The following is a 72,089-nucleotide window of genomic DNA, read 5'->3' on the forward strand; positions in this document are numbered from 1 at the left end:
TACCCTCAAACTTTGCTTTATTTCTCATCTCCCATATTTCTTGTAGGAGAATACAAGCAAGCAGACCCTTTTCAGCCATCCCAGGGTCTTTGTTCTTAATCCACTCTAGAAACTCGTCCATCCAATCTCTGGTGTTCAGAACAGCCCTCTCATCTACTCTTGCTCCTAAATCAGAGGCAAACCAAATCACTTTTATCCATTCACATTGGAAAAACAAATGATTTGGGTCCTCTTGATTAGTCCAGCAAAGAAGACATACATAGTCTCCCTTTAGGTTATGCCTGGTCAATACATCCCCTGTTGGGAGAATGTCCATATACAGTTTCCATAAGAACAGCTGAGTACTAGCTGACAGTTTAGTTTTCCAGAGAGTCTTAATGCTTTTGGTGTTAAAGGAGGATGTGCCTCCTTGCCATCCAGAGTTAGTCAAGAAGTAATATGCAGACTTCACAGAGAGTCTACCATTTCTGGTTCCCCCCCATTTGGCTGAGTCACTTGCCAAAGTAGAGGGTCTTATAACCACTTGGTTGATTAGAGTAGCTATCTCAGATGGGAACAAACTGGCAATCTTATGGTTGTCCCATCTAGAGTCATCCCTAAGCATCAAATCCTCCACCTTTAGGCTCTCAAGGTCTGGTCTGTTAGGTAACATCTCTACCAATTTGATGGGTTTCTCATTGAGCTGGATCCAAGGTTGTTTCATGACATTGATTTTGTCCCCTTTGCCAATGCTCTAAACCACCCATAGTAGGATATCCCTAACAGTCCTATGGACTCTCTTCCAAAACCAAGAGGCCCAAGGTGGGGGTTTAGCTTTAACATCAAACCAAGATTTTCCATAGGCAGCTAGGAAGGTTTGTTCCCATATAGATGTGTTATCAATAAGAGCTTTTCAGGCCAGCTTTGCAAGCATAGCCTTATTCATGTCCCCAGCTTTTCTCAGTCCTAGGCCTTTCAAGGTCTTAGGTTTGCATATACTATCTCACCCTATGGTGTGAATACTTTTGCTTTCTTCCTGCCCATGCCACCAGAAATTTCTACAAACTTTGTCAATCTTTTGACAAGTAGATCGAAGTAGTTTATAGGTGGCCATACCAAAAAGAGGTGTAGCCTGTGCTACAGCTTGTATAAGGGTTATTTACAGTCTTGTTGCATAGCCGTTTTAGAACGAAACAATACATGCAATTTATCTTTGTCCTTTTGTTAGTAGAAATAAAGGAAGAACCTGTCGATAGGATTTAAACTCTAACAAAAGTGCTTACGCGCGTGACAAGGACATGTGAAAGGATAGCCCGACATGGTGAAGGCCCAAGAAAAAGCCCGATATGGTGAAAGGATGAGGGCCCAAGAAAAAGCCCAACATGGATGAAGCGCGAAGGCAAGTATGTATGTATAATAGAAGTGTCTAGAAGTCAAGATGATGAAAGGTCAAATAAATAGAAGCAGAATTATTTGTTTGCTCAAACCGCAATCAAAGAAAAGAGGTCATTCCTAAAAAAGAAAAAGAAAAAGAAAAAATCCAAAAATGGCGAGTGAGATGGAGAAGAAAGCTAAAGAAGCTTTTGTGGATGATAACTTGGAACTAGCAGTTGACCTTTATTCTCAAGCAATCGATATGGATGGGAACAACGCTGATCTATTTGCTGATCGTGCTCAAGCCAATATCAAACTCTCCAACTTCACTGGTATTTTTTAGGGTTTAATATCACTAATCTGTTTTCTTTATTAATGATGTTTGAATTTATTCAAGGAAAATTTTAACTTATTATTATTATTATCACTAGTTAGGGTTTTGTTTTGGGGAAAAACCCTAATTATGTCATGTTTCTCACTTTGTATTGTTGTAATAAAAGGAATCAAGAATGATTTGCATTGTGTTCTTGACTTTATTTCTGACTTCATTGTGTTAGGGTTTGCAATTTGTTATTGAAAGCAAAGTTAGAAGCAGTGGAAACTTATTTATTTTTGTGTTAATTAGGAAACTTAAAAGAATACTCTATTGAGAAGTTGCCATATAATAGTGTTTTACGGTCTTACCGTCATAGGGCGTTGTTTAAATAATTCCTATGTTATTACTGTGAGTATCTGTTGCATTGGGTTTTTTCCTTTTATTTGTTCAGAAGTATTTCCTTTTATTTTTTCTTGTGGAATGGCGGGATGCTCTTAGTTGATAACGCATGTGTAAATGTGAACAGAGGCAGTTTCTGATGCAAACAGAGCAATTGAGCTGGATACTTCCATGGCCAAAGCATACCTACGTAAAGGGTGAGAGGACGTTTACTTTTATCATCTTAAACATAAATGTGCTATATGCTGTGTAGATACGAAGTATTAGCGACTTTGCAAATGGTTGGAAACTTATATGGATTTCTTAATTATTATATTATTGTTCAATTGTTGCCTTTTATACCTTTCCTGTTTACAACTTCCATCTTACAAGGATTTTGTTTCTTTTTTAAGGACTGCCTGTTTAAAGCTGGAGGAGTTTCAAACTGCCAAGGCAGCCCTTGAAGCAGGTGCTTCCTTGGCACCTGGTGATGCACGGTTCTCCAATTTAATCAAGGAATGTGATCAACGCATTGCAGGTACTTATAGAATGGAATCTTATTTATCTACCCTTCTACCTAAATAGTGGTGAAGAATCTAATTGTCCAGCATATGAGTATAATTAGTATGTTTCATTTTTCAATGTACACTTTATCGATCTTTATGATTAATTTGCAACTTATGATTAATCAGAGGAACTTGGTGATCTGACAAAGCAACCAGTGGGCAATGTGGCACCAGTTGCTGCATCTCCTTCAGTATCAGCCAATTCTGCTGATGGAAAAAGTGATGAAAACAGTACTTTGTCCCATCAGGCGACAGTCACAACTCCTGCTAAACCAAAATTTAGGTACTTAATAGTTCCATTTTACCGTAATCATTGTCCTTGTGTAGTTTTATCTATAGGCTATATAATATAGAGAACTTTTTATGGTTCTGGACTTATATGAAAATTTTGATCTTAATGATATGGTTATGCAGGCATGAATTTTACCAGAAGCCAGAGGAAGTAGTTGTGACTGTATTTGCGAAGGGTGTACCAGCAAAATATGTGGTTGTCGACTTCGGTGAACAGATTGTACGTTTTCATTCAAAAACTATGTTTTGTGCATGTATATCATGCTCATTCATTTGTTAGGTCATCCCTATTTCAAGGAAAAGATCTTAAAATAATTCCACCTCCTTTGTAATGCAGCTAAGTGTTACAATTGATATCCCTGGTGAAGATGTGTACCATTTTCAGCCACGCTTATTTGGAAAGGTATCTCTTTGTTTGCTGATTTAGTGTCAACTCTTTTTGTTGCTGTCTTGTAACATAGGAAGTGATTTCCCCTTGTTATGAATTTAAGTTGACTCGGGCAACTTTTGCTATTTATACACAATGAAATCTATATTCTTCATTGGTATTTTCCCCTCTGGCATCTTTTGGCAAATATTTGCACCACCTGCTCTGCAGTATCCTGTATTGCTATATAACACCCCTTTTCATGTTCGGCTTTATGGCAAGCAGATAAAGCCTGAAAACTGCAGATATCAAGTTTTGTCAACAAAAATTGAAGTCCGTCTTGCTAAAGCTGAAGCAATCAACTGGACATCTTTGGAGTTCACAAAGGAACAAGTGGTATCACAAAAGTTAAATACATCTTCAGGTTAGTATCATGTTTGTTTGCTCATTTTCTTAGAAGTTAACTTGCCAATTTTGTGATGCACGCATTTGGAATGTGCAATCTCAGTTTGTTGGTATACATTTTTGTTAAAATCCGCATGTTTTATAGCTTATGGTAAATTTAATTGTCATGATTTTAGTTTTATATGCTAAAAGTGTCCTCTGGCTGAGCTGTCTGTCACTAGGTGGAGCGGAAGCTCATAGGTAAATCAGTAAATGAAGTGCAGTTGATTCATGTTTCACCATATGTGCAAATTTACTATATATATATATATATATATATATATACAGTAATTCTCTAAAAAGTAGCTACTTAAGTTAACTTAAAATAAGTACATACGTAAAACTTCACCTACAAAATGAATTCAAACCTAATTTTTTGTGGTTATGAAGCACTCACCATAATGATTATCTTCCCAAAATTTCAGCTCATTTGGAAACCTCTAACATAGATAAAAAAAGTGTCCTCCGGCTGAGCTGTCTGTCAGTAGTTGGAGCGGAAGCTCATAGGTAAATCAGTAAAATGAAGTGCAGTTGATTCATGTTTCACCATATGTGCAAATTTACTACCTATAAAAGTAATTGCCTATATATTTATGTGTGTGTGGGGATGGTTATATGAACTCCACTTCAAGTGACTCCAAAAAAACTCCACCACTAAATACAATGAATTAGAAGTTGATTTTTGGTGGAGATGTTCTCCACCCAATAGAGATCATCCTAGCAAAAAATCAGCTCATTTGAAAATGTACAACCTCGTCAAAAATCATTTATAATGTTATGAGATTATCCAATGGCCCATATTTTTTAAATTTCGGTACAACTTTTGACAACATATATATATTCAATTGAGCTGATTTTTTGTGGGGGTGTTCTTCATCATGTGATGTATATCTCCACAAAAATTTAGTCCTCAATTCATCTTGTAAGTCCACTTTTAGGAGTGGAGCAACTTTGGAGTCACTATAAAGTGGAGTTCATATAACCATCCCCTATATATATATATATATATATATATTTAAATTAATATCAGTGCTCAGACTCAAACTGTCTAATTGCTTTAAAAAACGTGAAGCTGTGCTACCATATTGCAAATATACACCATCTGTAAGGAATAAATGCACGCCATCTGTAATGTCAGAGAAGCATTTATGGTGGTGCTCGTACAGACACGTACTCCGTCTGTATGCTTTTAAAAGTACGGACCTCTGATATAGTTCTCATGGTCTATGTAATTTAAACCTTGTGATTTTAAAACTGCCTCATACTGTCAATTTATGGGGCGTGCACCCTCACATTGGTGGATTTTATAATAGTGTCCGTAGTTTGTGTGCATTCATTACTTGCACCCATATGATCATTTTTTTTTTTATGATTTTGATTGTACTCACAGATCACAAACAATTATACTTGTACTTGCATATGAAGATCTATCCCATACCTCAAGTTCCCAATTGATGTCGCACTTGATTTGAACTATAAAGAATCTTATTGTTAGCTCATACTGGCTGGCTTGCACACTCCTCTGCGTGTGGACATGTGGATGTCGCACACATTCACATCCAAGCAAATATGCACATTTTCACACACATGCGGGCATTCAAGCATAGGCTCATATCTTTCATCTGAAAAAGAAGCTGAAAGATACTTGACCTCACTGTAATATACTAATGTTATTTCATTGTAACAATTAAAGTCGAAAGAAAAATAACATTTATGATCAAAATAACACATGCCCACTCTTGGCCCGCATGTATGACACACAGGGTTGTGTTTTCTTATGCGTCATGTTCCTGTGTGAGCGTGTTTATTTTTCTTAAACAATGAATTTAGAATTCATTAACAAAAATTAATAAATTAACAAAAATAACATTTATGATCAAAATAACACATGCCCACTCTTGGCCCGCCATGTATGACATACAGGGTTGTGTTTTCTTATGCGTCATGTTCCTGTGTGAGCTTGTTTATTTTTCTTAACAGTGATTTTATAATTCGTTAACAAAAATTAATAAATGTTTTAATGCTTTCCGCACTTGGCAGCTGGTGAAGCCGGGAGACCTACATACCCGTCTTCAAAATCTAAATCTAGAGGTGTTAATTGGGATAAGATAGAAGCGCAAGTAAAGAAAGAGGTACCATCAGCTTGAGTTATTGCAATACCTTAACGGTTTAGCAGTTGTGTACCATTTTAGTGATACATCTTCTGTGGTGATCTAACTTTAGGAAAAAGAAGAGAAGCTAGATGGTGACGCGGCTTTGAATAAATTTTTCCGTGACATATACCAAGGTTCTGATGACGATATACGGCGAGCAATGAGCAAATCATTTGTAAGTTGCTCAAAATTATTAATTAGTGTGTGCACATTTTCTTCTTTTGCAAGTTTTATCCGTGTTTCTGCAATTTCCTTAATCAAATTATGGACTTGTAGAGTGCACTTGCAAATCCACCAATAAGTACTGATTGTATAATGCTGCAGTTGAAACCCTGGTTGTTGATTCACTTTAGTGAATTGTAGATACCTTGTCACTGGAATGGTCTTCTCGTCCAAAATCCCCTTATTATGACTATATTGCATTATCCGTTGGCTTGCTGTATAAATTCGTTACTAAGATGTCATTGAGTATTTGTTCGAGTAATGGTCTCAGGTTTTGTTGCATTTTTCTTCTTCCTCATTTTAGGTTGAATCAAATGGAACAGTTCTTTCAACTAATTGGAAGGAGGTGGGAGCAAAGAAAGTGGAGGGGTCTCCTCCTGATGGTATGGAGATGAAGAAATGGGAGTACTGAAAACTGCTTTGGCCATTCTACATCTTTCTCTACTTGTGTTTTGGTTTTTGTAATCAGTCCAATTTAGTAGCTTGGTTATTCTGTTTATTTTTTGGCTGAACTAGTTGTCCCTCCTGTTTGACTGCGAGGCTGGTTTTATGTTAAGATTGCAGAATGAGTTTAACAAAGACACATTTATACTAGTACTAGTCGTTATATAGGTTATAATATTGTCAGACCTTTGTTTATTTAAATAATGGGTAGACTTACTATGCTTCCTTGCAAGAAGTTCCTGGTAGATCTTGTGAAGTTCGGTGACAAGTGAAGCCACAGAAATAATTTAATGGGTCTAAATATTAGCTGTGGTTACACCGATTCTTGGGTTACTCTTTTAATAGGTCGCATTGATTCAAATCTATGTCAAAATTTGATATAGGTTTTTCGAGTTCATATTTTTTTGTTGGTTAATCCTTACTTCGATCAAAGTACGATACAATATGGTAATTGTTTTTACGAGGTCTGAAAATTTCTTCCATTGTTGGAAATTCTCATGTGAAAGTCCGTATTTATACACGTAGGACAGTAAGTGTTTTCTCTATCGTATCAAGTGTGGGGTGCGAGTGTGCAACTCCAAATGGTGAACGTTTAAATCTTCACCAACGGAGGTTGTGATTAAAAAAATGTGCTTATATATATCTATCTGCCTTGCTTTTTATGATTTCCGTGGATACGGAAGAGTTAAAACAGAGTAGTTTTGGGCTAAAGTAGGGTGCTTACGAGAATCTGAGTACATAGTAGCTATTTCCACCATTAAAAAGTCGATAAAAATTATGGTGAGCACTTCTTCAGTACTTCCCATTTCAATTTCACATGTTCTCGCAATTTTCAGGAGCTCCCAGGTAGAATCTTTGAAACACCCAGACACCTACCAATTCCTAGCACAGCCCTGCAAATTCACGTGAAAACTTTTACTTGGCCAACCACAGCCAAATTTTGTGGCCCTCTCTCTCTTGTTTCTGCCGAACAGTGAACAATTGCCTCGCAAATAATTTCCACTTACACAAGCCTTACCAAACTAAAGCACATTAATCTCTGAACTCTTCAAGTATAAGTCAATCCTCTGCTGAGAACTCATTCTTTTAAGTATACTAATCTCTTTCAATACTGTGCTAACAACTCATTCTTCAAGTAAAGCATTTCCTATTTCAAGTAACATAAAAACATGAAGCAGATGACGAAAGTGGAAACTACGTCGGTATGAAATGTTGCAACTGTATATACATCAAATCTACCACTAGACTAATCACTACCTCCAAATCCAAAAACTTTAGAAGCTGTTAACTGAATTGACCCTACAATCTACAGCTGACAAAAATTTGCACATCCATACAAAGGACTACAGCTAGAGGATGACTAGGGATGATGCCCCTGTCCGGCTGCAGCACCTCCAGTCCTTGTTTGAGCCTGCTGTGAAGGTCCATGGGAATTAATGTTGTTGGAGATGAGTATCTGGAGTTGCTGAGAAACACTATAAGGCGGCGCTGTATGTGGTGGTGGTGATGCAGCTTGAACCGATTGAGTTGGCTGAACCATATACTGGCTAAGAGCAGCAGAATAAGCCTGACCAGATAGAGCTCCTCTCATTCGACCAGCAGGCCTCCAGTTCTGATCTGATGGCAATTCGTTCAAGACATTAGATCTTGCAACATGTGCTGTATTTATCCCCCTATGCCCGTCGACAATCATTGGAAAAGATGATCCAGGTGCTTGGAGTTGAACAGGTACGGCGGGTGGTGATCTTGCAACCTGGACAGAACGGTTAGCTGCTGCTCTAAGACGATTATGCAAGTTACTTGCACCTCCCACTTCCTGACCACCAGCACCTAGTGGTCCTCCTTGCTGAACTTGCAGGGGATGATAATGAGAAGATGTTTGTACTGCTGCTGGTGGCGGAAGCCCAGAAGAACCTCTGTAGGAACCTGGAACTTGACTTGTTGCTGGAAGCCCAACAACCTGTTGCAATGGACTTGGAACGTATGGGCGGCCTTGATGATCCCAATTCTGCCAGGAACATAGGTAAACTGAGCAGAGAAGCGTTCGGAAAAGATATACAGAACCAGTAACTTTATTAACGGATTAAAGCATAAGATTTAGGACAAAAGAAGTTAAATTGGTCCACCAGATTTGACTCTTTTAAAACGTAGTGTCAGTACATGTATCAAATGTGAAAAGATGTGCTCTTATGTTGCGAGGTTCTAAATGTGGGTGTAACCCTGTAACTAAAGTAATCCTACCTTATTAATGCAAGACAAGCATATCACACATCGTAAAGAGAAGCACAACCAGTTACTTATTTCTAACATGAATTAAAGTAGAACTAACCAAATATTAAGCCAAATAAAAAAGCATATGAACTTAAACTCAAGTTAAGCTCCATTACCATATGAGTTGTTAAACTTGCATACTTCCTACAGTTCTCAAATTCATATCTTGTTCTAAATAAGAATTAAAGTAAAAATAAATATTCAACAACTTGTCATGTTAGCAAAACCCACAGTTATCAGCATTATGCAAGTTCCCATGTGGAACATCTCCTTACCGAGGTGCTGGAATGTATGGCCGCACCATTTCATGACAAACCTATAAGTCTATAACTGTTGCTATTGTTGGAAAATATTCAAATAGAAATTGCAGTTTATATCTTTTATTTGCCCTAGAACATTTTAAGTTAGCTTAAACCCCTGCCTTCATGCTATAGTAACCAGGCATGTGCCCCAAGTGAGTGACGTAATATGAAGAAACCAACCTGCGGCACAGAATAAGAACCTATGTCAGGAGCAGAAGGGGAGTTAAGACGAGATTGGGGAAATTGCTGCTGTCTTTCAGATTCGCCACTAACATCTGTAGGTGGCAAACCAGGAGTCTGATAAGCACCACTAATGGAAATAAAATTTGGTCTTGCCCTAATATGTGTGGCAGGTACTTGACTCTGAGCTGGAAGAGCCTGAACTGCTACTGGAGTTCTGCTGACATTCCTCAACCACTGCCGGGAATCACAATATTCCTGTGAATGCTGCAACTGTATGTTACCGGGAGACAAAAATTGGGTTTGGTGTACCAAGGATGTCGTGTCCCTTGCCCCACGCACATCTACAACTTCTCGATTAAGTGGAAGAGATACAGGATCACCTACCAAAGGAGTCCTCATGCAATTCGTGGCAGGGGATTCTGAAACAGTTGGTGCTGCTGATCCATTAAAGGTAGAAGAACGTGTAAAGGATATTCCTGACCAGAAATCATCCTCAATTGGAGGAAAGTGGTTTGGAGTAATCTCAGAGGTATTCATGATATCTGATGCCAAAGGAACCATAGCAACAGAACTACCAGGAAGCACATCCTTCAAAGGTTTGCGATCTTCAGTTTCATAAGTATTGTTGACATCATTCTCCTCAGCACCTTCCACAGTAAGGTCCACAACATTAGTAATTGTGTTTGACAATCTTGTAGATTCACACTGCTCCGACCCATCGTGCCCGAGGGTACTGTCACTTTGTACGTTTGTTTGACCAGTACTTTCCATTACAGGCCTCCAGGATCCATCAGCTGAAACAATTACATCAATTACGTTTCCTGCAACCTCTCTCAATACCTGAGTAACAGAGTATCAACTTTTAGAAAAATTTGAATCGAGAGACACCTTGTATGTAGATATAATTGAGTGGAGAAGGATGTGCAGATTGCCCTCCAAACTCCTTTCAGTAGCCAATTTAATATTGATGGCTGATGGATGTAAAAGTATTCAACACCAATGACCCTAAGCATAAGTAGTCCAGACAAACTCACCTTAACCATATATTGATCGATACGTAAGTCCATGTAACAGACAGACTGGTTGCAGTGAGGACAACGCCAAGATGGTCTTCTTGAGTTGATCTCAATGTAGTTTTCAAAGTCAAAACACTACACAAGAATTACAGAAGTTTTCAAAGGTATGTTGTGCTATCAAATACTTCTAATAACCATATGTACAAAGAATTACAAAAGATCTCCATCTGAGGGATAACATTCAGAGGCCTGAATTGACCTACCAAGGATTTTATTTTTTATTTTTTTATTTTTGAGAAGCACTATAATAGAAGCATTAATGGCACATGAGCTTGCAGCTCAACTGGTAGTGCACCACTCCTCCCATGGGGGGGAGGTTTCGAGTTCGAAACTCACTAGGGTCATCTGGGGAGTTTTTAACGTGTTATTAATTAAGTCCTTTAGGGTTGGTGATAATAGCTTTCGGGTCAGGTGATAATAGCCTTCACAACGACATGCTCAAGTTTAATTCCTAAACACCTAGTCACTTGGGTTGACATATAGTTTTTTCCATAAATGTCCAGAAAACTTAGACGAATCTAGACTCTGATTTCACGACTCACTTCAATTCTTTTCTTTCAATCTTTCCTTTTTTTTTTTTTTTTTCCAAATATTTCTGATATTGCTAAACCATCCCAAAGTTTCTACCTGGCAGGTTCTTATTCACTCAATAGCATGGTTGGACCAGAAACTTACCTGATGGTGTTTGCAGAGTTGTCCTTTAACTGGAGTTTTCATACGCGTGAAGCTGTAAAGAAGAAATTGCTTAATACATATTTAATAGATCAACCGAACAGGATGTGTCCACAAGAAGAAAAGTCTAATGCTCATAATAATAACAGTAAAAAAACAGAGAGAAGGAGACTGTGAAAGATCTACAAGCTTAGTCAGCCTCAGAAGAAGCCCAACACTCTTAGATTTGGAGCATCTGCCAATTGACCATGAGGGGAGTGGCCCCAGGATCTTTTTGTTTCATGATGAAATGCTTTAACTGCCTGAAGTGGGACTATAAATGTCAACAAGTTCTACATTCTAACACATAAATATTACAGAGAGAAGGACCCATGCATATAGGTTGTATATGTATATTTACTGCTGAAGAAATCTATATATATATCATTGATAACGGAAAAAGACTTGATGGCTCAAACTATATCTATGTTGTTAAAAGCGCTAGGCTCAATAGGTTGGGCCTTAGGTCCAAGGACACATCTAGCACATTGAGATCTACTTTTCTCAGTATGCAATCTCACCTGAAAATACCTAATTAAAATAAATCCATCGCCACCACTTTGTACATGGTTTTACATCACTTTTATGTTGATATACATTGAGTTGATGTTTGAAGTATAAAGTTCGTACTAGACTTAGGCTAGTGAACGATGATGATCAGCAACATCCAATATTAAGCTGCACAATGACACAACTATAACAACGAGAACATAGAAACACAGAACAAGCCTCAAGTCTCAACTACTCGAGTAACTATTAGTCTTTAAGTCTCAATTCTTAAAATGAAATAACATAAAAGTTAAATTATAATTATTCAGAATTGTACTTTACAATCGATGTGTTTGAATCATTTCAAGTTCCCAATAAGTCAAACAAAAAAGAAGTTTCAGACACCATACTGTCTTATGAAGTTGAATGAAACTTCAAAGATGAGAAACATATTAACATGATGTTTGAGAAGAAAAAGAAAAGTAAGAGGGTTGTCGAGGTCTTCTTTGGAGATCACTATGAACAAGATATAGGGTTATGATTTGTGAAGGATACTTGTAAATCCAAAGAGCATAAAGGACAAAGCAAAATAATAATTTTGTCAGTTGTCTTAGACAGTGCTTTACAAGGTGCATTTCAAGGAAACAACAAAACAATATGAAAGTTAATGCAAATTTTCAGGATCTTAAAAAAGAATATTGCCAACAAAGGATGTTGAACAAACCTTATTGGACAGTTAAGCGACATCACGGGATGAACCTTCAGTTATCTCAGAATCTAGTGTCAAAGGAAACCCATAAGTTCTGTTAGGTTGTGCACCAGCACTACTATATTTCAATAAAACATTAAGTTGAAATATACATATAGTGGCAAAATCAAATCAGTAACACAAATTGATTTGTTAACCATACACCAATAAGTTGAAACTCAAAGCAACAATGAAATTTCATCAAGTTTCTATTACGAAAGTAATCCAAATTCTAAATTTCAAAATTTTCAGCCACATGCAGAGCAGAAGATTAAATTTCTGTGTGCGACAGCTGACAACCATTAGACGCCAATTTCAATTTAGATGTGAATCTAATGATTTTAGCACACTTCCAAATCCAAATTTAACTAACTTAACTCATACGAGAAAAGTGAGACATGAAACGCGTGAGCAACAGATAAATGTATACCATATAAATTATCAGATTTTGATTCATGAATCAGTTCAATTTGACTATTTATAAGAAATGATTGTTCTACTAATCCTTTTAAATATTAAATGGTAACTGTTTCCCCCATTTGATTATAAACCGCGCAGTAATCCTATATATAAATAATAAATAATAATACTTAGGGTTGGCCTAGATTGGGTTTCACCGAATTTCTTTGTTCTTTCTTATTTTTCCTTTTCTTGTGAAAGTGCTCTTTAAATTCTGTTCTAGATGCAACCCTGTTTGCTTGTTATATAATCGCACTAGCAAAACCACTTAGGATTATTTATATAAATACAATTAGCATCACATTCTCCGCAATAAAGCAAGATGTTCGCAGTCCAAACATAAAACTATCAACTGATTATGTCTCACTGCTTGCTTCATACAACAAATGTGTTGTTAATTTCTTTCCTAAGTACTGAAGAGACAACTGAAGGTAACCAATAGCCATGGACCTTTAGGTTTTCACCTTACCTGATTCCGGGGCAGCGGTAACCGGTTGAACATAATCTTGTAAAACTGGCACATCAGTAGTTAGTATCGTACTCATGAAGGCCATAGCTATGATATAATGACCTGTAAAACAATACCAACACATCAGAGCTGAAGCAATTCATTTCAAGGATGGTTCATCATCTGCAAAATTACAATGTCAAAAACAGTGTGGTGACACAAATTTAAGTACACATCCATAAAAGTTAATGGAATTTAGTATCAGGTTTAGAAAGGTCAGGGCGTGTCTGAAAGTTTCTACATGCTATAAATTGACAAACGATTTGGTGTTAAACAATAAAGTTAGGACGGTAGATGATAAACTAGTCTCAAGCATACCGTTGAATTGCCCAATAGCTTGCAGAAGATTAGTCCCATATTTGAGCATTGCAGTCACATTTGTTGGAAGTTGGGGTCCAGTATCCTGGAAAGAGAATGGGACATACAAACAAATGTAAATAAAGTTTCTGGTACTTCCCTCACACTGAGAGGCAGGAGGATAAATAAAGATTATTTAACCAACAATATTGAGGAGCCGCACAAACCATAGTAATGTCGATCCTTCTGTCTACACCCTTCCCATTTAACAAGAAACTACAAAATCATGTGAAAAATTATTTTTGCAATAAATCTAAATAACAATTATCTCAGAGCATCTAAGGAAGACAGTGCCGTACTTCACTTTTGGTGGGCTAATAAGACAAGCTGAGGTTGAAATACTATCCGTTTGAACAACAAACAGCCGCTGCAGGACATGAAAGAAGAGGTAGGCGTTACAAACTTGGCTTAATTTTGCAGTAAGGAAGCAACCACTACAAAATAGTACAGTTTGTAAGGGATCTAGCACAGAAGATGACTACATGAATAACCAAGATCTATCTTTTTCCTCCTAGAGTTAACTAGCTATGAAAAGTTGATTCTTTACAAAAATGAAAATCAGAATCTGCTTACTATTTTCTCTTCTGCCGTGGAGGCCTTCTTTAAGATGTGGAAATCTACCACAAAAGCTCCAAAGCCAGGCTATGAAACAAGAAAAATGTTAACCGACACATCCAATTTTCCAAATTTAGCAGCCCTTGGATACCATAAAGAACATCTATCTGTATTACTTATCGAAGAAATTTACATACATAAGAATAAGAACATTTGTTTTGACGTATGCTCCAACAACAGAACAGAAAAGTGACATTATTTTCTATATACCAGTAACAGGATCAGGGACTCCAGCTTCATCTAAAGCATTATACAATACAACAAGGCTGCCAATCTAGGCAGCATCTAAGACAGTCCAATTATTACTACACACATCACTAACAGTATAATCTAAGAAAGCTAAGTTAACTCATAAAAGTTCCGTCTTAATGATTCCCAATGGTGCAGAAATAGAATTTAAGAATGGGATTTTTCGCCCATCCAGTCTGAAAAATATATTAACTCCTCGTGATTGACCCAATTCCTTCACTGCATATGGAGCAAGACGTACGTCTCGTGTCTTGTATGCATAGTCCCATGTTAGTCATGTCTTGTAATTGTAAATATTAACCCATTGTTTGTTGACTTGTACGCTCATGATTTTGCATTCTCTAACAGCATGTCTACCACAAAACACGGCAAAGTCAAGACTTATTAACCAAATTCCTAATTTACTTTACAACTGGCTCCAAGAAATGGAGAACACCATAATATATGTTTAGAGCCAAAGGTGCTATAACCCTATAATTAAATTGATGCACTGGGAATTCAAATGGAGAAATTTGATTACATGACAAAATCTAATAAACATTCACAATAGAATAGAAACAGAACCTAAATAAAGAAGTTCAACCAAGGTTACAAAATCATATACAAACTAACCTTGACTTCAAGAGAGGCAAGTACGTTGCCAATCTTCATTCGGGGAAAGAATCTGCAGTATAACAAAGTGAACAATTAAATGTAAACTAACAATGACCTAATACAGTGACTAACTACTTGGACCAGAATAGGAACTTCCATTTATATTGATACATGCTATAGAAAGCCTAAGAATAGACTAAAGACAAAACATGAAGTTCAGTTTCTCCTTTTCAGTCAGGAATTTTTGTGGCATTACTCTCGTCTTCCTTAGGTTTCACTGTTTCACCTTATTTTGTTGAATTAAATTAAGTTGTTGAATCTCTTTATGGAAAGTTGCAATACTTCTCTGTTTTAGCGATGACCACAAATTTCCATTTTTTCGAATTTGATACAAGCTTTTATCTTTTATTGAAAGGAAACGTACATGGAACATTCTACTTTGTTAGTAAGACTTTTGGATTTTCTCCTGAATACTTCCAACTTTGAACCATCAAAAGGAATAGAATCAAACCGTGGAACTGGCTCAGATTCCAAGTGGTTTGCCTAGTATTACGCTTCGGTAGCAGCTCCTAATTTCTTGCAACCGAGCACCTCAGTTCGCTACCTTACATTTTACTTGACCATGACATCATATCAACGTGGGCTCAACAAATAGCAAAGAACTAAGAATAGATCAGAGCCTCTCTTTAGGTGGTAGAAGCTCGATCTTTTTTCCACACATAAAAACAATCCACTTATAAATATAACTTGAAAGCTAGAAAGACAAGACTCAACTAGTTGAAGAATGCGTCAAGATGTAAAAGGAAAATTCAGTAACATAACGGACAAAGCAAAGAACGAAGAAAAGCATGACATCTCAAACCTTGACATAACATTAGAGATAATGTGAGGAAGACTACTGGGTTCAATGTTGATATCTGCTGGATTACAGAAGCTCCTCCCTATCTGGACATCCATAAAATATTGAACTATTTATCGAGAAAAGATGATTAAACAGAATGAGTGACTTAAGATGAAGAGAAAATATTCGCAAACCTCATTAGCTAGGGTAAGAAGTTCATCAGCATCTTGAACCACAAACCATCCATTCTTACAAGCATTCTACCAAAGTAAATAGAACATGAGTAAATTCGTGTGTACGAAAATGTTTGTTTTACAACTAAATGTAAGCATAGGATAAAAAAATGACCTTTACAGAAATCATTAGCACCATAACAGCGACTCGAAGGTAGTCGTCATTCTTGCGCTGGTATACCTGGCATCATCACAAATTCACAATGTCATAACATACAACATACAAGTAAAGTATAAATGAATGATGCAAATATGAGACTTGCCATTTTCAAGAGTGAAGGTAACTCCTGAGATTTCGCTGGAATTTCGTCGTTGGCAATAGCAAAATCGATACCCCTGCATTTCGTCAAAGAAACACAACTAGGGTTTGAAATTAAAAAAAAAAAAAAAAAAAAAAGAGTTGAAAAGAAAAAAAGAGTACCTGGCTAAGGAGATACAGAGATGGAAAAACTCGGCAGGTTCAAAACGGATACCGGATCTAACATTGTTTAATAACCGGTCTGCAACTGCTGCTATTCTCAACGAGTTCACCTGACCAACGTTTACAGATGGCAAAGCCATCTGAGTCGAACCATTCATCATCGCTCGCCGCTGAGTCATCATCCCTACTCCCGCTTTTTCTTTATCTCTGTCTGCCACGTGTGTTTATATATTTATACTGTTACTAATTTTAAATGAAGCCTTTTTCAAAAAAAATTCGACTAATTTTTGTATTTATTAGGTGGGAGCACGACTTCAGAAGTTCTAAATTAAATGAGGGGGCATATTTTATTTTGACCCGTAAATAAATTCAAAATCGTTAGAGCATTTATGCTATTATTATTATTTTTTTTTTTATTTTTTTTTATGATGATCTAATTATTCTAAACATTGTCACAAATAATCAAAAAATTCCAAACTTGACAAATGTAGTTAATAATTTATAAATTTTGGCTAACTGTAGACCGTTTATTTTCACTATTTTTTATACTATATTTAGCAAGTTTAGAAATTTTTTATTTTTTTTATTATTTGTGACAATGTTTAGAATAGTTATGAGATTATATCTATAAAATATTACTCTAATCCGAAACTTATAAATACTCTAACGATTTTGAATGTAGAGACCCAATCATAAAATCATATCGACATTGTGCATAAACGAAGCCTCAAAATACACCAAACACATGCAAAACACCCTCTTTAACACTTAAAAAAACTAAATCCACTTAGTACCATTATTGCCGAGATAAAATCCTACTGCCACTTATGTCTAGATTTTTGCTTCGTCTATTATGCAAAATTTGTCAATCTATTCATTCACAAATTGTTGGTCTAGGAGGTCTTTTTCAAACCATGTGGTATGCTTGCAAGTTTACAGACGTAACGCTTTCTGTTAATAGATAGCCATTTCAGTGTTCCTTTGCTCGGAAACAAAGAGCCAGACATGATCCTTTTCTTGTCAGCGGACATGTCTCTCAAAAGTCAAAACAATTTAGCTTATTGGGCTAGCAAACAGGTGAAAAGGGTTCCTGGCCCAATTACTAAAGGTAGGTAAACCAATTTGGTAGGGTCCAAATCCGATCCATCCACGCCCATTTTGTGGCAAACTTGAAACATTTCTCCCTTGCCTGATTTGATCGCTTACGTAACCCAGCAACATCGCCCGTTGTGAACTCGTGATGTTCAATGAAACATTCATCTTGCATGAGAGGTTGTGAGTCCCGACTGAATCACTGAAAGATTGTGCATAACTCACAACTCACAACCAAAACACTCCCCAACAAGTAATTGGGTCTTCAAAAATATGGATTTGGGCTGAAAATTCCATCCTGAATTTTAATTACGGATTTAAAAAAAAAAAACACAGACTGACCCGTGACGTCAACAATGTAAATTTATATTTACACAATAATCAAGACAACTATGTAAATATAATTTTACAGACTTCTTCAATTGCAACAAAATATTGTGTAAATTTAAGGCTAAATCTATGGTGCGCAGGACGTATTTAATGTGGACCACTCATCCACAGGGAGTGTGTGTGTATTGCATCACAAAGTACTGATCCAAAGGCCCATACATCCTGCGCAATACATCTCGAGCACTGAAGATATGCTCTAAATTTAAACTCCTACATATAAAAAAATCTAAACTTTATATTTTATATTGTTTAGATTTTTTTGTCATATATAAATACTGTGTGTGTAATTTTATATGCGTTACATATGATGATGTCAGCCCGGTTTGTGTTTGAGCCGAAATTATTAATTAAGATTTGTCCTAAATTTGAAATTATTAATAAAGATTGCTGACCTTTTTAAATCCGTAATTAAATTTAGACTGGATTTGGGTGAAATTATTATTAGGCTTTGTCCTTGGGCTGTAATTCCTCGTTCAAAAACTAAGTATGTGTAATTAATTGGGCCCAACACTCCAAATTCCAAAAGGCTGTTTGGGGCTTTGGGCTAATAACATTGCTTCTGCCTTATAGTGTGCTGTGTGCAGCAATGAAATTCCTCATTTTCTATCCGCAGTGGTAGTGATCGTTGCTTGTGACTTTGAAAACATTCAAATTCATCTTCATTTTTCGCAACGCCCAATTGTCAACCAAGTCACATGCTAGTACAAAAGTACAAATACAATAGTAGAATAGCCCGTGAACATGCACTACTTGATTTTAATCAAACAAAACTAACAAAAAAACAAGCAATAGCTGACAACCCCTCAGAACAAAATAATGGCGAAGCCCGTGAATCAAAGTCCATGCATGATGTATGTGCCTCTTATAGTTTAGTTTTGGCCAGTACGTGGAAGAAGTGATTAAGTGAACAACCTTTCTTCAAAACATAACACCCTACCATCTATCATATATGTCCATTTTCAACTATTAACTATGCAGAGAGGGAATTCTACTCACCGTGATTCTCAACATTTACTTGTTTATAACCACACAATACAACAAGTTGACAGGACACATAATGAAAGCTAAGTTGGTATATATTAGAATCATTTGGTTTGATTTTTTGATCACCTAGTACGAAGCCTTGTTCATTTGTGTTTTCACAGCGCAATTCTTTGAAGTGATGATTGCTGTCCTAGCTTTTTAATTTCAAATATAATAGGAATACAATAACAAAAGAAACATAAATAGTACGTGAGAGAGAGAGATAAATAATAATTGGCTTGGTAAATTAGATGAAGCTTATACATTCATTACACAGCTGCTTGAAGCTTAATCAAACAATACAACAAAATAAAGTAAAACAAATAACGTTGAAGGTCACCTATGCCTTCATTTCTTTGATCTTGAAGCTCTTCTGCTCAGAACAACTAAACAAAGAACACGATACAACACAAAGAAACCAATCAAGATGTATATGTTAGTCCACCTTTGCCTCTCATGAAGTCCTTTATTCACTAAAACATCATTACCAGTCACCATGCACTGTTTGCTATCTTCAAACCATACCAAACACCTTGACACAAGGCATGAATACTCATTAATGAGAAGAGCATCAAGGGCATATTTGTACATTGAGATGTAATGCATGAAGAGCCAATACTTTGGTAAACCTTTACATGAGATGAAATAGCCTGAGAAGAGAAAGAAAGCACCAAGAAATATAGTGACAAGCGACGTCCCGGCGACATAGTTTGGTGCAAGAGAGCTCAAGAAGAGGACAAAGGAGTTAGCCATTAGAACTACAATCCATATAACCAATACAAAGTAGGAGAAAGCTTGCCAAGTAGCACAAAGACCAACTAAGAAATAAACAGAAGCCGAGTAAAGTATTGCAATTACTAGCAAGTAAGGCAAGAAGACTAGTGTATTAGCAATGAGATGAGATGAGAGCCTATAAACTCCACTTGAAGTTTCTCTCAATATAATTGGTCTCTCATTAATGAAAATTGGTAGAGTTTCAGTTGTGGAAGAGAGAAGAAAAGTGAGAGTGAATGCAAAGAGTCCAAACCTCTTTTCTATGCTTTGTTTATCAAATCCCACATTAATGTAGATGCTGCCCAACACAGTACCCACAACAAGTGCTTCTAATGTGTTTGTCAATAGAAGCTGTCTTGTTCTGTAAATAATTTTCCAAAACCTGCCATAAAGAGTGAAGATTTCATGAATTCTTGAACTCTTATATCTTATGATCTCTCTTGCATCTTCATTTGGGAGACATGTTGTGGTAGAGGGAGGAGGAACAAGTGATAGTGGTGCAAATGATTTATCCTCACAAAGTTGGTTTAGTATCTCCATGGCATATTCAAGCACATTGAGTTGTGGAGGGACTGTAAAGCCACTAGTTAGTAAGAAGGATTGAAGGGAAGAGAGTGTTCCATGGTGTACAATTGTTCCTTTTGATAGTAAGAGAATACTATCAATTGTGGAAAGAATCTTGAAGCTAGGCTGGTGGATGGAGAGGATTATAGTCCGATTGCGAGATGTTGCCACGGATTGAAGAGTCTGCATTACATTGAAGGCTGATGCACTATCAAGCCCTGATGTAGGCTCATCTAGTAGTAATATAGAAGGGTCGTGAAGGAGACTGAGACCAATTGAAATGCGTCTACGCTCACCGCCTGATAGACTGCTTGCAAGACGGGTGTTAGCTAGGTGAGACAAGTGAAGATCAGCAAGGAGAGAGTTCACAATCAATGGAATTTGGGATGTGTTGGGGATAAGAAGACGTGCAGCGAAGATGAACGTTTCGGAGACAGTGAGTAATGGGAGGGATGCATCATGTTGAGGCACATAAGCTGAGAGTTTTCTGAATGACGAAGGGTTGAGAGGTGAAGAGTTGAGGAGAAGGGTTCCATAAGTAGGTGAGATACGTGCAGCTAGTATGTCAAGGAGAGTTGATTTGCCTGCACCACTAGGACCAACAATGGCAAGAACTTGAGAGGGATGTGCAGTGAAGGAGATATCCCTTAAAATGTAAGTTGGTGGGGATGCAGTACAAGGTCGGAAGAGAAAGCTGGCTGCATTGGTTGTGGTAGTGAACTTGGTGTAAGATATTGAAGAAGTTGTTAACGTGTAGGTTTTGTGATGTGGTGGTGGTGTTGGAGAAGATACTGATGATGGAGACGATGAATGATCTTCCATGGAGGTTGTGGTGGTATTTCTGATAGATGGAAGAAGATTATATTGAGTGAAGAGAGAGTGATAATGAGGGATGTATTCTTGTTGAGTTTCATGACTTCGGATGTAACGTTTTGGAGGATAAGATTCGAAAGTATAAATTTTTTTTAAAAAGGACTTGTGTATATACCAGAACAGTTATAGATAATCAAATCCAGGTTGGCCCTTGGAAATTATTAAAAACTTTCTAGTGGAGTCTAACTGTATAATCTATTCTGTTCACTCTTATGTGGAAAAGGAAAAAAGAAATCTTATTAAACTATGAACTTAGGAAGAATGAATACCTGCACGGCTGCTGAGGTTGGGTTGCTGTTCAGCCCATTAAAGGTGAGTACACTCAGCATTGGATGACTGGGAATTGTATCCCGAAGATTGAAGATCAGACCGAAAAATAGAACCACGGAGTTGCAACTTGCAACTCTCCTTGCTAAGTATATTTACAATGTCAGAGCTCAAATTGTTTAATTGATACACAGAGCCTATTAGATTTCTCGCCCAGTTTGCATCTTTTTAACTTTTTCAGTCTCACTTGCAAATCATTGAGTTCAATCAAGTAAATAAATGTATCAAGTTAAAAAATTACAATGATATTTTATCCCATCTAACTCTGCCAATTATTGTACTTTTAACATATGTCAGCTTGATTAGTAATTTCTAATTTTTCAAATACACTAAGAATCCAAAAGAAAAACAGTGGTAAGAAGGCTAAAAGGAAAGTATTATGATAACTAGAGGTAGAGGGGGAATATTGTGTGTAGACTGTAAAGGGGTATTTAGCATCAAAGGGTATCTGACACTTTACAGTACAGGCATAACTATTTAGTCGACTCTAGGAGCAAAAAATGTCATCTTCAATTAGGACGATCGTTGTAGAACTTTATCATATTATTATTGCATACTGCAAATGCGCAGGGTGTCACTCTTGGCCATTCTTCCTCAGCAGGGAAAAGAATGTGAAATCAATTAACTGACACAAACAATATAAGGAATAATTTCCATTGCAATTAACACCAGAAAATAATAATAAAATTAAAGAGAAATATACTATCTGGTGCACAGGAGACATAATGCAATGACATGCAATCACAAATATGACCATCATGGTATTTTCAGACCGCCAACAACTACTGAGCATCCTTTGGGAAAAGCAAGTAATCTTGTATGGCTTGGTGAGTCCCTTCCTGTTGATACTTGGACAGTTAATTCTTCCAACAAAGGTCATCGCGTGGTACCTGCAAATAAAAAGGCTCGACTGCTTAAAGCAAATGTAGGAATCAGGTATTATCTACCCGGCTATAAATATAATTGGATCTTGATCTTGATCTCCCACTACACCTCATTCATACCTCTTACTCGATTTTCCGAACTCCCTCCATTTCTTTTGCAGTTACATATTCAACTTTTCCCTTGTTTCATTTTTCAACTTTTCGGTTTGCTGTTAAATTTGATAGTTTGCCAGGGCATTTGCCATAATTCACGTGCACTTCATTCAGATGTAACTCTTGGATGAACACCTCACTTTCAGCACCTCTTTCACTTTATCAAGAGCTTCATATATCACACATCTGGGATAAATGTGGCTTGACATTTCTATTTGGTTTCTTATAATACATCAGGGTCATAATTTTCAAGCAAATTGACCCACTTTACCTGACAATGATCTCCCCTCTCTGTTCATCTTCACACAAAATTTCACTCAATTCAGATTCTTATTTGTTTTGCACATGTACCAAAACAAATATAGGCATTAGCCTTCATGTCTCAATCTGATTATATGGAGGTGCTTATATATAAATATAGGATTATGTTCAGAAATGATGATCTTTTGTCAAAAGATAAACCTTCACTATTTGTTTACTATTTATTTTATCCTAAGTTATACCCATACCGACCTTATTCAAATACCTATTCAAGGTTCTCAAACACAAAAGAACTTTGTCAAAAGATAACCTTCACTATTTGTTTACTATTTATTTTATCCTAAGTTATACCCATACCGACCTTATTCAAATACCTATTCAAGGTTCTCAAACACAAAAGAACTACAGAACAGAGTACAGACAACCAGCACGGTCATATGTAGCAGAAAACCTATATGCTGAGCCTCCTCGGGAAACATTGCTCATGCGAGGTTTTTAACCAATCATTTGACCAAACTCATTATTCCCTCTTCTATACAAATTTCTGCTTCAGGACTCTTAAGTACAATTTTAAAACTTCAAAACTGGTCAAATCACCAGGCAAACAAATAGACATAATTCTAGAATGCATGGGCCAGAAAACAAAAAGGCCGATTTTACATAAATAATAACATTTTTTTTACACAAATTATATATATATATATATATATATAATTTGTGTAAAAAAAATGTTATTATTTATGTAAAGAACTACAGAACAGAGTACAGACAACCAGCACGGTCATATGTAGCAGAAAACCTATATGCTGAGCCTCCTCGGGAAACATTGCTCATGCGAGGTTTTTAACCAATCATTTGACCAAACTCATTATTCCCTCTTCTATACAAATTTCTGCTTCAGGACTCTTAAGTACAATTTTAAAACTTCAAAACTGGTCAAATCACCAGGCAAACAAATAGACATAATTCTAGAATGCATGGGCCAGAAAACAAAAAGGCCGATTTTACATAAATAATAACATTTTTTTTACACAAATTATATATATATATATATAGCGAACTTCTTACCTGCTAAAATTTGGTTGTCAGCACTTGAGAGAATATCAGAACCACCAAATAAGAAACCTGGTGCAGAGATAAGTACTGTCAGCTTTCTTTTGAATGAGCTTCTTGCCTCTTTTGCGGCTTGTGATGGATCCTTGGGAATATTAGATCGTGAAGTTGCCTCTCAGCACTGTACTCAGAGTTGGCCTGTACAAGCATATGGGAAAAAATGAAAACAGATCTTGAAGGAGTTAGCATTTAAACTCCTGTTTAGTTTAGATGTTTTTGTTCCTAAGAACGGAAGTTCTAAATCACCAAAAGCACAATTCATAAAAATCAAAGACAAAAGTACCAAGTCAGAGTTACAAGAACCACTGTGGATATATAACCAAGGAAATCATTCATTCAAGTTTATAAAACACTCAACAGTTGGTATTTTAACCAAAAATGGGTCATTGGCATTGAAGATATTCCTTGAAGTACTACGGAATCATACATCAGTGTTCCAACTCACAAATCATATAGCGGCTATTGAGCTCAATTAGAGGACATACTACTGTCAATGGTTAAATGAACTGCACATGGCTATATTAGGTATTGTGATGCGGAATTAAAAGAAATTTAGAAGAAAAGATGCAGAGATCTTCAAAAGGAGGATAGATTTAAGGAGGAAGAAGATTGAATAGAAGAATTGTAGAAGTTGAGAGAGAAAAATATAATAGATTTGGGAGATTTGATAATTTGATAATTGATAATTGAATGAATGAACTAAACTATAATGGTCTCTTTATATAGACAAGCCATACTTGATTAACAATGAAACTAGACTTCTAAATCTAACCTAAACTTTTAAAGCTAATTAAACTCTAAATAGAAAATACTAAATACTTCAAATTCCTAATAAATAATAATTCTAATTTGAAAATAATAATCTTAGCACAAGCATAAGGAATTATGGTAAGAAAGAGGAGCTAGTAATCCTACATCATTTTTCCCTTCTTTTGAAAAACTCGACTCGAGTTGATGATAAGAAAAAAAAAATAACCTTGTTTTGTCAAAAACAACATTTTCACAATCTTTCGAACGCTTCTTTCAACTTCTTGAGTGAAATTTTCATAGTCTTTTATTTGAAGTAAATACATATCCAAAAGAAGCTTCAAACGAACTTTCAACGAATTTCTTTCAACGGCACTTCTTATGATATTTCTTGCGTTTTTTCGAATAACATGTAACCATTGGGGAAGGGAACAATGCAAACGGATCTTCAAAGATAAAAGTTGGTGGGTACTCCCCTTCAATAAAAAAACTCTATCTTTTGAAAAATCTCACTTTTTTGTTCAAGCTGTAGACTTCGAAAGTTGGAATCTTTATACATAATATGTGGAGCATTTTTGGTAACCTGTAATGGAAAATTAACATATGAAACAACATCTTTTTCTCTCACAATTTCAATTTCTTGAGGATTATAGATAGGTATTGGTGGAAGTTGGGTTGGACGTGTAATTGGGGTTTCCAAGTTGAAAATTTTGGGAGGTGGTGTAGATGATAAAAAGCTTAATATTGGGCTTGGGAGGAAATCTTTTGCTGTAGATTTAGGATCGACGATCTCATGGCTTGCGGAGATGTTATGGCTTGTATAAGTTGTGGTGGAAGTTACAAAAGTGGCTTTAGTATTTGTGAAAGTGGTGGTGTTAGAGTTTGTGATGGTGCTAGGGTTGGGTTTTGCAAAAGCGCTAGAGTTAGGGAATACTTCTTTGAACATAATCATGAGTCTCGTCTCCAAAACTTCAAGTTTTGCATCAAAAGCTTCAAACTTTGAATCAAGGTTTAATTCGAACTTGTTGAATTCTTCCTTTGTAACAAATTTAGCCATTGAGAGAAAAAAAAAAAACGGGGGGTTTGCGGAAGTGGTGGTGGTGGATCGCTTTCTATATGAGAATCTAAAAAATGAGGCTCTTGATACCAATTGATGCGGAATTAAAAAGAGATTTAGAAGAAAAAATGAATAGATCTTCAAAAGGGGGAATAGATTTAAGGAGGAAGAAGATTGAATAAAAGAATTGTAAAAATTGAGGGAGAAAAGTATAATAGATTTTGGAGATTTGATAACTTGATAATTAATAATTAAATGAATGAACTAAACTACAATGACATCTTATATAGATAAGCCATACTTGATTAACAAGAAAACTAAACTTCTAAATCTAACCTAGACTTCTAAATCTAATTAAACTCTAAATAGAAAATACTAAATATTCCAAATTCCTAATAAATAATAATTCTAAGTTGAAAATAATAATCTTAGCACAAGTATAAGGAATTATGGTAAGAAAGAGGAGCTAGTAATCCTACATCATATTGTGCCAAAAGCCATCCTAAAGTACATTTTGGAGCTCTCTCTGCACAAGCCCTACATGCACAACTAGATTTTAAGAAGCAAATTCCATTTTGGGATGTCCAACTATTTCTTAAATTTGTATTGTATATATATATAATAACAACGTTGATGTAAATTCTATAATGTCAAAGGCCGCCCAAAGTGACTCAGCAGACAAGGCAGTAATTTTTAGAGATAATAGATGTAGGTCGTTCATAAGGAGGAAAGTTAACCACTCAGGTCTTGCCTTGCTCCTGACAACATAGGATCAAAGACGAAAGAGCTTGCAAAAAAATAAAATAATAATAAATAAATGCAAACCACATAACATACCTTTGCAATGAATGCAAACCGCAAATTTTGAACTTGTTTTCCAGAGCAAACTCTCAAGTCAAAACCAAGGGTGTCTACCCCAATTAGTATAGCCTCCTGCAGCAAAATGATATTATCAACAAACATTCGACATCATAGAGGTTAACCCTCAAATACCTAAATGGGATTACTAAATCCCAAAAGACCAAAAATCCTTCGCATGTCAAAGTTACTATGACAAAAGCTCAAGTACCATGGTACACAACGGAGGGCATATTCTTGAAAAAAATTTAAAATGTGAAGGCAAGCTGCTGAGTTTAATTTTATTACAAAGATAAAGTTCAACCTGATGTGTAAGATTACTCACTAAGTCAACTTTTTCCAAAAACAAACAATGCTAAGGCAGCACAAACATGTGGCAATGATCTACACAACAGTTCTATCAGTTGACCTTCAAATGCATTTCCAAGTAGTCTTCGATAAAACAAAACAGTGCCCCCAGAGTTGGTTCATATTCACAATTATGTAACAGGGTACAAGACTCTTGTGCAAAAGGCTTTCAAACAAAGAACACCAACTGCACCACAACTGCTCATTTGAGCATAGCAAACTCACACGGAGCACAAACAAACCAAAGAACAAGATCAAGAGACTGAGTGACAGACACTGTAAGGTGAATTAATTTTCTGTTTCCCATGAATTCCACACATGATCATTTCTTGATGTACAGAAGTTTATTGACAAGTGCTGTAGTATCTTACTTCTACTTGAATACTCTTGACTCTCCAGCAAAGAGACTTGAGAGCTTGTATAGTTTTATCCCCTCCAGCTTTGAGGCGAGAAATAATTTTAGGAGCTGAATGTGCAATAGCATCTGGTTGAGCTTTTTGAAAGTCATTTAATTCAACAAAAGTCTGCAAATAAGTGGTATATGTAACGCATCAGATAAAAGCCATAAAGGTAAACACAACGCATAAGATGATCACTATAAACAAAATTATAACAGCATAAGATGAACACAAAGTAAGAAAAAGTGTGGCACTAAGGAAAAAGATCTGGCTAATTGCTTTAGCAAATACATGGATGGGGTGCTCCAAATATTCAAATCTGACCAATCTAAGGTGCAATATTCTTAATCGATTGATCAAGACACTGCATGAAAAGATTATTATGCATGTATGTGCAATCTTCCTAATTGTTGGGATGAGCAAACGATGATGACAACATCAATTAATCAGTTCCTGTTTTACAAATGTTATTGTCAACAATCTAGATGAGCTCTCCTCATGACAATTTCAAGTGAAAACAGCGAAAGGCAAAAACAAGAAAAGTCTTTTTGAAGACAACTTTTCCATCTGATTCAATGAACAAATAGCATTAGAGCATCAGTGTGTCACTAAACATTTGTTTATGAGGGAATTAATTTTGCTTTCAAGTGGAACAAATTCATAATAAAAGTGTAAGATGAGGAATTCAAGTAAACCAATCAAAAAGGGAAAAAATAAAAATAAAAATAAATCATGTGCTTAAGTAAAGCAAGGACTGTTTGTAAACTATAGCTAGAGAACAGCATACAATCCTAAGTTTCCTACTTACGTTAAGACTTTGAAGATAAGATGCTCCAATTCCTAAAGGATTTAACAGTAAATATTACCTAGTGGAAAAAATAAAAAATTAAAGTAAACATAAAATAAAGAAAATAAAATAAAATAAAAAAGAAGCAGAAGAAGGAGAAACTATCAACATGCCTGATTTCCATGTGGAGAAATCAACTGAATTTTGACCATCTCTAGCTTGTAAAATGAAGAACCAGTTCTCAAGTTTTCATCTTTCTCCTCTTCTTCTGCCCAGATTGAACCATTTTGAGATGAGGATTTTAAGTCTGAATTATGATCATGACCATTTATGCCAGGGACATCTAGACTGTCCTCCACAAGCTTCTCAACTTTATATGTCTCATCATTATGAGATTGACGATCCGACATATGTTTTCTTATAACAGAACTTTCTTCAATGAAGGCAGGTTGCAAAAGACCTTGGATACAAAGGCCTGATGGAGGTTGATACATGCAATCCATCATTGGATTATCTGATGCAGCCTGGAAAAGAGAACTAAGAGTTCAACCCAGTAACAGCAATATTCCAAGGTACTCATATTAAACTAGAAACAGATGCTATGACCCACTTAGATTAGGTTCAAATTGATCTGCATAAGAATACCCATAAACGCAACCAATTATGCGCTTAAATTCACAACTTTTTATAACCTATTACACTTAAACGTGAAAAATCGATTGTAAGGATGGCACCCACCTAAGATCTTTTATCTTGTACAGCAGCCCTAGAGTACGTTTTGTCATTTTGTGATGTCATAGTGTGATACCAATCATTTAATGCAAAACAAACATCGTTCTAGCAGCACTAGAAACTCACCATTATAGGATGAGCATACACCACCAAAACAGAAAATGTCAGCCCTACCATCCAACCAAGCCTCAAAGCCATAATTGGCATGATGTGTGCGAGTAATGAAGGTTACTCCATTACACAAAATTTAAGACAACAAGGATGAACTTAATGGTGCTTGTGAAAGACTATATCTATCCTCCAACCATTTACCTCGGACATCTTCTTAGCAAAGTACATAGGATGGGAAGAGCGATTGTCCCCAATTTAAGCCCAATCCCAAGTGTCTCGTCAGAATCCATATCATCTTCCTCGTCATCAAGAACGTCAACCCAGTCCTACAAGCAAAGCTTTTGTCAAATACTTTCATCACAACCCAAACACAACCATAAAAGGATAAACTAATAAAGAATATACACATTCTCATAATCATCATTGGCATCATCGCCTTCATTGTCCTCATCGTCACTAGCTTCTTCCATAATATCTTCAAATCCAAAATCAATATCAGATGGTCCTAATTCCATCTCGTTGAGTATTTCAACCGATCGAGACCCACTACAACTTGCTGCATTATAAAGTATCATAATCAGTGTATGAATACTGACAACATTTTAGACCTTAAGTAACAATAACGATAATAGAGAACAAAAAAAAATATTTTACCACGTAGTTGTTCTCAGTAGTTAAAGTTTGTAGAATGTCTTCATCGTCCTTTACTTCAAAATAAACATCTGAAGAGATACGGCACAATTTAGAATATAGCAAACAAAAAAGAACAATAAAAGGCAATAATTTTTTTTCCAACTTCCCAATCATGAATTTTGTTACAATGCCAAAGGCTATTTTATGTAACGCAATCTCAAACCTCAATGCACTACTGGTGTGTGTATTCCATTGAGGTCTAACAACACAATGCATTCAATATGAATTAAAAAAACAAAAGTCAGTTTCTTTTCTCACACAACATTGTTTCTAAATTCTAAATACTGCGAACGGGCAAAAATGAAAATACATATTATTATAAAGCCAGGCTTACTTCCATGTTCGTCCGTTAAATAAGGTAAATCTGGCCAGAAAACAGTGTCAGGAAGTTGATCATCAATCAATCCCGAAAACATGAGTGTGGCTTTGCTGTTCACCTGTAAATTTCAATACTGTTAACAATACTATAAATGCAATGAACGAATGAATAAAGAAAAAGAAAGCACCTCAATTAATGTTCTGGTAATTTCAGCAGGTGTGGGTCGGGCATCTCCAGAATCCAATGACGTGGAAGAGGGTTCACCTATATCTTCAAACGGATGATAAGAAGATGGAGGATCCGAATCCGAAGAATGCTCCGCTGGGCCATCCCCAGCCCGTAAAGCCCAGTTTATTCTTTTTCTTCTTCTTGTTGATAATAAGCATAATATAGAGGAATTGAGCCCTGGGGTGAAATGAACTGAAGGTGGAGCCACTTCATCGTGGTTGAACCAAGGACGGGGATAAAGACTAGTTGTTGTTGATGTGGTGGTGGTTTTGTTGCGGAATCTAACGGCTAGTGCTGATTCTAGGATCATCATGATGGGAGGATTTAGACAGTGGTGGGAGTGAACGTGTTGGGTGCTCCAAGTTGATGAGAGAGTGCGGAGTTAAATCTCTATCCACATCACATGCGTACTTCACTGATTGGTATACTGCTAATTTTTTAACAAGGCGAACGCGTTTGGAGTTTTTTTTTTATTTATTTAGCTGTACACTCGTGCCAACACTGATCGTTGGTCGAGTGGTGTGGAGAAAACAGGGGAAATGGGATATGCTTTGGTCCTACTTGCAAATGCTACTCAACGTTCTTTTACCTTTCTCTTCTCACTTCAGTTATATATTTCATCTCTTGCAACAATCACAGTGTTTAAAAAATGAGAGCGGTTCCTCTATAACCGGGTACAGAGATCAATCTCTTTACTACACACACCCATCTCGTATCTCGACGCATACATACACATCTCGGAGCACACACAGGTATTGAGGCACACACACATCTCGAATTTGAATGAACGGCGAGATAACACGGTTACAGAAATGATCTCTGTACCCGGTTGTAGAGATCTCGAGTCCTTAAAAAATAATGGTTGGTCAGTTATTTAGGATAGCTTCACGACTATTTGGTGTGGCTGCGACCAAAAGCCCAAAGGGCAATCGAGTTTTGCATTATTATTATTATTTTTTTGAGATATGAGTAATAATGATCTCTAGAGTTCCAGATCGGTATAACACATAAACTTTTGGTCTTGATAGCCAATGGCTGATATTCAATTTAAGAGGTGGGGTTATAAATCAAGGGTCGAGACGAGTGTCACGATGATAGCCCATGAGTTGGATTAGAAATTAATTAGATTTTTAATTGTGAAATTAAACAAAAAAAAAAACCTTTGTTTTCTCTAGAAATGATTAATTGCAAACTTTGAACACAATTAAATTTTTACGTGTACCGATTTAACCACTATGACAGCCCATGAGTTGGATTAAAAATTAATTGTATTCTTAATTGTGAAATTAAACAAAAAAACTCTTTGTTTTTTCTAGAAATGACTAATTGCAAACTTTAAACACAATTAAATTTTTATATGTGCCGATTTAAATTTCTTTTATACGTCCAAATGCTAGACCGGTAAAATCTTATTTTAGTACCAGGGGATGCACTTACATTAACCCCCTCTTTATTTGTAATTTAGTACTCTCTTTTTGCAGTTAAGAATAGCTCTTCATCAGTTCTTATTTGCCCAAGACTCATGAAGACATGGACAGGCGCAACCATTTTTTTCTCTCTATCATAAAACAGACGATGAGTTTTTAAACCCAAATGCCTCATTTCTACTGTTTTTGACCCTCAAAGGTTTTCCACAAACTCATGCAAGTATTTTTCTTAGCAAATTAATTATTAGTCTTCTTATTATTTTGCCTATTTTTGTATCTCTTCAAACTACTGATTTCTGGAATTTTCTTGACTTCCATATTGGAATGGTTACAAGGTTGCTAGGAAACTAATGGGAGCAATGGACGTCACGACAAAGACAGCGAACCCGACATTCATCACGGATGATTCAATTTCGTCTAAATTATTCAACTATTCAAGGATGATTCTATCAAATATACACGCACTCATCTATATTTATTTTAAATACAATTTCCTAATTGCATCAGAGGCGTCAGCTTTGGTAATTGGGTCGACAAGTTATCATAGTCAATATAAGAGGTGAAACAAAAATTTGTTCTTTAGTATCTTTAAAATATTAGTAGCGTTGATTCTAAAATCACGTTTACGCGAATGTTATAAAAAGGAAATTGTAAGATTGTGTAAGTGCTGCTTTGATCAATCGATTCTTAAGAGTAGCATTGTTGCGTGTAGAGAAAAATGATGTTTTCTCATTTTGGTGTGAAGGGCGCGACCCGCGCTCCATTTACACCTAGGCAAGGCGCGACCCACACTCATGCTTTGGTGACCTCCATTGATTTAAGCGCGACCCGCGCTCAACTTTGCCTGGTCGAGGGCGCGACCCGCGCTCCACCATTTTTCAGCACGAATTTTGACTTTTTCGGAAATAGAGAAACAACAATTGGTATCAGAACGAGGTATACGACCTAGGATTTTGAGTTTTGGTAAAGAACCATAGTGCTCGAAATTTGTGTAGACAAGGTGTTCAATAAAATTCCTGGGTGAGATATTTTTTTGGGTTATTGTGTGTGACTTGAAAAAAAAACTCCCAAAATGTCAAATGCTAGATTTAAAGTAGAAAAGTTTGATAAAGAAGCAAAAGAAAAGATGGCGAGGGTGATGTCGAATAAGATGACTTCCACAAGCAAGTGGAAGGGTAGTTCGAAGAAGCCTTTAAAACATGTACGATGCTACAATTGCAAGGAAAAGGGGCATTATCTATGTGATTACCCTAGCCTGAAAAAGAGTAACAAAATGAGTGGTAAGTTTGAGAATGATGATGTTAGTGAAGCAAGTCTTGCTTCCGGCTTTGATAGGGATGATGTAAGTCTTTCGGTGTCTACACAAGACAACCACATGACCGATACGTGGATTCTTGATTCCGGGTGTTCCTACCACATGTGTCCAAATAGGAAGTGGTTTGCTACCTATGAGAACTTGAGTGGAGGTTCCATTTTGATGGGTAATGATGTTGCTTGTAAGACGGTAGGAATTGGAATTATACGGGTCAAGATGTATGATGGTGTAGTGAGGACTTTAACCGATGTGAGGCATGTTCCTGAGCTAAAGAAGAACCTTATTTCTCTTAGTACCTTGGATTCCAAAGGCCACAATTTTGTAGGAAATGGTGGAGTCCTAAAGATCCTTAGTGGCTCTTTAGTCATTATGAAGGGTCAAAGACTTGGAAACTTGTATACATTGTTGGATAGTACAGTGATAGGTGATGTAGCAGTGAGTACATGTAGTGGTGATTCTGAGTGCACAAAATTATGGCATATGCGCCTTGGGTATATGAGCCAAAAGGGATTGTCTGAGTTGTGCAAGCGAGGGCTACTAAAAGACTTGGAGAAACCAAGTATGAAATTCTGCGAGCATTGTGTCTATGGCAAGCAATGCAGAGTCAAGTTCGGTACAAGCAAGCATAAGACGAGAGGCATCCTAGATTTATGTGCATACGGATGTTTGGGGACCTTCTAGAGTGGCTTCTAAGGGAGGTAACCGGTATTATGTCTCTTTCATCGATGATTATACACGCTATGCGTTGGTATATATCTTGAAGTCCAAAGATGAAGTTTTCGAGACATTTAAGAAGTGGAAGGCAAGGGTTGAGAATCGCACAGATAGGAAGGTGAAAACACTACGGTCTGACAATGGTATTGAGTATACCTATAGGCCTTTCCAAGAGTTTTGTGCGCGTAAATGCGGAATTGCCGACATTAATTGGATGATGAAGGGCACGCTGCAGCAGAATGGGTTAGCAGAGAGAATGAATCGCACGTTGCTTGAAAAAGCTAGGTGTTTGCTTTCCAATGCCAATCTTGGCAAAGAGTTCTGGGCAGATGCAGTGGCCATGGCGTGTTACTTGTATAATAGATCACCAATTTCGGCGATAGACTGCAAGACACCTTATGAGGTGTGGACAGGAAAACCAGCTGATTATGGTACTTTGCGCGTGTTTGGATCTAGTGCTTACTACCATGTGAAGGATAGTAAGCTTGATTCTAAAGATAAGAAAGTTATATTCTTAGGCTATGCAAAGGGAGGAAAGGGATACAGATTGTGGTGTCTTGAGAACCACAAGTTCCTGGTCAGCAGTGAGGTTACCTTTGATGAGACTTCGGTGCTACATTTTAGCAGGCCGGAGAAGGCTAGAAATAGTGGTGATTCTATAGAATCTCAAGTGATTGAGATAGAAGCGTCTGAGGATGCTAAAGAGAGTGAGGTTCTTAGTGAAAGAACTATACAATAAGAAGTAGAGTTACAACAACCTGAGCAGCAAGCTTTGGCTAGATCTAAGCCAAAGAGAAGTGTGAAACAAGTTATGAAGTACGAGCATGATAAGTCAGTGAAGCATTATGGTCAATCGGACTCGGTTGCCTACGCACTGAATATTGAAGATGATGAGCCAGATAGCTTCAAGAAAACTGTTATAGATGCTCATTACAGAGATTGGTCGGTGGATATGTAGAAAATGGTGGAGGCTCGTGACAAGTTTTGTATTTGGGAATTTGTTTCATTGCTTAAGGGCAAAAGGGCTTTGGATTGTAGAAGGTTCTCTATGGAGTTGAGTTCCAACATTGGTTGGAGGTACTCCACAAATGGTGGAGGCTCATGCATTGTTGATTGATGCCTTTCGTAGGCATGGCCTTTTGTGGGCGTGATTGCTCTTTGTGAGCATGACTTTCTGTGAAGATAGCTCTTTGCGGGTATGACATGCTCTTCGTGGGCATGACTCTTTGTGGGTGGCTCTTCGTGAGCATGACACTCTTTGTGGGTGGCTCTTCTTGAGAATGACACTCTTTGTGGGTGGCTCTTTGTGAGCAAGACACTCTTTGTGGGTGGCCCTTTGTGGGCATGGCCCTTCGGGGTGGTCGACTGCGAGTTCTGGATGGATATGTTCTTGTTGGATGTGTTCGACTCGGCTTTATGTGTTAAAACTTCACCGAGGTGGAGAATTATAGAGAAAAATGATGTTTTCTCATTCTGGTGTGAAGAGCGCGACCCGCACTCCATTTACACCTGGGCAAGGCGCGACCCGCGCTCATGCTTTGGTGACCTCCATTAATTTAAGCTACACCGACCGTGCTCAACTTTGCTCGGTCGAGAGCGCCGACCAGCCCTCCATTTTTTTCAAAGATTTAATTTTGACTTTTTCGGAAGTTTTATGAAATAGTATAAATATAGGTTTTTTCTATAGAAACCTAACCTAACCAAAAAGAAAGAAATAGAGAGATTGTAATAGAAAAATTCTTAGTGAGTTGAGTGTTCATTCTTTGTGAGTGAATTAAGAACTCTTGTAATCTGTTACTTTGGACATCTAGTAAAGCTTGGATCTCGCCAGTGTGGACATAGGCAAATTGCCGAACCACGGTATATCCTTGTCTTGTGGTTGGTTATCTTTTGCATTATTATCTTTACTTTATATACTTGTTAAATTGTTAATGAGAAGCGTTGGGATAGTACTTGGAGGGTGTTGAAGTCTTGTCTAGTGAGAATGATCGATCCTTGTGTATGATCGATCTATTTGTTGTGGGTAACGTTGTTTCCGCATTGTTCTATTCACAATATTGTGCTAATTCCCTTAAGTGTGCTGCATTTCTTTGAAGGTTCTTTAATCTTGAATAAGAAAAACGTATTACTATTGATTCATTGTAAAATGTGTGCTTTCTGCTTTCAAGAAAATGTTTATTGGTTTTATTCTTCAATTTTATTAATTTCTCAGTTGAAAAGTTCATCGGACTAAATAGATAATTGATATTATATGATTAATACGTGCTCATTAGATAAATATTTTTATGGGGATTATTTATATTTAGATTTTTACAGTTCATCTCTAAATATATTTTTTGTTATTTTGGTTCCACCAAGTTTCTTACTGTGGAATATAACTTGATGGAATGTTGTACTCAAGACGTTTAGATTTCCACAGTACCTAATGGTTTAGGATGTCTTGGTTCTGCAACATCTTTAGGAAATAGATTATAGATAGTTACTTACGATTGTCTGTCGGTTTTACACCTCAAATCTTCTTTTTGTCAAGCCGGATAACTTTTAGGCTTCGCTTTTAAGCGAAAAAATATGAATATTATTTACATTCGGTATGTCAAAGTTTTTCCATATTCTAAGAGCTCCATAGGTGTTCCAAGGGAGCCTTTTAAGTTGATCAAGTGCTCTGTTTTAATGAGGATACGAATGCATTAGTTCTGTTTTAATGGGGAGATGAATGTGTTTCTTCAATCCTAGAGTAAAAAATACTCACTTGAATACACACACACAAAATTACTGACTTAGTAGTACAGAAAACAATGATTTGGAATTAGTTTATTCTCACGGCTTATATATGTGTATTTGAGTCACCGGAAAGTGACCCTTCTGCTTTTCAAATTTAAGCGTCCACGTTAAATATATCTTTTTGAGTTTCTAAAGTAGTAAATTAAATGTCTAGGTACAGTCTATAGTTACATCTTTATCCTGATCGATATTCCCTTAATCCATATGCACAATATCAACATTATTAGACTTTGTTACGTATATATGATTTTCCAATAAGATACTCAATACTTCCCAAAGCTAGCATTACCTAAACTAAATGTACTTTTTTTTATTGCATTGAATTAAAATTGTATTTGTTGATATTGTATTGATCATTATTTTGACTTTTGAGTTTGTGTTTTAAAAAAAGTGTTATACATTTTTTATGTTTGATGGAAACTTTGCAGAGTCTTATTTCATGTTGCAAGATGATATAAGTTAAGTTTTTTGGTGCTTCAAGTTCACTAAAGGTACGTAGTACTAATGCCAACCCGCATAGGGGTGTCAAAATGACCCTCAAACACTTAGCCCGCCCGCCCCGACCCGGCCCATAGGTCGAAAAAGCCCTCAAAATGAGGCCCTCACACATTTGTGGGCTGGGCCGACCCGGCCCTCAAGCCTTTGAGGGGAGGGTAAGGGCCTAGACTTCGAAACTTAAGCCCTCCCTTAAGCCCGGCCCTCATTAGGCCCTCAACATTTATTACATATATTTTAATAAAAAGATTTACAATATATTTCATTTTAACATTAATATGCTAAAAATCACTTAAAAAAACGTTTATCTATTAAGTTTGCCAACCTTATAATTTCATTATAATATTTTATGAAATGAATTTAATTGATCTTAATTGACTAATACAACTTTAACAAGTTTTTTTAGTAGTTTGAAGGTTTAATTGTGAAGTGCATTCGATTTTATCATTTTTAACTAATGTTTCTAAATTTATTTTGTAAATCAAATGTATAACATAGTATCCGGCCCTCACGTTTGGCCCTCAAGCCCGGCCCTTCAAGCCCTCTCGAGAGGGTTGAGGGGCGGGTAAAGGCTTTGAGATTTAAGTATTGGCCCGACCCGACCCGGCCCTCGAAGTAAATGAGGGTAGGGCTGGCCCGGCCCTCAAAGCATGAGGGCTTCATTGTTAAACCCGCATAGCTTTTTAAATGAAATATGCACTTGGTGGATAGCTTTTGTGGCATATATATGCAATATCGACTACTTTAGTGAATATGATGTTGGTGATCTAGGCCCCTCAACCTCCCGAGTTTATGTACATTCAATTGGTTTTCCTTTGTTCTGATTTAGTTGTAGGCCTTTTTATTTATACATATACAACCAAACATGTCAAACACTGATCACTAATGATACGATGTTCCAGATTCAAGGTGCAAGGTTAAGTCATACTTGCATAGAGTGTTGTGAAAGATTGTATGGACTTGATGGTCAAAGTCCTCACTAGAATTCCTATTGTACTATTGAAAATAACACTTTGAAAGCAAAGAGTAAGTGTACGTTGGATTGTGTTTTCAGGTCACTACGTATAATTTGCTCTCGGACTTCTTCTCATGGTGCCTCTTTTTTGGGGTGAAAAGGTTTCATTTCTTCTATGCACTCTTACAATGAATAGGGTGTACCAGCCAAGACCTCTACTCCAATTCTAGGTGATTTGATGAGATTTTTACATTGGTGTTGGTTGAGTGACTGGTATTGTTAGTTTTGAATTTTTAGGGTTGCAGGTCATAGCTCAAGTATATTATATCTAACAAGGACTTTGGACAATTTATAACTTAAACAGAAAGTTCATGCATTAAACATTGTAGTTCATTTTTTGTTGAATATTTGTTTGGTGAAGCAGCCCTGTAATAATATTAGTTACCAAAGAAAGTGGAGGCATAATGAAACTTTATGAATATTATTATTGATGGTCAATTTCGATGTTTTTCATTTGTAAATTTCTCACATAGTGTTTTTTTTTTTTGGTAAGCCTGTTTTAAATGAGATCAGTAACTTTTTGATGCTGGAGGTTTTACCAACTTTGCTAGTCGGCACCTGCTAAAATGTGTGGGCAAGCCTATTTTTAAAGAGATCAGTAACTCAATAGTGTGTAGTGGGGTTCGAACTACAGACCTCTGATATCATCATCCAAAGATTTTACCAACTAAACTAGAAATCACTTACAATTTATAACATAGTTATTCGCAAAATATATTGTTTATTATTTTTATTTTTTATTTTTATGTCTTTTTTTCGTAGGATTTATTCGACACTCCTATTTTTCAACACTATAGGGGAATTTCCTATTATACAACACTCCTATTTTCATCGAGCTACCTATTTATCAATTTTTATTTTTCGACTCTATAGGGGAATTTCCTATTCTTTGACACTCCTATTTTCACCGAGCTGCCTACTTATCAATGTTTTTTCCCCGTAGGCCTTTTTATTTATACATATACAACCAAACATGTCAAACACTGATCACTAATGATATGATGTTCCAGATTCAAGGCGCATAGAGTGTTGTGAAAGATTGTATGGACTTGGTGGTCAAAGTCCTCACTGGAATTCCTATTATACTATTGAAAATAACACTTTGAAAGCAAAAGGTAAGTGTATGTTAGTTGGATTGTGTTTTCAGGTCATTATGTACAATTTGCTCTCAGACTTCTTCTCATGGTGCCTCCTTTTTTGGGATGAAAAAATTTCATTTCTTCTATTCACTCTTGCAATGAAGAGGGTGTACCAGCCAAGACCTCTACTCCAATTCTAGGTGATTTGATGGGATTTTTATATTGGTGTTAGTTGAGTGACTATGGTATTGTTAGTTTTGAATTTTTAGGGTTACAGGTCATAGCTCGAGTATATTATATTTGACAAGGACTTTGGACAATTTCTAACTTGAACAGTAAGTTCATGCATTAAACATTGTAATTCATTTATGTTGAATATTTGTTTGGTGAAGCAACCCTGTAGTAATATTAGTTACCAAAGAAAGTAAAGGCATGGTAAAACTTTAGGAATATTATTATTAATGGTCAATTCCGATGTTTTTCATTTGTAAATTTCCAACATAGTTATTCACAAAGTGTATTGTTTATTATTTTTATTTTTTATTTTTATGTCTTTTTTTCGTGGGATTTCTTCGACACTCCTATTTTCCGACACTATAGGGGAATTTTCTATTATTCAACACTCCTATTTTCATCGAGCTGCCTACTTATCAATTTTTGTTTTTCGATTCTATAGGGGAGTTTCCTATTCTTGGACACTCCTATTTTCATCGACCTGCCCACTTATCATTTTTTTTCCCATCACAATAAATAGTAAATGCATATGGAATTTTAAATCACATTATTTATGATGTTTCTTTATGGAATCCATGCTGAAGGCACGGGCATTAACTAGTGTAGTGTAATGTAACTCAATGATGTCTATTCCACTTCCTACCCCATTTCCTAATTAAGTTTCTCTTATCGCTACCAAACCTAGGACAGTTAGTATTGAGCTACTGAAAATAGAATGCTGAAGAGACCACCAAATAAGTGTGCTTTTGATTGGAGCGAGCTTCTTGAAGAACATATCTAGTTGTATTGTAGTGGGAAAAAAAACTAGTAAGCCAAGTCACTTGACGCGCACATCAGGGTATGTGTCAGAGTTCTTGTAAGCCGTCACAGAAGGACACATGTGTCAAAGTTCTTATAAGCCGTCACCAGGGGCGGATCCAGGAATGTTAAGCTGGGGGGGGGGGGCTGTACTTAAGTTAAACTAAAAAATAATAATAATAATAATAATTATAACAATGTCCCACCAAAAACTATACAGACATCATCTTTGCTTTTATATTTCCGACAAATATCATACCAAAAAGTAATCATTTTCATTATACTATTCAAAATGAACAAAAACAAATGTCTTCACATAGACACATATTCACAATAGATCTTGACAACTATAACAAAAGACATCCAAAAGTTAAAACATGACACTAATGAAATCGTGACTTGCGAGGTTTCTTATCAAATTCATCTATTACTAACTCTATATCAACTTCGTTAGCAAACTCCCTTTCAATGTATATAACCATGCAATCCTCAAGAAACTCGTCATCTATCTTGTTACGGAGTCATGTTTTGACAAGTTTCATAGCTGAAAAGGCTTGTTCAGCAGTCGCTGTGGAGATAGGAAGAGTCAAGACAAGATGAATCAATTTATCAATCAAATGATAAATAGTTGACTTTCTTGTTTCAACTAAAGCTCGACATAACTCATAAATGGTAGATAATTTCTGAAAACAAGGATGACGAGTTACATCAAGCTTATAATGTTGTAGTTGACTTCTCAAAATAAGTATCACTTGCTTCGTAAAGTCTTCACAATAATATTTCTCGGCGAGCTTGGAAATGTCATAAATATGAAAGTGCTTATAAGCATCTTTCGGGTCCAAAGCCGAACTAAGAGAAAGAAGCTTCATTGCCTCCTCAGAGAATCTACTATTCAACTCCACCAACTGGTAATCTATTACAGCATTAAATATATCAACGTGGTAGTGGTGCTCAACTGTAATACAATCATTCTGTTGGCAAGAACGACGTGTACCCGTCATATGACAAGAGCTCATATTATGAATATCAATGTCATGCTTCTTGCAAAAAGAAATCACATCCCCAAGGGATCCCCAAGGAAACTATCCCAACTTGTTTCTCTAAATTCTTGAAGAAGTTCCTTCCTACTTGAGACTAAACCCATGACATTTAGAATGTCTTGAGACTTAACTTGCAAGGCTTTACATAGTACATTTGTGATTCCCATAGTCTTATGCAATAAATGAAACATAAAAACAAATTCAAAGTCTCTCATAGCAACATAAGAACCCTTAGCTTCCCCACGCATGGTGTTACTAGACCCATTCTTTATGATGAGTTCAAGAACCGTACAAATTGCATCATACATCTCCATCAAGCTACAAATGGATTCATAGTAAGAACTCCATCGAGTTTCTCCAGCTTGTTACAATGTACAAACTTGATTAACACCTCGTCCACTATTAAGTTCACCAATTGCTAACAAATTTTCAATTTTCTGTTTTCGAGCTTTCTCTAACTCTTTCTTCCTCTTAGGCGGAACATGGAGATTAACAATGGATTCCAACTTTGAAAAGAATAATCAAACATCATAAACATCTTTAGAAGCCGCAACTAATGTAAGTTGTAGTCGATGCGCAAAACAATGCACATAATATGCATAAGGACACTCATTAATTAAGAAATAGTGCTTGTAATCCATTCCATTGACCACGCATGCTACTAGCACCATCATAACATTGGCCTCTCATATTTCCAATAAGCAAATTCTTACTAGCAAGAACTTTGGAAATCTATTTTTTCAAAGTTAATGCACAAGTGTCTTCAACACCAACAATAGCAAAAAACCTCTCTCTAATAAAACCATCACGATTAACAAATCTTATAATAATTGCCATTTGTTCTTTCCGTGAATTATCTTGTGCTTCATCCATAAGGATACAAAACCGTGCATCACCAACATCCTCACGTATTTTCTTTCTCACATTTTCGGCAAATATATGCAAAAGTGCCTTTTGAATACCATGTGAAGTATACATGCCGAACAATTACCTGTTATTTCAGCAACTTTCTTGTTTAACAATTTTGAAAACTCGAATATTGCAAGGAAACTTCCATAATTCTTTGATTTCTTTGACTCATCATGGCCTCTGAAAGGAAACCCTTGTAGTGCAAGCAACCGAATACATTGAACAACATTTCGGAGTAGGATCCGATTATTTGCAATCGCTTCATTAGAAAGTCTATTGATAATACTATTTATATGTCGAGAAGGATTCATTAGATTCTCACAATACAATGTTGCCGACCCATGTGAAGAACAAATATCACCTTCATGTTTCAAAAAAGGACATTGCTTCCCACTGTTAACTTTCCTCCAATTTTGAAACCCATCAATGGTAAACAACGGATACTTCAAAGAATTGGTTTCAAAGATAAAACAATAGAAACAATATGCTCTATCCTTGTGGAGTACGTGAGTACTCTAGCCAAGGAAATAGTTTATACCTTGCTTTCCAAACATAGTCAATGGATAATCTTTTTCGTTCTCATGAGCCGGTCGACAACGTCCCATTCTAAAATAAGTTACTCGGACTTCATCACGTTTGTTAAGCGGGTATTCATATATAGCAATGCATTTACCCGGATCACGTTCAAATGGAGAAGTGACAACTTCCATAGGTGTAACTTCTTGAGCTTTGGAAGAATGTTCAACTCCGGCTCTTTGGACTCGAGAAGAAGGTTCAACTCTTTCAATTTCGGCAACTTGAACTTTGGTAGTACATTGCTCATCCCCATCAAGTTTTGAAGTATCAAGAATAGATGTTGAAGTTTCGCCACTTTCCGGTTTATCATCTTTTCGCTTATAGAACGATAGAAGAGTTAATGGTTTTTTGGGCGCTTGATGATGCGATATTATAACCTAAGATATTAAATAATTATCAATATACAATAGAAAGAGAAAATAATTATCATTGGGCGTTATCATATCATCCACACAATCCAAAATTTCTAATGCATAAAAACAAAATCCAATTCAAACAAATAGTTCTATTGGTGTCACTAAATCCCTAGACAAATAAACGAATTCATATAAATAATTTAAATAAATTGGTGTCTTAACTAAACTAATGTCTAATGCACAAATATTTAAACAACTAAACAAGTATCATAATAAGTTAATAAATTGAGAATAATTGAATTAAAAAGTTTACCTTAGGAGAATAATAAAAGTTTGCAAGAGTCGAAGAAGTAAAGAACCGAAGAAAGAAATAAGCAAATATTCCCAAGAGGCCAAGAGCGAGGAAAAAGAACCAAGAGTGTGAGATACTGCCCGTCACCAGCCACCCAAGAGTTACCCGAGAGGCGAGAGTTTATACTTTAGACTTCAGAGTAAGTTAACCAATAGATTCTCTCTGTTCGGTTCGTTTTCTAACTTTCGAGTCTATCCATTCTATTTTTACCTCACGTATTGATTAAGCGACTGGGCTCAATAAGTCAATGGGCTATTGGGCTGGGCTAACTTTGCTAGCTTTCTACCTTCAATTTCTATTTTGAACACTAGTATTTTTTTTTTGGACAAAAGCTTGGGTGTGCTGCAACCCACCCCGCCCCCCCTAGATCCGCCCCGGGCCGTCACAGAAGGACACGGAACCAGCGAAAGATTTTTTTGGGTTTTCTATACTGTAAACAGACTATTTTCCTATATAAGAAAAAATGTAAGGAGGGACTGAAACCTAACTAAGCCGTCCTCTTTTCTCTCTCAACTTTCTTCTTGATTAGCTATAATAAACTTCACTATATTCATTGTCATCAATCACAAAACACGCATGTGAATTGGGTGGAATATCAATTTAATATGAAGATGTTCTTAGTGAACAAAATTTATGGAAGTCTATTCTCTAAAGCAATTACAATTGTTTGCTATGAACAACATAACCACTATGCCATTACATATGTTAATCGTAAGACAATCTTATGCAATCTTTGTACTTTTATTATTTGCAGTTGTTTCTGGTGCCAATACAAATATACAATCTATTTCTTGTGTCACCAAAAGTGCATATTTCATACAATCTTATTCTTTTTGTGCTACTATTATTAGGAGACCAATTTTATCTGTTATGGCCACTAACACCCTCATAATGGAACTTTGATCGGTCACATGGAGAGAGTGCATAGGACTCCAGAATGTACGTAATTGAGATGTAGTTGGAAAACTTATCGTAGTAACGTTGTCTACAAATTTTAATTCCATCGTGATGTTACTTTTTTTTTCCTTCTCGGTCCAAATCAAACTAGCTATAAGCCACACAATAATGGAAGAAGCACAACTTAAGGTCCAAAATGTAGCAGGGTTATGTTCCGATTCATGGATAACAAATGGGATGGGATGAAAAAAGTTACCAGTTGATACAGACATGTGATTGTGATCGTTGTGGTGGAACTAGTGTCATAGTGTGGGGTGCTCTAACATTCCATTCTCATTGTGGCACCTTCCCTTCTCCCCCACTAAAAAGTGCTGCCAAGTTGGAGCTCTTTCCCCAGCTCTCTATCTCTGTATTGGACTTTGATGAATAATCGTGATTATATGTTTGACGAAAAAGGTTGTGTTTGGTCAAAAAGCATAAGATTGCGGAGCAAATTTACGTTAAATATTTGGTTTCAAGGTGTTTTGGGTGTTGGTCATTTCTTACTCGTGTACCTCGATCTCATTTCATTCTGCCCATGTCGTGGAGGCAAAATCCGGTTGAGTTTTTGTATAGCACGAAAATAACAGCAAAGTCGTACTTGGCTTAATCATCAAATTTAATTAATAGAGAGTAGTGTAGTCAATCAAGGCCACTCATTACAGCAAAAAATATATGTATCATTACGAAATACTGTACAAAGACTCAGATTCATACGTACCCGTACAACAGGCATACTCTAAAACTGCTATAATTAATATAGTATGTGGTGAGAGTGTCAGACCACAAGCTAAACAAAACCAATCCCACCAAACATTTCTACAACTAAAATCTGCCCGACAAACGAAGTGACGAGAGCGAAGTAGATGCGAATATGCGATTACATGATCTGAGGAACGGTGAACTCTATAGAGGCCACTCATTAAAACACATTGTCTTGAAATTTTTACATTTTTTAGCATCCGGTCGCAACTTAAGAGCTTCGACATCATGTTTATTATTAGAAATCCATAATCAAGAGGATTTTTTTGTGAAACCATAAATGGTCACATGTATAATGAGATTTCACCTATTTATGAGATTTTACATGTATAAGATCTTTCTTTAAATTAGATGCGGTAATCTCTATTAATGGAAGATACTGAATCGTTTTTTAGCTCTATCTTTTCTTTTCGTCAATGGAAACTAAATATTCTGATTGTTTTAGAGGAAAGAAGATATTTTAAAGTTCCCTGCATTTTACTACATAGGGTACCCAAACCACAGTTGATCACGGTGTATCTGGGGGCTCAAAATTGCATAACACGAGTATTTGATATTTCTCCTTTTGCTGGGAGCTCGTCACGTAAGATAAATTTCAGGAATGGGCCTATCCAAGATTTAGTAATCTCTTCTTCGGATGAGGGCTGGAAGTCCGTGAGGCTGTTAACGTTTTCTTGTTAGTAGGCGGGCCTCTCTAGGATGTCAATGTAGACTGTGCTGGGACATGCATCTTGGGTTTTCGAGGCTAAGAAAGTCAGGCTGTCTGCATATCTGTTATCCTTTTGGGGAATGTGTTTCAAGGAGAATGTTGTGAACGAGTTAATGATATCATTGACAACCTGAGCGTACTTAGCTAAGTTTGCTCCGTTTGTCACATACTCTTTGGTGATCTGTTTGACAATTAGTTGTGAGTCACTGTAAGTTTTGAGCTTTCGGACTTGTAGTTGTTGTGTCATGCGGAGGCCTGTGATTAATGCTTCATACTCCGCTTCGTTGTTGGATATTGCAAAATCGATCTTAATTGACTTTTGTAGCTGGGTTCCTTCTGGTGAAGTTAACACAGCCCCCAGTCCACTACCACGTTTGCACGCTCCATCTATGTAGAGGTGTCATGTGTCTAGGGTGGTTGGTTGATGGAGTGAAGTAATGGGCTCGGGTTCCCAGTTGGCATCTTCGACAGGAAAGTCAGCAAGGAAGCCAGCAACGACCTGACCTTTGTGAGACGTTATGGGAAAAAAATTCGATGTGATGTTCTCCAAGTTCTTCAGCCCATTTGGCCATGCATGTTGTTTTGCTGTTAGAACTCAAAATTTGCTAATGGGTACATCTGTTATGACCTTGATGCTGTGAGACTGGAAGTAAGGTCGAAACTTACGAGCAGAGTATAACAAAGATAACATTATTTTTTCAATTGGAGAGTAATACTTTTCTGAATCTGCCAATGTCTTGCTGGTGAAATAGACTGGTTTTTCGATTCTCTCCCTTTCGCGAAAGAGGAGCGAGCTAATGGCAAAGTTGGTAGTCGCAAGGTAAAGCCCCAGTGTTTCTCCTTCATTTGGTTTGGACAGAACAGACGGAGTTGATAGGTAAGCCTTAAGGTCGTTGAAAGCTTTGTGGCATTCGTCTATCAGTGTGAATGTTGCACCCTTCTTTAGTATTTGCAAGAACGGTCTGCATTTGTCAGATGCACGTGAGATGAATATGTTGAGGACTGAAACCATGCCAGATAGCTCATGAATTTGTTATTTAGAAGTTGGTTCTAGCATTTTAAGGAGAGCTCGTATTTGTTCTGGGTTTGCTTCAATGCGTCTTTGTGAAATGAGGTATCTCAAGAATTTCCCACCCCCCCCCCCCCCCCCAAAATACACACTTTGTTGGGTTGAGCTTCATCTTGTTTTAGCACAATCTTTCGAAGGCTTCTTGCAGGTGAGAAATATGATCTCCAGCATTTGCATTTTTGACTACCATGTCGTCTATGTAGACTTCCATGGTGTCGCCCAGCAAGTCTTTGAATATTTTGGTGACAAGTCTCTGGTAGGTCGCAGCAGCGTTCTTCAAGCTGAATGGTAGGACGTTGTAGCAGAACGTTCCTTGTTCGGTTATGAAGGACGTTTTTTCCTGGTTTTCTTCTACAAGTGCTATCTGATTGTATCCGTTATATGCGTCCATAAATTATAGAAGTTCATGTCCGCAAGTTTGATCTACCAGTAGGACAAGAAATTGGATCAGGTTTGACCCAAATCGGAATAGTTTGGGTTCGGGTCGATTTTCATATCTGTTTATTTATTCGGGTCGGGTTCGAATTTTGGTATGTCGGATTCGAGTTCGGGTTTTGGATATATTTTTTGGGTTTTTTTTTGCATTTTTAGTGTTATCCGATCGGGTTCGGGTCGGATTCGGATATAAGATTTTGGTTTTATTTGGGTTCGAATATTGTCAAACTATTCGGGTTCTGATTCGGATATAACTATATCCAACCTGAACCCGACTCGTTCCCTGCCCTATCCACCAGTATGTCAATCCTGGGTAGGGGAAAATTGTCCTTTGGGCAATGCTTGTTGATGTTGGTGAAGTCTATGCAGAGTTGTACCTAGCCATTTTTCTTAGAAACGGCTACAATGTTAGCTAACCAGGTTGGGTATTTGACCTCTCTGATGAATCCAATATTTTTGAGCTTTCCTATCTCTTCATTGATGGCTTTTTAAAATTTGAGTACTAGTTTCCTAGGTTGTTGTTTGATAGGCTTTATAGTTGGATCTACATTTAAGTTATGGCAAGCGACCTGAGGGTTGATTCCTGGCATATCGATATACGACCAAGCAAAAACATCTTTATTGAGAGATAAAAAATTGACAAGTTGCTCCTTGAGCTTGGGGTCTAAATCAGCCCCTACATAAACATATTTTGGGTCATCATTTGTGCCCAAATTGACTTTCTCTCTAGGTTCGATTTGTGCTTGTGTTTCCTTGAGCTTGTTTGTTGCTGATGCTGGAGGGCTGGAAGCTTGAGGATCTTGTAGTTTTGGGATGTCTTTTGTCTGTACGACATGAGCTTTGTCCTTGGTTGTTGCGCTGACTTAATTACATCGATGAGCTTTTAGTTGGTTGCTTCTGAGCTCCATGATGCCTCAGGGTCCGGGGAACTACAGGACTTGGTGTATGGTTGATAGAACTGTTTGGATCTTGTGAATCACCTACGTCCTAAGATGGCAGTGTATGGCGACTTGACATCAATCACACTGAAGCGTGTTGAGGTCTTGATCATGTCCTCTTTTTCTCCAATGGAAACTGGTAGGATGACATCTCCAATGGCATCTGTGCGGTCTCCATTGAACCCGTAGAGTGGTGGATTTGACTCTATTATCATCACCAAGGTTGGCAGGTACATATCCTTGTAGGTTTGGTAGAAGAGAATGTCACAGGAGCTGCCTAGATCAATTAGAACCCGTTTGACTGTCCATCCGTTGATATTGACGTGCACTTCCAGAACATCATTATGGGGTAGGCACACCTTGTCAAGATCTTCCTCGGTGAATGTTATGGTGGTGGTAGCTTGAAATCTGGTAGGAGTGATCACTTTAGCTTTGTGGGAGAGGGGGTAGATTTCTTACAGTGCTCCTACTCGCCTGCACTTTTCATGACCTGAGGTCTCGTTGTTGGAGGTGTCAGTAATCATGTGGATTACCTTTTTCTCATCGTGATCGGAGGAGTGCTGTCTCCTGTTACGCCTCGACTGACCTAGAGATTTAGATCGTCGGAATGTCCTGCTTCTACTCCTTCTGTGAGAAGGTCGTTCATGGCTATGACTCCTGCTTCTGTTGCGGTTGACATTTAGTTTATGCCTGAGGTCCCCTTTTGGCAGGAACTCTTTCAGTTTTCACTCTTCGACTAAGTCTTGGAGGTAGTGCTTGAGGCTCTAACATTTATCAGTGTCATGGTGGTAGAGTTTGTGGAAGTGGTAGTATGGACGTCCTGGTATTGCTATCACTTTGTTGATGTTTGGCTTGAAGTAAGATGTTGTATATATCTTCTTCAGGATATGGCTTGGCATCCTGGAGAAGTTGGAGAATTCTCTTTTGGTGTACGAGGGCTTGTGGGAGTTGTTTCCCTTGTTGTTGTTGCTCGAGTACTGGTTGCTTTCTTTAGGTCCCCGCTTGTCGCTTATTGCGAGGACTTCTTTGCCTCTGTGTTGGGCTATCTATTCTTCGTACTTCATGTACTTGTTGACTCTGTGGTACAGGTCATCTAGGCATTCTGGCTTGTTGCGCATGAGAGACCCTGCTAGGTCGGAGTCGTCTAGGAGGGCGTTGGTGAATGCAGAAGTTGCAAAGCTGTCCTTGATGCCTGACTCCATTGATAAGAATTCCTTTTTTAACTGTCCTGGGAAAGCGCGGATAGTTTCACCGTGTGCTTGCTTCAGCTGGAACAAAGAGTCTAGGTCAGCTTATTTCTTTCTATTGTAGACGAACTCTGCTGCAAACGTGTCGGCCAGCTTGTCAAAGTTGTTGATTGAATCAAGAGTGAGCGTGTAGAACCAGTCTAATGCTCCGTCCTTCAAGCTAGCTGGAAAGAGTTTGCACTTTAGGTAGTCATAGTCTGCAACGCTATAAAGCGCTAGGATTTGGCTGAAATGAGCTATGTGTTGGCCTGGAAATGAGCTACTATAACACCCCGTGTTTTTATTATTTGTTTTTTTTTCTATAATAATAATAAAGATAATAATAATAGATAATAGATATAATAAAAATAGGATAAGTGTTAGTGGAAATAGGAGACGTGGGTTTATGGGATAAACTCTCGTCCCTATTTCGGGGGTTTTGTTTTGAACAGAACGGAAAACAGGATAGGGTTGGTAAAAAAAAAAAAACCGCGAGAGTTTTTCAGAAAAGGGAGAAGTTTTACCAGACAACAGAAAAGGAAGGTTTTTCCTGGTAGCTGGTTGATAATCGGAGAGCGCTACAGGTGAGTAGAGTTTATCTCTCACCACTACTAAAACTATAATTTTCGTCTGTTTAATATTTACGTATTTTACTGTCGAGTGTTTCCGACCAGTTGTTTTATAATTTTTAGATCTGTCGATATGTTTATAGTTGATTTGAACTGTTGAATCTCTTAAATCGGTATTGGAACTATTGGAACTCGGAAGTCGTAAATGGCGGCCAGAGAAATAAAACAAGATAATGTGTTAATGGCGGTCAATAAAGTTTATGCTAATGGCTAGAGTAATAAAACAAGATAATGTGTTAATGGCGGTCAGTACCGTTTATGTTAACTGTTGTGCGTGGGTGGTTTGTGACTTTGTGTTGGGTTGGAACTTGATGTTTGGGTTGTGTAGTGCGTGATGTCGGGGCAGTGAAGCTTTGAGGGAGGCGTTAATGGCGTTACTGCCATTACTATGATACTGTGACTTGCGTTTTTATGCGTTTTTACAATTGTTTGAAATGTTTTGTTTGCTTTGGTGGGTTGTTGAGGTATGTTTGTATGTTGGGATGTAAATGGGGTCGAGTGAAGCTTGAAACAAGCTTTAATGGTGGCCGAATTTTGTCTCAGATATAGTTTTGGTCGAGATGTTAAATTTAAGAATTTGAGTTTTTGTGTTTGACAAAGTGGTAGGGGTTGTTGCAAGGAATGAAACCGATATGAGGGAGAAGGGATTAGTGGTGGCTGGTGGCCGGTCGGTTTTGGTGGTGGAGAAGAGAATTTGGAGAAGATGAACAGTAATTCGATTTGGGCTTTGGGCCTAATCGGTTGGGCCAAACCCCTTATTGTTAGCTGGGGCGAAATGTTTAAGTTCTTTGGGCCAATTTCTATTTCTTGTTGGGCCCGATTTTAAGTTATTTGTGGACCAGTTTAATTTAAAGTTTTTGGGCCGGTTTAGTTCAATTTTGGGCGAACCACTTAACCATTTTTGGGTAGCTTTATAATATTGGAGGGCGCCACCCATAGGACTTAATATAGATCCCAATTGGGTCAGGTGGAATAAATAAGTTGGTTTTAGACTTTCGGGTTCTAAGGTTTGGGCTTGGCCAGTTGGGTCCAAACCATTACCTTCATCATGAGCCCTTGAGCCATGCACTTTTGACTTTGACCATTAACTGTTGACTTTGACCTTTGACCAGTTGACCCAAATTTGACTTTTTCCTAAATTATGATTCGGTCTATTAGGATAAGTCTAGGACTATTAGCATGTTTGACTTAGGCTAGGACCTTTCTAAATATACTTGTGTACGTGTATTTACTGCTTTGTGATTTTTCAGTCTTTTACGATACACAACGTTATGACACTTATACCTCCATGAAATTTATAACGCGTAAACCAAAATTACTTGAATCAAGATATTCCTTCGTTCTCTGAAATAATATATACAATAAATTTCAATAATGCGTAAACAAAATTTACCGCACTCTTTTAGAACTCTCCACGCCTCAAGTTTTGGAATTGAGTTTTTTTACTGTTGATGTCATAGGTTAGGTGGGCATTTATTGAATGTGCCATAAATGACCCGTTAGCGTTATATATGGGTATTCATTGAATGTGTCATGAATGACCCGGGTATTCATTGAATGTGCCATGAATGACCAGATTGTTTGGACTACCCTAGAGAGGAACTAAGGTATTCGCCTTGCGGGTTAGTTGTATTCCTTGAGTGTACGGGAATGTAGGGTTGGGTATTCCTTGAATGTGGCGGGAATGACCTAAGGTACATAGGTTGTGAAATATGTGTATAAGAAAAGTAATTGATTAATTAATAAGAGAAATTTCTTTGATTGTGCGAGTGTGCTTGGGTTTACTTTTGAATACCTATAGGATATCGACAAATGATAGAAGTTCTAACTTTCTTTTGCAGGAGGGTAGGACTTAATAACATTTTGTGCAGGGACGCGGTCCTACCCTTATACAGCAGGGGATATCGGTAAGTGTTAATGCAATGATTTAGATATTAAAACGAGTGATTTGAATGAGTTAATATAATGGAAGTCTTGCTTGGGAAGAAGCTATGCCGGTTGAAATGACGGAACTACCTGTCTTCCAAGCTGTGAATGATTAAGTTATGGGAAAATATAACGTGATTGTTTGGATAATTAAAGTATGATAATGTTTATATGTGGTTAGTCTACTCATACCAGCAAATTCCATTTTTGCTGACCCATGTTTGATTTGTTTTGGCAACGTAGGTGTGTTCTTGGGAACACAGGTGGAAGGCAGTGGAACCGCGGCGTGTGATTTGGATTTGACCTGGAGCAGTCCGTTAGTTCTTTTATTAGGTCTGATCTTATTGGAAGGATGTAATAACGTAGGTTACATTTTTATATGACATGAGAATACGATATTGGAAATTGTTATTCTTAAAGTTTGTTTATGTTTGTATTGGGATGGAAGAAAGTTTTTAATAAAGTGATAGTTGAGGAATTTGGAGATTTTTGTTGTTAAGTTGATCCTGTTGTGATGTGGGTTTTAGGTTTTGACATGTGTTGTATCCCCCCGTCATAGCCTGGGTTTTTAGACAATTGAACCAAGTGATGGTTAAGATATTTATATTTCAATTATTCATTTTTTTAATTGTTTAGAAAATCGGGCTGTGACAGCTACCATCGTACAACGATAACTTTGGTTGGATAAAATCAGTAGGAGGCTGCTTGTCCCTGACTTCTGTGGTGAATGGTGACGCCTTGTATGACTAGAGCATCTTCTGAACGATCTGAGCTGTACTGGCTTTTTCGCCTATTTTGTCCAGTCATTGGGTGAGGTCATCGAGGCATTGATTAGTGGTTGTTGTGAGGGCTGTGACCGCATTGTTGTCGATGGCGTCTGGAGTCACGTTGTTGGTGTTGGAAGTGGTTTGCTCGCGCATAACTTGGTTCTCTTGCTGGAGCGTGGTGAATGACTCATATAGGAACTTGACTTGATCTACTAAGGCTTGTAGTTGTGCTTCTATGGTGATTTTCTAACCAGTTTTGTGGGCTTGAGAAAATAGTATGGGTGCTTTCTCAAAAAAATGAACCAGCAGACTACACCAATGTAGAGGTGTGGATTTTGTGTCTACGACCTGATGTTGGGTTTGTTGTCACGTCCTAGTGGCGTGATACGAGGTGGTGATGTACGAGATGTGAAAATATGACCTAGTGTTGTAGTGATATGTTTGAGAAGGGAGGGTACTTACAATGTACATTTTTTTCTCCTTTTATTTTATTGAGTTGGAAAATTAAGACATTCGTTCGATGTTTGATTGAACAAAAAAGGACTCTTAACTTTAATTTTTATGCCATTTGATACCAGTAAGTTTTGGTGAGGGGAAATGTATTATTTAATTTTGCTTAGGTATTGAGTTTGAAATATAAAAAACTGTGCAAAAATACCATGTGATTAATGAGAGAAAATGACATGCTAAATAATGGTGTTGGGGAACTGTAGACAACATCTTATAGAGAATGTGGAAAAAATAAAATTCATGTGAGTATCTTTGTGGTTCCATCCGGTGGGTTAGGGTATGAAACTCAAAGTTTATCGCATTATTAACTCAAAACTAGTTGTTCATTTATGTTCTTAATATAACGTGTAAACTATATATATATTTGAAAAGTATACCACAATTAAGGAAGTCGTTGCTTAATAACGACAATTATATCTTTGCTCCACGGTTCACTTTTTCATTGTATGATGCAGGCCAAAAAATTAGTGGAAAATATGTAGAGAGAGGGAAACAGTGAAGTAATATCGACTTCTTCTTTAGGGGAAAAGTGTATGATGTGGGTGTCTATCAGCTGGATACCCCCATATGTTGGTGTGTTAAAATTGAATATTGATGGATCGTCTAGAGGGAACACGGGTGCCGTAGGAGCTAGATGTGTACTCAGAGATTGAGAAGATAGATTTATCTTTGGTTTGGCAGTACCAATTATCCATGCATCCACTATTATGGCTGAAGCTAGAGCACTATACTTTAGTCGGAAGATCTTAACTTTTCTACATCTAAATGGTGTTCGTGTTCTAGTGGAGACTAATTCGAAGTTCATTAGTCATTGAATTACGCAGTCATCAGTTGATATTCCTTGGGAGGTGATTCATGTGATTCAAGAGTGTTCAGCTCACTGGAACGTACTAAACTAATATGGAATATAGGAAACTAACTTTGTAGCAGATGCTTTCGCTAATTCTGCATCTGATCGTGCTGAGGATGTCTCTTGGTTATCGACTCCAATTGGTGTGAAAGTCAATGTTCCAACACTATTATTGGAATTACTAGATTGGAATTACTAGATGATGTTTTTTTTTTATTTTGGTGGTTGAAACTGCCAAACTTTGTATGTAATCTACTTATCTGACTGTTGTTGGGGATTATACCAATACCAATCGGTTCCCCCACTACACAGATAACTTGTATGAACACACTTCAACTCCAGATAAATCTCTAATATCACAAACTACCTATACTAACATGCCCAACTCGCTAAAACAACTATTAACAAATGATAATAATGTAAAAGCAAAGTAAAAGAAACCACAAAACAAAGATTTACCGTGGTTCGGCCAATGATGCTTACTTCCACAAGAGCCAGTTCTTATTAAAGTGGGAAGGAAGATTACAATCTCTCCTTTCAGTCTCTCACCTTACTAGATCACTCTTATCTCTTTACAGGGTTGTATCTCTGTAAAGGTTATCTCTCAATCTTGATAGCTTTCAAGATTGGGTTTCTCTCTATTTGTTTTGGTCTGGATTCCAATCCTTCTGACTTGTTAGGTTAGGTTTTCCAAAACCTTGATTTTTGGTTTTTATCTCCAAAAACCAAATTTCAAGGGAATCTTGAAGCAAAGCCCACGAAAATTAGACTCGAGCTGAAGGCGCCCTCTTTTTTGGCGTGGAGCTTCAATGTACCGAGATCGAGCTGGTCCCCTCTATGGCTGGTCGCCCCCTAGTTCATTGGAACTGAGCCGAAGTCGCCCCTCTGGCCGCGCTTTTTGACATTCTCGATGCGAATTCGCTTTCCGCTTTCCGGCTCTGTTTCTCTCCTCATGTGAGGATAACTCCAACAATTTCTTTCTGCACGTAATGTCTAATTCGCAATAATAATGGGCAGTTACCAAAAAAATCTTTCCTCCACCGTAAACAATACAATAATTTACAACTTCGGGGATCGTAATTACCAATAACAGTTATATCCGAACATGGTGTACGTTAACACTGGGGGGTAATGTAAGCTGCGGTTATGCTTGTCCGGTTGATGAGACAAAAATAATAAAACAGGTTTATTTAGATTTTTATCCCACGATGAAAAATATATATAAATAATTTATTTATTTTAACAAAAAAAACAAACATATGTATTTTCCATTTAAGGAGGACACAATAACCACCAAGGTCAAATAATTAGCTAGGTCTTAGAGCATCTTTAGCAGTGATATCAACCTAGCATCAAATACCAAATTTCCATTTAAGAATTTTGTGTTTTTTCAACTTCAGGAGAGCTACATGTTGATGAAAACACCAAAAAAACATCAAACCAAACACCAAATCGACCAATATTTGGTTCCAGGTTTGGTGCTGTATCAAATCACTTACACGGTTTTGGGAAAACCGCGCGGTTTTCCTAAAACTGCGTGCTCTCAATTACAACAACGGGCAAAAAATGGTTATATCTTTCTAACCCTATAAATTGAAACACTCATCCCATATTTTTACACTCACTTATTTTCTCTACTCTCTACTCTTTATTCTCTATTCTTAAAACAACAATAAGTCAAGAACCAAAATCAAAATCAAGAGGGGCTTCATGGATACAAGAAGAAGATATTGCTCTCACCAATAGTTGGCTACAAGTTAGTCAAGATGGTGTAGTAGGAAATGAGCAAAAGTCTAACGATTTTTGGGCTAGAATTCTAAATGCATTTCATGCAAATTTAGGAAGAATGACCGAACGCAACTTGACGGGTATGAAACACCGTTGGTCTATTATTCAAGCTAATATCAACAAGTTTCATGCTATTCTTTCTAAAATTCAAGCATCTCCTCCAAGTGGCTATAATGACAATATGATGGTAAATATGTACTTTTTATTTGTTATTTTGATTAACAAATACATTTTTCAATTCTAATTTAGTTTTTGCTTAATTAGTAGGTTGAGGAAGCAATAAGTGCATATGCGATGCATAATGGGGTTTGGAAGTGGATGCAATGCTTTAATATGGTGAAAGACTCACCCAAATGGAAGAGGCTACAGTTGAGAAATGATTTGCATCCCACCAAAAAGTCGAAGTCAAATAGTGGGGAAGGAGGTTCATCAATTCCAGTATCAACTGCGACAACTCAATCATTGGATTATGATCCACACCAAGTTCATGGGCTTGAGGATAGACCTCTTGGAAAGAAAGAAGACAAAAAAAGAAGGCAAAAAGAGAAAGAAGAAGGTGATTCTAAAGTGGAGGAATCCGCTAAGAAACTTGATGATTTTCTGATGGAACTTTCTAAAACCACCAAAGAAGGCTATGAATTGGAAGCTCAAAGACAGTTGAAGAAAGATGAGATGGAATTCGAAAAACTTCAATTGAAAAAAAGTTCGATGGATTGGAAGCTTCAAATCCAAAAAGAAAACTTCAATTAAAGAAAGATGAATCTCGAAGTTCGAGAAGATGAAAATGATGCGAAAATATTATGAATGAATTAGAAGGATTACCCGAAGACGAGCGCGAAATTTGGCAACTCAAAAGGGCAGAAATTTTACAAATAATGAAGAATCGACTTGGCAATATCACTGGTAGTAGTCAAAGTAGTGCATAGTCTAAATTTGAGTTTATATATCTTTTAATTTGAGTTTGTATGTTTTTTTAATTTGAGTATTTTAATTTGTCTTTTAATTTATGTCTTTTAATTAATGACGTACTTTAATTTAAGTTTGTATTTTAATTTTAATTAGAATGTACTTTAATTGAATATTTTCTTTTAATTTAAAGTTGATACTTTTTATCATTCTAAAAAAAATTTGTATTTTCAAAATTCTCATATACAGAAATCCTTTCATAAAACCACAAATACATAGAAATAAACTTAGAACACAAATACATAGAAATTGAAACGATAAATAAACACAAAGTCTAAATAAAGTGCAAATAAAAATAGAAATCAAGTTCGCCCACGCCTACTCCACAAATGCTCGACCAAGTCATTCTTCAATCTATCATGAACAACTTTTGAACAAATCCTCTCGACGCCAGATGCCTAACGAGATAGAACAAAGTGGCGTTCATCTTCAGGAGCACCTTCTCTACTTGGTATTTCCAAATCAGAAATATACTGCGGGATATCCGTTTCGCGTTCATCTTCCACAATCATATTGTGTAAAATAATGCAAGCCCTCATAACAGTAGCCATGTTCTCCAAATACCATAACCTGCACGGATTCGCTAAAATAGCCCAACGCGATTGTAATATACCAAACGCCCGCTCTATGTCTTTTCTAGTAACTTCTTACTTCTTTGCAAAATGTTTGTCTTGTGCAATAGTCGGTTTAGCAATCGTTTGAATCAAGGTGACATAATTAGGATAAATATCGTCAGCCAAGTAATAGCCCATATCATAATGATGGTCATTCACAGTGTAGTTATAAGGAATAGTGTTTCGACCCCCACCTACTTGGCAAACGTCTATTAGTAGGGGTCTCTATTTTATTCATTTAATCAACAGGGCTAAAGCCCAATTTACAATACCATGGATCAATTTACAGGCCCATTAACTCGTGTCTAAGGCTGAACTTTAGCCACATGGCTTGCCACTAATATACATTGATTTATGTCAAGATTCATTTCTTATCAAAGAGATAATTATCAGTTGACAGTTATATTCTATCACAATTACTCAAGCAACAAGATTACTTGAGCTACAAGGACTCTCTACTCTACCTATATAAATACCACATTATTTTTCATAAGGAACTACGTGGAAAACTTGATCCCTAGAGAATAGATCTTTGGGCACGAGGCAGCCATTATTTGGTTCGGTTTCATCTCCCCAACATCACATTCCTCTGTTTCTTAGTGTGTTCTTTACCATTGCTCTCGCCAGGTTGAAGCAGGTTTTACCGTCGAAACATAATTGGCGCCCGTGGGGAATTTAGAATTAATTATCACGTTGAAACAATCAAGATGGTAAAGCACAAGAAGCAAACCAAATAGTCAACATATTCCTCCGCTAATAGGAATTGGAACCCTCGAAATTCAAATCGCCAATGCAAGAACCGTTGAACAATCAAGTTGCTCCTAGTGGTAAGATCAATTCTTAACATCCAACCGTAGCCAGCCACCGCCACCACCACCGCCTTTCGGCATACGCCACTCCTAATACGGTTGAGCGCGGAGTTACGACAAGTCAAAAATTTAAAATATGAACTTGAGAAGGAAGTCGGCAAAGAGGCAAAGGCCGGTGGACGAGGCCGCAAATTCAACAACATCGCCACTCAAGGCGGACGCAGCCATTCCAGTGTATGGGACCATCTTGAAGATCCACTTCTTCGTCCTCAACAACGTGTTATTTCTCAAACACAATCAATCAGTGCACACTCTAAGAGTAATGACCATATTACCCGTAGTTATGGGGAGAATCGGATTGGCAGGGATAACTACTACCCTAGACATGTCCGATCTCAAATAGAAGATTTACCTCTGAGAAACAATTTCAGGGAAGACCGCCATTCGAGATATGTCCGACATGACTGGGAAGGCATACATCCCAAACAAGAGCAACAAAACATGGAGAAGTGGTATAATTATACCGACCACCTGACCAAGGGTGACTACCGGCCTAGACAGGCTGGTTACAGGGATAGACAAAGACAATCACCGGTCGGAGCTGATCGTGTGTACCACCAAAGATCTCTAACTCTAATAAGAGATAATGGAAGGTATCCTTCTCCACATGGGCACGACCGGGGGCGTCCAGTTGTTCGAGCCAATACTTTAACTATAACAGAACAACAGTTGAAAGAGTTGATTGCAAAAGAACTTAACGATAGAGAGTCAAGGGATGTCCCTGAATCTAACCGGAAACCGACACAAGTTTATATATAAACAGAGTTTGCTGGAGATAGAACGTACCTGCTAGTTTACGCGAAGACGAAACATAGCGTTCTAGATCGGCAGTACTGCGACTTCAGGGAGTCTTGACCACGTCTGTTTGATAAGCGCAACACTTATATCGGGTTTCCGAGCTAGTTTTCCATTGCTGGTAGGATTCTTCTCTAACTCCAACTCCTTCCAACTTCATCTCTACTCTCAATTCTTATCTACTCCACATTATTATCTCATCCGAACACTTTGAGTCCAATTAATGTTTAACTTCCTTTTATTACTATTATTACTATATTGCCCTACACGATAATTTCAACGGTCTATACTAGTATCGCTATTCTCACCGGGCACGTTGTGTCGTAATCATCTTTCATATTGTTCGTTATTATGCGTTGGTACGATTTTTGACAATCGAATTCTTTTGCAATTTTATTTCTGTGCATATTTTATTTTTTTTATGTGCATTTTTCAGCCATCTTTTATTTAATTACATTACGTTCCGTATATGTTAGTTTGACATTTTTTAATTCCCAATAATTCACGATTTTTTCGACAGTCAATTTTCCTCTCATTTCCTTTCGCACGACACTTCGTTATACATTTCGCTCATTTTTCTTCTCTTCTTTGCCATGTGAACTTTGTTCGCATGACAAAGAGGGGGCGGTGTTTCGACCCCCACCTACGTGGAAAACGTCTATTAGTAGGGGTCTCTATTTTATTCATTTAATCAACAGGGCTAAAGCCCAATTTACAATACCATGGATCAATGTATTGTGCCTTATTAACTCGTGTCTAAGGTGAACCTTAGCCACATGGCTTGCCACTAATATACATTGATTTATGTCAAGATTCATTTCTTATCAAAGAGATAATTATCGGTTTGACAGGTTATATTCTATCACAATTACTCAAGCAACAAGATTACTTGAGCTACAAGGACTCTCTACTCTACCTATATAAATACCACATTATTTTTCATAAGGAACTACATTGGAAACTTGATCCCTAGATAATAGATCTTGGGCACGTGGCAGCCATTATTTGGTTCGGTTTCATCTCCCCAACATCACATTCCTCTCGTTTTTAGTGTGTTCTTTACCATTGCTTCCGTTATGTTGAAGCAGTTTACTATCGAAACAAATAGCTTCATCATTGACTATATCATCAAATATTGGTGAGCGGTCAAGCACATTAAGATCATTGTGAGAACCCGCCATTCCAAAAAGCATGCCAAATCCATGCGTCCACGATCGCAAGAATCGCCTTCCAAAATCATTGTTGGTTTATGCTTATGGCCGCCAGGAGACCCTTGCCACGCTGGATGGGCAATTCTTCCATTCCATTGCGGTGCATGCAATCAATGCTTCCTAGCATTCCAGGCCATCCGCATTCCTCAGACTCTTTAAGCAAACGTTGAATATCTGCAGCATTTGATTTGCGCAAGTATTCACCTCCAAAAATTCTAATAATTTCATCACATAAATAGTGTATGCATTCATGAACAATTGGCTCAGCAACATGTAACATATCATCTACTAGATCAGCAGCAGTCCCATAAGCAAGCATTCGTATAGCAGTAATTACTTTTATTTTTGGGTTAATCCCAAACTTACCCGCACAATTAACTTTTTGTTGAAAATATGATACATTATGATTAAGATAATTGAAAATACGAGTAAATAATAACTGACCCATACGAAATCGGCGTCGAAAGTCGTGGTCACAAAATATAGGATTTGCGCCGAAGTAGTTAGCATTTACACGAGCCAGTGTTGCCTCGTACTGACGAGGCTTATATTTTCTTCCTTTCTTCGAACCACCATATGGTCTATAAGAAGACTTCCCTTCTTGCTGACGCAATAAACTCAGACGATGCCGAACCAAAGGTAGAGCAATAGCCACTAATTTGCGAGTTTTAACTGCAGTGTTATCATTTGAAGAGTTCGAGCTCGAACTCGAGCTCGATGAAGAATCAGAAGAGGATGAATGATCCATTGAAAAAATCTTCAAAAGTTTTGGTAGTTTTTTTTTTTTTTTGCTCAAAAGAGATGAGTTTAGATGAGAGAGAACATGAAAAATGAAGAGAACATCGCAAAATCGAGAGTTAAATGGTTATAGTACGCGGTTTCTGGAAAACCGCGCGATTTTGGCAAAACCGCGTGGGGTTGGACCTGTAAGATGGGCTTCTATGGAGCGGTTTTGGCAAAACCGCGTAGTTGCTTGGTGTTTTTTTGATGTTGCTCCTAAAATTGTTTGGTGTTTTTTTGGTTCAAAATTTTAGTGTGTTTTTGGTTGCGCTGCTAAAGATGCTCTTAAGTTATAAATCATGTCTCCGGTTTATTGGTCAAGCAATCATATCTTCAAGGTGGCGTCCCTTGAAATGAGTGGGAATCTACACGGATCCACCCAGTGGTATTTCACGTGTCTCTTTTAAAACATATCATTTAGAACACGAATTCGAAAAGTACCTCAAATAAATTAAACTGAAACCTTCATTATTACTCATAACTTACTAACTTAGCATATATAAATGTTGGCATATGGGATGCAGTGCAACTTATGGATCATGCTTGCCCCCCGACCGAAGGGCCAAATTACAAAGATTAACGAGATTTTTGGTTTACATATGAATAATCATATTTTTGGGTTGCTCCTCAAAGTTTGGGATGAAATGGCATGTTCTATTCGGTTTCCAGTGCCGGCTCGTCCTTTATAGAAAAAAGGCGACCACCTAAGGCCTCACTTTGAAAAAGGCCTCGTAAGTTGCATGGTTTGTTGGAAAATTCCCAAAGTTCACCTTAAAAATAGGCCTTAATTTCGCTTATATCATAAAACCCAAAAGAAATTTCTAAAAAATCTAACATGTAAATTCCTTCCTGAAAATTAGGCCTCTTCCCAAAATTTATAGGCCTCAATTCTTAGTTTCTTACTACTTATATACCATTTTTCTTTATTAAATTGTTGAGAAAAAAAGGCCTCAATATAACAATATTATGAAATCCGCCTTAGGCCACACTTTGGTTTGAGCCGGCCCTGTCGGTTTCACCTGGTGAGTTAGGGTTTCAGATAAAACTCCACGAGTGACGTTTGTTGTCACTAACTAACTCCTGCGTTTATTCCATTCACGTGTACTTATTAGTTTATTCAATTCATGTGTACACAACTATATTCGAGAAGTACCATTGTCAAAAAGTTACTATATACGTAAGTGCGCTCCGATTTGATAAACTAACAACTTCACCGAAAATTACTTACAACATTTGTGTGCAACTACTAGTCGTGTAGAGATTATGCTTGTCCTGACAGAGGGGACAATTTTTCTCCACGTGTGAGAAATATATGCAAAGAATCTTAAAAACCACGCACACGTTGTATCCGACAGACTCCAATTACTTGCATGCATTTCATTTACAGAGAGCGTTATGACTTATGACTATTCAGCTGAGATAGAAAGAAAAATCCATCGGAAAACTCAAAATGTTTATGATACAATTTTATTTTTTAGCTTATGTGAAATTGCAAAAAACCCCTTGTGAGGGAATAATATCCACAACTAATGGATATTAGACACGTGTCCAACACATACAGAATTACCAATTTAACCGACTTCGTATTTTCGTCCTCAGAGCTCGCTTCATAGTGACACGAATCAAGCAAGCAACATATTCAACTCACGTCAAGAGCAACCTCACCACCAATCAATCTCACATCTTCGTCCTGCGAGCTCGCTTCAAAGTGACTCGAGACGAATAGATGATCTCAACCAGAAGCGACCTACGTAGCGCTCACTTTTCTCGTTCCACAACAGCTCGTAACGTATGTCTTTATTACAGCCATCAAAGCCGGAGCTTCAAGCACACTTGATGATAAACAGCTGGGGAGTGACATGATATAACAACCCTATTTTTTATTCCCATTTTTATTAATATATATAAAATTAAATAATAATAAAAAGAAAGGATAAAGATAAAGATAAAGATAGAATCATAAAAACGTGGGAAGTGGGACGAGTAGTTGTTGGAAATAAGGAATGGGGGTTTCGGGTGTTTTGGTTTTACCAAACACTCGTTCTTGTTTTTTGGGAGACTTTTTTTAAAAGAAAAAGGAAAACAAAAAGAGAAGAGAAGAGAAGAGAGAGAGAGAGAGAGAGAGAGAGAGAGAGAGAGAGAGAGAGAGAGAGAGAGAGAGAGAGAGAGAGCTTTCATATGGAAAGAGATAAAAGTCGGGAGGAGAAGACAACCTTCATATATGAGTAACGGTGTGTGACTTTTTTAGTTAGTTTTCGCTAGTTTTCACTTTTCTGATCAATTCACAAGTGAGTAATCCTTCTACCAATTTCTTGTGGATTTCAAAATTGAAAGCCGTGCTCTGAGAGAGAGAGAGAGAGAGAGAGAGAGAGAGAGAGAGAGAGCTTACTGTTGTGAAAGAGATAAAAGTCGGAGGGAGAAGACAACCTTCATATATGAGTAACGGTGTGACTTTCAGTTTCGTTTCTTTTCGCTAGTTTTCACTTTTCTGATCAATTCACAAGTGAGTAATCCTTCTACCAATTTCTTGTGGATTTCAAAATTGAAAGTTTGGGTTTACCTATACCATTATTTTTCTTTGATTTGCTTTTATGAATATACATAGTTACTAAATCATGGACTACGGTGGAGGAGATATTTGAACCAATTGATATTATTGCTTAGTTGATTTAATTGTTTGAGTATGTGGTATGATTGTCTAACTGTATGGTTGGCTTAACGTTTGTGCTATAGTTGATGTTGATCCCTCACCTCATTGTATTCTTCACATAAATTTTGTTGTGTATATATTGTTGTTCAGGTGGTGTTCATCAAGTGTATATAATCTGTTCATGAGTTGGCACACTGTGTTGGATTGCCTAGTATCATTAAAATCATACGTGGGAAATGTTAGACTTACATCTTGAAATATCAAAGAATATAATTTTAGTTGTATTTATGACTTGTATCCATTTTTTAAGTTTTGGACATTTTGAATCATTCGTGAAACAAAAAAACTGGAACACTAATACTTGTGTCTTGTTTGGAGCTAATGTTTGTATACTTCGAGTTTATGTTAGATTTTCCTCAAAACATGAAAAACCATGTTTCTTGGGTCTGCTTTTTATAACAATAAGTCTTTATTCATTTGATTGCGAGTGTGAAAAGTTTTGGAGCCACATTTTCACCTAGTTTGGCTGAGATTCAAACCCATACTAAAACATAAAAAAGTAAGACCCCGTGTGTCTTATTTCCAACCCAATTGGTCTTGGTGCATTCCGTGGCCTGTGGAGATAGTTACGATGTCTAAAAGTTTGGTTGGCAGAAAACAGTGCGTCAGAAATCAGTTTATGCGCACTGTGTTCGAGCCTAGTTTTAGCATATTTAGAACGACATTGAGAATTTTTGTAAAACATAAGAAAGTAAGTTCTATGTGTTAGCTTTTCAACGCAAAAAACCTCGATGCATTTGGACACCTGTGGAAAGCGTTGTGTCATTCGGAAGATAGTCCATCAGAAATCTAGTTTGCTGAAAAATTAGGAGTTTTACCGTTTTCAACTTAAGTTTTCTTCTAGATGGGCTGAGGTTGGGACTTCGAGTTCTACATGAAAAAGTGTGTCTACATACCCTAGTTTCTAAATATTTAAGTTACATGTCATTTGGATGAATGTAGGAAAAACTATAGCATTAACTATGTGGCTGGTAAGAACTACGAAGGCTTGATTCCAATCCTGAAAGATTTGGATATGTAGGCAACTTTGAACAAAAGTGCAGTCACTATATCTATAATATATATATTAGTTGGTGTGATAACTATGTGATTGTGTTAGAAATTACTGTTGTTTTGAGACTATATATATATATAGGGGCTGGCTACCTTGACAGCTTAAAATGACAGCTTATCTTAACAGCTCACCACATTCATTAGATTCCAGCCCATCCAATGCCCAGATCTTGTTCCCATTTAACAAAAGGAATGTCGAGGGTAACTTGGTCATTTTACTTTTTTTGTCAAAATTAAATCCAAAAACCACCCGACTCCTCATTCCTCTCTTCATCTCTCCCAACAAATCAACACTAAAACACAATTCTTCTCTGTGAATCTCTCCTAACAAAAGAAGTTCACAAATAAGATGAAATGAAGCAACCAAAATTCTGAATCTGTAAACCCATTTCTAATTTCGAAGAAGCTCTCGACAATGGAAATCGGGTTTATTATATTACTCTTTGTTACATGGAAAAGGTGGATTTGGCATAATTGTTAATTTGAATGTCTGTAGCTCTATGTTATTGTGTGTGCCAAACGACCTGCACTAAGAACTTGAGGTAGATTACTTGGATTATCTAAAAAAGGAAAAAAAAAACAATGAAGCAATTTCTTGAAGACCAGAACCAATTAATTGGAGGTAGAAGCAAAATTTATTCATGACAAAAACACTGTGTCTGTGAAGTTGAAACTGAAACAAAAAACTTAACATATGCAGACAAACTTCTTAGTCTGTAATGCTGAAATATACATAGAACTTATTCTAACAAACAATTTACAGACTTATACAAAGAACTCAATACTCTAAACAAGATATGCATTCCAAGGAAACAATTTATGGACATTCTAATAGCATTCATGTTTCATATAAGGCCTTAACTGGTGAGTCCAAGATACCCAAAATTCCATGATAGTTGGATACCCAAAATCTCATTCTGAATAAGCTTTGTATTGGAAGACATAAATTGGGTTGAGAAATGAGTTTGAGCAGCAACAAGGATACTGAATTTTATTGTTTTGTTTCACAGTTGCATCTTCTTCGAAGTTCAAGCCGTGTATCACTATTTGATTCATCTTCTTGAAGTTTCATTTTTTGACTAGCTTCATCCGTCTTCTCTCTTCAAAGTCGCCTTTCCCTTCAAGTTTAATTTTCGCCTTGCTTCGTTTTCTTTAGAGTTTAATTTTAATAAGAGAAAAAATGAAGGATTGAGAGGGAAAATTTTCAATTCACTTGAGATGGAGAGAAGTCCTCTACTTTGTCGTCTGGTTTCTCTCGCTGGGAATAGGAGGGGGGAGAGCATTTGATGTTAGAAGCAAAAGTTACAATGTTACCCCCGGGCTATTCCTTTGCTAATTGAGAGCGAGATTTGAGCGTAGATTCCGTAAGATCTGAATGGTTAGGATGTTTGAATCTCTTTCGTCTTCAATGGGTTTTCTTTTCCCGGTTCAATTGATGAGGAGAGAGAGAGAGGAGACGGAGGAAGAAAACATATTTCAATTGCTATTTCTTATTAAATTGTAAAATGACCAGTCTACCCCTGTTCTATTCTTTTGTTAACAGAAACCACGATCTGTCCATTGATTTTGTAAGATCTGGATGGTTAAGATGATATGTCAAGATAAGTCATCAAATGGAATCAAAGGTAGACCCCATATATATATATATATATATATATATATATATATATATATATATATATATATATATATATATATATATATATTTATTTATTGTGTGTGAGATAGAAGTTGTATATGAATATGTTTTGAGACTACATAAATATGTTTTGGACATTAGTGTCATGAATGTGCCATGAATGGTCCATTAGTGTTATGATGGGTATTCCTTGAATGTGGCGAGCATGACCCAAGGTATTCATTGAATATGTCATGAATAACCTGAGATTTTATGGCCAAAGAGGCTGTGATTATGTGTATGGAAAGCCCAGAGATGGATGTGATATAGTGATACTCGGTGGGAGAGAGGCACACGTGTATGTGTGATTTGGCAAATGTGTGGAGTGCAAATCGTGGAGTAGGAACTAAAGGTTGGGTTGAGTCTGTTTATAAATGAGTCAACAAGATAATTAGTAAGCAAAGTGAAATATTGATTTTACATATGAGTGAGTTATTGCCTATGAATATTTATGTATTATGATGTATATGTTTTCTTACAAAGAAATATAGAGGTGGTTTGTGTGAGGTTATGGATGTGAAGTGTGACTGAGAATAATATTATTGAATGCTTGTGATCTTTTCTGTGATTGTAGAATTACTATAAAATGATATGTTATTATGAAAGCATTAATGACTTGTAATAGTCTAAGATATATAGTTATGCACTTGGAAACTTTATGACGTAATGATGTCATGTGAATGACTACCCTTGATATAAGGGGTATGATAAGTAGTATTTCCCGAATATGCGGGACGAACTATGTTGTATTAATTAGACTTCAATGTCTTAAATGAGGTTTGATTATGAATGAAAATTTGACTGTCTGAGATAAATCCTTTTATAGTGCTGTCTAACTCTGTTTTTGCAGGAGGGTAGAATCTATTAATCTTTTATGTGGACGAAATATCCTACCCCGAGACGCCGTCGGGCTTTAAAGGTAATGTGTATCAAACCAATATTTAATTAAGTTATCATATGTGTATGTAATAAGTGGTATTTCTGTTGTGAGTTATCTTGGAATTGTATATTGGGATTGAAATCTTACTTGGGAAGAAACTACACACCATTTTGGAAAACGGAACTATATTGTCTTCCAAGTTGAAATGGTTGGTAATGTTATATTTATTAATTTGAAAGATTATTATATATATTTTGTTGTTAGTCTACTCATACCAGCAAATTTAATTTGCTGACCCATGTTTGCTTTGTTTTGCAACGTGGGTGTGTTCTTGGGAACATAGATGGTGGAATGCAGTGGATGAAGACGCTTGATTGGGATTCACTCTTGGAGTCTTATTGGTATAAGTTTTATGAAGTATAAAGTCTTGATTTGAAATAGATGTAATAGAGTGGTTTAGTAAATTCTTGAATTTGTACATTATAAGAGTTGTTCGTTTGGTTTTAATTGGATCTCATATTTTAATATCGTGGTTGTTAATGGGTTATTAGGGTTTTGTTTCATCCTGGATTTTCAGAAGATGGAATAGGGTGTGGATAATTCCCTATTTTTAATTTTCTGGAAATTTGGGGTGTGACACCTGAAGACCTAGATCTGACCTGACGCGGGAATGCCAGAGGCGCAGACACCTTGCCTATATAAAGAGGATGAAGAATTACGTCTGACATGATTCAAGTCTCCCCCAACACAGAGAACTTGATACGTAAACAGTTCGTCCATACGAACTCGGTTAATTCAATCCTCAAGCACCTTTCTCCCAAAAGATTACCTATATCAGTAAGGTTAACGAAATACAACCTTTACATTGGCATTGTCTGTGGCTCGAATTCTTGAGTTCCCAAACCTTCAAACAAATCTCAAGCCCACGAAGCATGGAAAGCCTCCAAGCACAAGTCAAGGACCTAGTCAGCCAACTGGGCACGATGGACGATAACATCACCCAGCTCTGACAGGAGAATGTAGCTCTTAAAACCCAGGTCGAGTCCCAGAACCTGAACGGAGTTACTGCTGAGGACAGGATCAATGAGGTCAACCAGTAGATCAACAGCCTCTCCCAGCGAATTGAACAGAGCACCGGCAAGAAGGACGCCACTCAGGTCGTCCAAAAGATGTTGAAGACGTACCGTGTGTCACCCTTCACGATCGAGGTACTCAATAAACCCTCCCTCAAAGATTTCATTCAGAGCATGTACGATGGCAATGTACGGTTCGCAATGTACGATGGCAACACGTGCCCTGGTTAACACGTAGCTCGCTACATTCAGAGCATCGCACTCTACAGTGGCAGGAGTTCGACCACCTACAGTGCCGCTTGTTCCTAGTAAGCTTAAAAGATGGAGCTCTCGATTAGTTCTACTCGCTGGGACTGAACTCAATCGGCAAAAAAAAACTAACCAACGGGTTCCCAAGACGCCCACAAATGGACGAAGACAGCCGACCTCAATTCACTCTTCCAGTTATCTCATAAGAGTGACGAACCAATTCACACCTTCCTGAGACGTTTCAAGACAGAGCTACTGTCCATGGAGAGCGGCCTCAAGGAGTCGTTCGCCACAATGGCCTTCACCAACGTGATCAGGAAGAACACTGATTTGTCCAGGTCACTCATGAAAGAACACCTTGAAACACTGGCCGAACTGTACGCATGTGTACAGAAGTACATCAAGTTTGTAGAAGGCCTCGAAAAAGAAAGACTGAAGGTAGCAGGTGAGGTCGCTGCGATCTCAGATAGCAACCCATCTTCTAAGAAGCGACCCAGGCAACAGGGTCAATAGACCAGCACCCGAACCCAAACCAAAAGAGAGTTCACGGTGCTTACAAGATCTCTAGGTTACATACTAGAGAAAATAAAAAATGCTGCTTAGTACCGGCCTGAGGTAAAGCGGCCATAAGACACACTAGGGAAGTCGTACTGCGCTTTCCATGAAGTAAAGTGTCATGAGACCAACGAATGTCGCGGGCTCAAGCACCTACAAGACCTCGTCAAAGCAAGGCATATCAAACATTATACTGATATAGTCGATGGCGACCTGCGCCACAAACTCATGGCTCGCAGAGAACGCATCCGAACTCCACCCCGCAACAACAGCAGAGCTCGCTCTCATGCTAGAGGATGCTCCAATGAGCGATCTTGTCATGAGCGTCACCAACACTCGTCTGACAGAGACAACAACAGAACCATCAATATGATTACCTTCCAGGACGACTCTGTCACGTCTTCCAGGGAGAAAAGGAGACGAGTAGGTTCCCTCCAGGAAGTCTACCAGTTCTCCTCGCAAGTGGCCCCCATCCCACACACAAATGACTGCAATTTAGGAGACATCACCTTCACTGAGGCCGACCTCAACAAAGTGTGTCTCCCACACAATGACACCTTAGTGGTCCACGTCAAAATCAATGACTGAACTGTCAAGTGCGTCCTGATCGACCCAGGCAGTTCGTGCGACATCCTATTCTACCGCACCCTTAAGGAGATGAACATCCATAGGTCAGTCATGATCGATCCAATAGCCCCCCTCTATGGCTTTAACGGATCACAAGCCGACCCAATAAGAGATATCATTCTACCTGTCTCAGTTGGGTCGCACGAAGATAAGGTCAACATCAATACACGCTTCAGCATTCTGGATGTCAACTCGTCCTATACTGCTATCTTAGGACGTCATTAGATCCATAAGATGCAAGTAGTGCCATCAACACTCCATCAGGTTTTGTGCTTCCCTGGCCCCAGAGGCATGATGGGGCTCATAAGCAACTAGCTCGATGCGCGCAATCAGATCCTCTCAGTCAACAAGTCTGCTGGCGCTTCACTCAAAAGCAAGGGAGAGATCGCCAAAACCAAGCTGGCAAAAGACTTCATCTCTGAGGTCAAAACCTTGACCAAGACCCCCCGCAGCAAACTTGCAAAGGAGAACACTGGGGACTCGGTCAAAAACGTCCCTCTAGAGGTCTAGACCCCAGAGGTCTCCCCACCCCTTCAGATCAAAGAGACATCGCAAGAGACCAGGACCCCAGAGGTCGCTCAGCCTACTAAGGCAACTGCTCGGACCGAGCTGAAGGAAAATGTCAACCTAGGAACTAAGGATGACACCAAATTCGTTTATGTAGGAGCTAACCTTAATCCTACTCTCAAGGCACAACTTGTAAGATTTTTATTATTAAATAAAGATGTTTTTGTTTGGTCGTATATCGATGTGCTTGGAATTGATCCCAATATCGCATGTCATAAGTTAAATGTTAACCTCAATGTTAAACCAGTTCGCCAACAGCCTCGAAAATTATCCCTTAGATTCCAAAACACAATCAACAAAAATCTCAAAAATCTCAAAAAAGTTGGTTTCATTAGGAAGTTCGATTACCCCGAATGGGTCGCTAACATAGGAATGACACAATTCGCCTTTGCGTGAACTTTACCAACCTAAATCAGGAAACTCCTAAGGATAGCTTCCCCTTACCAAGAATCGACCGACTTGTAGACCAAATATGTGGACACGAGCTCTTGTCATTCATGGATGCCTACAGTGGCTATAACCAAATCTCACTAGCAGAAGAAAACCAAGAGAAAACTTTATTCGTAACAGAGCAAGGGATTTACAGTTATAATGTCCTACCGTTCGGCCTCAAGAACGCTGGAGTGACCTACCAGCGACTCGTCACCGATATGTTCCAAGACATGTTAGGTGACACCATGGAAGTCTACATAGATGACATGGCCGTCAAAAGCAAGAAAGTTGGAGATCACTTAGATCACCTCACACAAGCGTTCTCTAGACTTTGGCGAACTCAGATGAAGCTTAACCCTGAGAAATGCCTCTTTGGAGCATCGCTCAGCAAATTTATGGGGTATCAGGTCTCACAACGTGGGATAGAAGCAAACCCTGATCAGATTCGAGCGTTCTTGGACATGCCCGACCTAAAAACAAATGCCGACCCAAAATAAGCAGATACAGAAACTGTCAGGAATCGTGGCAGCTCTAAACCGATTTATATCGAGAGCATCACACAAATGCCGACCTTTCCTACAAATTCTCAAGAAAGGTGAATAATTCTCATGGAACGAGCAATGTCACCAAGCGTTCTCTACTCTTAATGACTATTTGACAACATCGCCTGTGCTAGCAAAACCAATTGATGGCGAAACGTTGGGGCTGTACTTAGCTGTGTCGACTTCGCTATCAGTTCAATTCTCTTCAAAAAGGAGCAGAACACAGAGAAACCAATCTACTTCACAAGGAAGACACTGCTACCAGCTGAAAAGAACTACTCCCACATTGAAAAGGCAGTACTGGTAGTACTTTATTCTGCAAAAAGTTCAGGCCCTACTTCCAAGCACATTCAATCAGAGTGCTCACCGACCTGCCACTTAAGAAGATCCTTCATAAATCAAACAAGACAACTTGCATGGCAGTTGGGTAGAAGAACTCGGTGAACACCACATTGAGTTCACCCCAAGAACCTCTCAGAAGGGTCAGGTTGTTGCTGATTTCTTAGCATATTTCCCAATTGACGACCTA

General features: G+C 37.4%; 3 protein-coding genes and 1 pseudogene across 4 annotated transcripts; 1 reads left to right on the forward strand and 3 right to left on the reverse strand.

Annotated features, from left to right (window-relative positions):
* Nucleotides 1-1,412: 1,412 nt before the first annotated feature.
* LOC147513390 (protein SGT1 homolog B-like) lies at nucleotides 1,413-6,684 on the forward strand. The gene is made up of 10 exons (XM_086596440.1): nucleotides 1,413-1,685; nucleotides 2,196-2,265; nucleotides 2,461-2,585; nucleotides 2,740-2,896; nucleotides 3,028-3,124; nucleotides 3,242-3,307; nucleotides 3,557-3,695; nucleotides 5,756-5,847; nucleotides 5,939-6,043; nucleotides 6,395-6,684. The coding sequence occupies exons 1-10, from the start codon at nucleotides 1,526-1,528 to the stop codon at nucleotides 6,500-6,502; spliced, it is 1,119 nt and encodes a 372-aa protein (XP_086452566.1). The 5' UTR covers nucleotides 1,413-1,525; the 3' UTR covers nucleotides 6,503-6,684.
* A 977-nt stretch (nucleotides 6,685-7,661) lies between these two features.
* On the reverse strand, nucleotides 7,662-16,901 carry LOC147513391 (E4 SUMO-protein ligase PIAL2-like). Its single transcript, XM_086596437.1, is given in 17 exon segments — nucleotides 7,662-8,542; nucleotides 9,288-10,130; nucleotides 10,325-10,441; nucleotides 11,042-11,093; nucleotides 12,291-12,313; nucleotides 12,315-12,343; nucleotides 13,243-13,344; nucleotides 13,600-13,684; nucleotides 13,806-13,854; nucleotides 13,938-14,005; nucleotides 14,212-14,280; nucleotides 15,115-15,166; nucleotides 15,959-16,041; nucleotides 16,132-16,197; nucleotides 16,286-16,351; nucleotides 16,434-16,506; nucleotides 16,592-16,901. Coding segments are annotated over 17 exon segments (2,607 nt in total). The 5' UTR covers nucleotides 16,774-16,901; the 3' UTR covers nucleotides 7,662-7,894.
* Nucleotides 16,902-19,320: 2,419 nt separating this feature from the next.
* LOC147513392 (ABC transporter G family member 8-like) lies at nucleotides 19,321-21,562 on the reverse strand. The gene has a single exon (XM_086596441.1). It carries the CDS (start codon nucleotides 21,254-21,256, stop codon nucleotides 19,445-19,447), a length of 1,812 nt encoding a protein of 603 aa, XP_086452567.1. The 5' UTR covers nucleotides 21,257-21,562; the 3' UTR covers nucleotides 19,321-19,444.
* A 712-nt stretch (nucleotides 21,563-22,274) lies between these two features.
* LOC147513393 (uncharacterized protein At3g49140-like) lies at nucleotides 22,275-30,869 on the reverse strand (annotated as a pseudogene). The gene is made up of 10 exons (XR_015215431.1): nucleotides 30,283-30,869; nucleotides 30,111-30,213; nucleotides 29,738-29,805; nucleotides 29,491-29,639; nucleotides 29,285-29,409; nucleotides 28,414-28,764; nucleotides 27,427-27,579; nucleotides 26,687-26,782; nucleotides 24,001-24,183; nucleotides 22,275-22,524 (listed from the first exon to the last, which is right to left on the reverse strand). The product of XR_015215431.1 is annotated as an uncharacterized protein At3g49140-like (transcript).
* Nucleotides 30,870-72,089: the final 41,220 nt, after the last annotated feature.

The sequence above is a fragment of the Coptis chinensis genome, chromosome 3, assembly GCF_015680905.1.
Source record: "Coptis chinensis isolate HL-2020 chromosome 3, ASM1568090v1, whole genome shotgun sequence".
Lineage (NCBI taxonomy): Eukaryota > Viridiplantae > Streptophyta > Magnoliopsida > Ranunculales > Ranunculaceae > Coptis > Coptis chinensis.

Excerpts from the sequence above, each read along its gene's own strand:
- LOC147513390 (XM_086596440.1), top strand. The coding sequence starts at position 1,526 with ATGGCGAGTGAGATGGAGAAGAAAGCTAAAGAAGCTTTTGTGGATGAT. Across the intron at positions 2,586-2,739 it reads ATGTGATCAACGCATTGCAG|AGGAACTTGGTGATCTGACA; the intron begins GTACTTATAGAA and ends ATGATTAATCAG. Across the intron at positions 5,848-5,938 it reads AAGCGCAAGTAAAGAAAGAG|GAAAAAGAAGAGAAGCTAGA; the intron begins GTACCATCAGCT and ends ATCTAACTTTAG.
- LOC147513392 (XM_086596441.1), bottom strand. The coding sequence starts at position 21,256 with ATGGAAGATCATTCATCGTCTCCATCATCAGTATCTTCTCCAACACCA.